The sequence below is a fragment of the Nicotiana sylvestris genome, chromosome 12 (genome assembly GCF_000393655.2).
Source record: "Nicotiana sylvestris chromosome 12, ASM39365v2, whole genome shotgun sequence".
Lineage (NCBI taxonomy): Eukaryota > Viridiplantae > Streptophyta > Magnoliopsida > Solanales > Solanaceae > Nicotiana > Nicotiana sylvestris.
In genome coordinates, this window is record NC_091068.1 from 16,887,790 (window position 1) to 16,948,737 (window position 60,948).

General features: G+C 36.8%; 2 protein-coding genes and 1 long non-coding RNA gene across 9 annotated transcripts; 2 read left to right on the forward strand and 1 right to left on the reverse strand.

Annotated features, from left to right (window-relative positions):
* Positions 1 to 32,446: 32,446 nt before the first annotated feature.
* Positions 32,447 to 38,621, forward strand: LOC104218684 (B3 domain-containing protein REM17-like). 7 transcript variants are annotated; one of them, XM_009769229.2, is made up of 10 exons: positions 32,447 to 32,533; positions 34,057 to 34,369; positions 34,940 to 35,175; positions 35,410 to 35,677; positions 35,763 to 35,959; positions 36,121 to 36,385; positions 36,686 to 36,831; positions 36,942 to 37,176; positions 37,328 to 37,439; positions 38,252 to 38,621. In XM_009769229.2, exons 1-9 carry the CDS (start codon positions 32,468 to 32,470, stop codon positions 37,399 to 37,401), a joined length of 1,800 nt encoding a protein of 599 aa, XP_009767531.1. In that variant the 5' UTR covers positions 32,447 to 32,467; the 3' UTR covers positions 37,402 to 37,439; positions 38,252 to 38,621. The 7 variants fall into 7 exon arrangements, with proteins under 7 accessions (XP_009767531.1, XP_009767530.1, XP_070021556.1 ...); XM_009769228.2 differs by having other exon boundaries at positions 38,257 to 38,621; XM_070165455.1 differs by having other exon boundaries at positions 36,698 to 36,831.
* A 226-nt stretch (positions 38,622 to 38,847) lies between these two features.
* Positions 38,848 to 46,399, reverse strand: LOC104218685 (B3 domain-containing protein REM10-like). The gene is made up of 7 exons (XM_009769234.2): positions 46,144 to 46,399; positions 44,203 to 44,485; positions 42,771 to 42,862; positions 42,237 to 42,468; positions 40,596 to 40,723; positions 40,253 to 40,484; positions 38,848 to 39,037 (listed from the first exon to the last, which is right to left on the reverse strand). Exons 1-7 carry the CDS (start codon positions 46,207 to 46,209, stop codon positions 38,997 to 38,999), a joined length of 1,074 nt encoding a protein of 357 aa, XP_009767536.1. The 5' UTR covers positions 46,210 to 46,399; the 3' UTR covers positions 38,848 to 38,996.
* A 3,865-nt stretch (positions 46,400 to 50,264) lies between these two features.
* LOC104218686 (uncharacterized) lies at positions 50,265 to 51,195 on the forward strand. Its single transcript, XR_709044.1, has 3 exons — positions 50,265 to 50,398; positions 50,500 to 50,631; positions 50,826 to 51,195. It is a non-coding gene; the product is annotated as an uncharacterized lncRNA (long non-coding RNA).
* Positions 51,196 to 60,948: the final 9,753 nt, after the last annotated feature.

Below are 60,948 nucleotides of genomic sequence, written 5' to 3' on the forward strand. Positions count from 1 at the left end.
ATTGAAAAAAACAAGAACCGCCAAACTGATCTACAAAGAGTAAAAAATGATCTTGAAAAGTTCCTAAAGTGGACCTGGTCCTCAGAAGCCAACACTGTCATGCTCACTAATAATGGTGGAAACATTCAGGGAATAGGGTTCCAAAGGGAGAAAACCCTTTAAAACCCTCACATCAAGTACATCGATGTCTCTGATAACAGGCCTTGTACCAGTGTGGGAACAATGGGCACTTCAAAAAAAATTGCCTGGCCAGGGATCAATTTGTTCAAAAAAATAATATGTTTGCTGAAAAGATGACTACAAAGGAGGGACTAGGTTCCACTCACAAAAAAACATTACCTGCATGGATTAAGAGATCTCTTATTCATCCTCTTACCTACTACAAGGGACTCAAACTTGTTTGGGTTCCTAAAACTATCTCTTAATCTCCTTGTGTAGGGAACAGTGGAAGGAAGCGGTCAACAATGGTTCATGGATAGTGGGTGTTCAAAGCACATGACTGGGAACACCATGAACTTTCTTTCACTAAAAGCCCTTCAAGGAGGGAGTGTATCCTTCGGCAATAGGAAAAAGGGGTACATTCTTGGAGTTGGAAAAGTAGGGAAATCATCACTCGCTCTATTAAAAATGTGTACTATGTCAATGGCCTTAAGTACAGTCTCTTGAGTGCCTCCTAAATCTGTGATAAAGGAAACAAGGTGGAATTCTTGTCCAAAATATGTTCAGTCACTAATCTGGTAATTGGTGAAATGGTACTTGTGGCCAAAAGATATAAGAATATCTATGTTGCTGATTTCGAGTCCTTACAAAGTGGTGATCTGAGTTGTCTGAAAGTTGTTGATGATGATGAACTATGGCATAGAAGACTAGGCCACGCAAGTTTTTCTCTTCTGAACAAACTAATTCAAAAGGACCAGGTCCATGGTCTTCCCATGTCAAAATTCAAGGTGCAAAAGGTCTGTGATGCCTGTGCTAGAGGAAAACATGTGAAGTCCTCCTTTAAGTCTATAAGGGTTGTGAGTACATCAAAGCCACTAGAGCTTCTGCATATGGATCTATGTGGTTCTATGAGAGTGCAAAGCAAAGGAGGAAAAAGATACATTTATATGATAGTGGATGACTACTCTAGATTCACATGGACTTTGTTTCTCAGAACTAAAGATGAAACTGTTGAAGTGTTTGTGGCTTTTGTGAAGAAAATTCAGGTGAAGATGGAGTCTAGAGTCGCATGCATTAGATCAGATCGTGGGACAGAATTTGACAATGTCAAATTTGATGAATTCTGCAATGAAAATGGCATCACTTACAACTTCTCAGCTCCCAGAACTCCCTAGTAAAATGGAGTAGTAGAAAGGAAGGACAAAAATCTGGAAGAGATGGCAAGAACAATGCTAATCGATAGTGGAATTGCAAAGAACTTCTGGGCTGAAGCTGTCAACAATGACTGCTACTTGGTGAACAGGTGCATGATCAGATCACTTCTGAACAAAACCCCTATGAATTGTTGAATGGGAGGAAGGCCAAGCTGACTCACCTAAGAACATTTGGGTGTAAATGCTATGTTCTCAACAATGGAAAGGATCAGCTTGGTAAATTCGATACCAAGAGTGATGAAGGAATATTTCTGGGCTACTCTTCTCAAAGCAAGGATTACAATATATATAATAAGTGAACTCAATGTGTTGAGGAAAGTATTCATGTTATTTTTGATGAGTCTTATCCGTCCTGTGAGAAGAGTGCTGAAGAAGATCAAGATGGAGAACCTTTATGTTACAACCCATATCCACACGCGTTAGTTCATGTCATATATTAGTTAACATAAATCCAAGAAGAAATTACCTTTGAGATGATAAGAAGTTAATCCTATTGGTCTTATGTGATACAATGGTGTATAAGGGTGATTAACAAGTATTAGAAGTTAAACGAATCAAGGATGTTGTAACTCGTATTTTTAGGTAAACCTAGAGGTTCTTAATACACTCAAAAGGTCATGTATTAAGGTATTTGAATCATATAATATCCGTATCATAAGCCTTGAAGTCAAACGAGTTATGAAACAAAAGTCGACAAACGTTGTCGCAACTTAGGTTCATAATTTTATTTAAACATTAGGTTAAATGTTTCTAAGCTTTTATCCTAATTTACAACGAATTACGGGGTTATATACCCACCAAATTAAAGATCTATGAGTCTAGTTTCCAACTCATTAAACTGTTTGTCAATACGATCTCGGAGTATAGAGATATTCATATTTTTGCAAGCCTGCGCAGATTGGTAGATGACAAGTAGGTGCATCACCTACTTGACAAAATGATAGGACAAAATTAAAAGACCTAAGTCGGCCAATAGAGGACTTTTAAGGGGTTATGAACTAAGTTATTTCATCCATATTTCAGACCCTCAAAACCAAAGTTAACCCCTGCAACTCCTCCCCAAAAATCCCACACAAACCCTAATCGATTTTCCCTCTCTTTCAAGTTCTATTTGAAGGTAAAACCTAGAGTTTGAAGAACCAAGGGAAGGGTTGAGTTATCCAACAAGTAAGGTAAGTTACTGCCATCTTTCATACATTTTTCTCTACTGTGAATTCATGGTAATTCATTCTATACATGTAAGAACTCACGGGACGGTGATCGGAAGCCGTGAGTTCGAGTTATTCACTTGTAGCGGACTGTTTAGTGGACTGTTTTGTGTTGCTATTGGGCTGCGTGTTTTACTACTATTTTGTGGAGTTTTGGAGGTGGAAGTGTGTGTAGGAACACCATATATACGTAGGGTTGTGGGCTGACAGTTATTCATAACCTTTTCGGGCCGTTTGACACGACTACGGTGGTCGTAGTATGTATGATGTAATTAGGTTTTGCGTGGACTATTTTGGGAGGCTCAATATGTTTATTATTGATGTTTTTTGGGTTGTTTGGTGATTGTTTTGAATGGTGTGAAGTCATATATATAGGGGAGGTGATGTCCGTTTCAACGTAAAATAGGTTGTGGTCGATACATAATAGTTATGACGCTTAAATGATAACGATAGTATCGTTTCTCTTATTGTAGACTAAGGAGTTGTGACAATTGCATAGCTTGTGATTGGGGCAGTATATACAAGGTATGTGAGTCTATCCCTTTTCTCCTTTTGCACGACTCCGATTGTACATAATGTAATGAACGAGCTTCCAAAGATACTCTACTCTTAGAAGCTAGCATACTTACATTGCTTTCCCTCTTATGGAATAATTGATGTTAATGTTGCTTCTCTTATTATTATGTTATCAATGTTGTTGGTACTTCCTGATTCTTATAAGGTTCGTAATGAAGAGTTGGTCCTAATAATGTGTACAGAGGATACCGACCTTACGTCACTCCGAAAGGTTTAGAATGTGATTCCATGAGTCGAGCATGCATTATATGTATCTATTTTGCTCTACCGAGCCACGCTATAGTTGGCCGGGTACGGCACCTATTGTGCAACCACTGATCAGTTGGGTTTTACCGAGCTCCACGTGGCCGGGTACGATTCTACCGAGCCTATTATGGCCGGGTACGATATGATGATGATGATGCCCACAGAGGCGAATGCTTTAAAGGTTTATGTATTTATACATATGTATCATGCATTTCATGTAAGTAGCCCTCAGAGGTACTAAGATGTTACAGGTTGTATATTCTCTATCCTTGCTTACATTACTGATCGTATTTATGGTTCCTTGCCTTACATACTCAGTACTTTATTCGTACTGACGTCCTTTTATTTGTGGACGCTGCATGTCGTGCTGCAGGTCCTGATAGACAGGCAGGTGCAGCTCCCCCACCACAGTAGACTGTCCAGTTCAGCGGTGATTGGCGAGATCCCTTCTCCGGACTTGCCTTGGTCTTGGTATGCAATTTTTGTTATAGACATTATGGGTATGTCGGGGCCCTGTTCCGGCTATGTTGCAACACTTATGTTCTTTTAGAGGCTCATAGACAGGTGTCGGCTCATGTATAGTTTGGTATGCCTTGTCGGCTAGTTTTTGTTGTATAGTCTTTCATAGTAGCGTGGTAGCTCATACCTTATACGTAGTTTCTTGATTGTCTGGTCATCCCCTGCTATGTATGTTCATGCCGTCATATTTTATTGCTGGTTGTCCATGATCTAGGTCTACCATTTATATTGATCTCGTCAGCCTTAAAAGATAATAATGAAGGTTAGATGAAATGTACGTTGGTGCTCGGCAAGTGTGGTCGGGTGCTAGTCATGGCCCTTCAGTTTGGGTCGTGACAAACTTGGTATCAGAGCAAGTCTGTCCTAGGGGTTGTCTATGAGCCGTGTCTAGTAGAGTCTTGATTATGGATGTGTAGCGCGCCACATTTATAATCAGGAGGCTACATGACATCTAGGGTTGTTACCTTCTTCCTGAATCTAGATCGTGCGTAGAGTTGAGTCGTAAGTGTTCGTCTCTAATATTCACCTTGTTTTCTTTCAGCGATGCCTTCGACTAGGAAGCAAACAATTAGTAGACGGCTTGATACAGCTGCGGGAGAGGGTACCAGTCAGGTGCCCCAAGCCAGAGCAGGCCAAAGTGAGGCTCAGAGTGAGATGTCGTCTCATACCTCATCTACCCCGTCTCCTACAGAGGATATTAGGAGGCACCCAGCACCTCCAGTTCCTCTGTCTAGCACTACAGACCAGGATATACGGAGTGCTTTGTAGTTATTGACTAGCTTGGTAGCTGCTCAGGCTCAGAGGCAGAATACAGGTGCTGCTGATAATATAGTTAGTACGAGAGTTCATGATTTTATTAATTTAGACCCTCCAGTATTTACCGGATCAGACCCCAAGGAGGACCCGTAGACTTTTATTGACCATGTTCATCGTAAACTGTGGGTTATGCATGTTAGTGATACAGATGCAGTAGAGTTGGCTTCTTATCGGCTACGGGATTTAGCGGTTCTCTGGTATGATAGTTGGGAGAGATCCAGGGGTTCGAACGCTCCTCCAGCTGTGTGGAAGGAATTTTCTGAGGCCTTTCTTCGTCACTACATGCCAGTTGAGATACGACGAGCTAGAGCTGATAAGTTCTTGAACCTTAGACAAGGTAATATGAGTGTGCGAGAGTACAGTATGCAGTTCGATTCTTTAGCAATGTATGCTCCCCATATGGTGGCCGAGATGAGTGATAGGGTGCATTTGTTCATGAACAGATTGGGACCACATCGGATAAATGAGTGCACGACAGCCTCCTTGGTGGAGGGCATGGATATTTCCCGTATTCAAGCTTATGCCCAGACCCTAGAGGATCGTAAGCGCCAGCAGAGGGCAGTTAGGGAGCAGGATAGGGGCCAGCATAAGAGGGCGAGATTTGCAGGGTATTCTGATGACTTCAGAGGCCGCATCAGGCCACAGTTTTCGAGGAGTTCGGCGCCACCTGTAGCTAGTGCTCCTCCACAGTTTCAGAGGCCTCGATATGATCGATCCTATTCTGGTCCAGGTCAGAGTTCGCGGGCATCTGGCTCGCAACATCACAGGGATACTAGTCAGATGAGACCCCCAACACCACATTGTGATCAGTGCGGCAAGGCCCACTTTGGACTGTGTCGTCGAGGTTCTGATGCATGCTATTCGTGCGGGCAGCCTGGCCATATGATGCGGGATTGTCCTAATAGAGGAGGTGATGGTATGGCTCAGCCGACTGGATCTGTGTCTGGTTCTTCCTCATCAGTTCGACCTCCAGCACGGGGTTTTCAGCAGTCGACAGGTCGTGGTAGGGGTAGAGGTGCAGTGCCGAGTTCGAGTGGTGCTCAAAATCGAACCTATGCTCTAGTAGGTCGACAGGATCTCGAGTCGTCTCCAGATGTTGTTACAGGTATTATATCTGTGTTTTCTTATGATGTATATGCGCTGATTGATCCGGGATCTACATTATCATATGTTACACCCTTTGTGGCTAATAAGTTTGGCATTGAACCTGAATTGATAAGTAAACCCCTTGCGGTATCTACTCCGATAGGAGATTCTGTGATTGCTAGAAGGGTATATAGAGGTTGCACTGTGATGATTTGTAGTCGTCAAACCTCGGCAAATTTATTTGAGTTAGAAATGGTTGATTTTGATGTGATAATGGGAATGGACTGGTTGGCCTCATGCTATGCAAATGTTGATTGTCATACGAAGATGGTTAGGTTTCAATTTCCTAGTGAACCCATCATTGAATGGAAATGGAATATTGCTACACCAAAAGGTAGGTTTATTTCCTATCTTAAGGCAAGGAAAATGATCTCAAAAGGTTACATTTATCATTTCGTTCGCATTAGGGATGCGGAGGCGAAACTTCCTACTTTACAATCAATCCCCGTGGTCAACGAATTCCCAGATGTTTTCCCAAATGAACTTCCAGGCCTTCCTCCTAAAAGGGAGATTGAGTTTAGCATTGATGTGTTGCCTGACACTCAACCGATCTCTATCCCTCCATACAGAATGGCCCCGATAGAGTTGCGAGAGTTGAAGGTGCAGTTGAAGGACTTGCTGGATAAGGACTTCATTAGACCTAGCACTTCACCTTGGAGTGCACCAGTCCTATTCGTGCGGAAGAAAGACGGGTCATTACGGATGTGTATCGACTATCGACAGTTGAATAAGTTTACTATAAAGAACAAGTATCCACTTCCAAGAATTGATGACTTGTTTGACCAACTCCAGGGTGTCAAGTATTTCTCCAAGATTGATTTACATTCAGGGTATCATCAGGTGAGGGTTAAGGAGAAGGATATTCCAAAGACGGCCTTCCGGACAAGATATGGGCACTTTGAGTTCTTGGTGATGTCGTTCGGGCTAACAAATGCCCCAGCAGCTTTTATGGATCTCATGAATACTATATTCAGGCCCTATCTTGATGTGTTCGTGATTGTATTCATTGATGACATTCTAGTGTATTCTCGTTCGGAGGCGGAACATGCGGGCCACTTGCGGATAGTATTACAGACGCTTCAGGATCGTAAGTTATATGCTAAGCTCTCCAAATGTGAATTCTGGCTGAACTCAGTAGCATTCCTTGGCCATGTGATATCTGATGAGGGTATTAGTGTCGACACTCAGAAGATCGATGCAGTAAAGAATTGGCCGAGACCTACAACACCATCAGAAGTCCGCAGCTTCCTAGGGCTAGCAGGATATTATAGGCGGTTTGTAGAAGGATTTTCCTCTATATCATCACCATTGACTAAGTTAACACAAAAAGCTACCAAATTCCAGTGGTCTGACACTTGTGAACGTAGTTTTCAGGAGTTGAAGAATCGATTGACATCTGCACCAGTGCTCACTCTTCCTGAAGGAACAGAAGGTTATGTGGTATATTGTGATGCCTCAGGTATAGGTTTGGGGTGCGTATTGATGCAGCGTGGGAATGTGATTGCTTATGCATCAAGACAATTGAAGAAGCATGAAAAGAATTATCCAACCCATGATTTGGAATTGGCTGCAGTAATATATGCTTTGAAGATATGGCGGCACTACTTATACGGCGTCCATGTTGACATCTACACAGATCACAAGAGTTTACAATACATCTTCAAGCAGAAAGAGTTGAATTTGAGGCAGCGTAGGTGGCTTGAATTATTGAAAGACTACGACGTCGAGATATTGTATCATCCCGGTAAAGCCAATGTTGTGGCAGACGCTCTCAGCCGTAAATCAATGGGAAGCTTAGTACATATTGAGGCAGGTAGATGGGGGTTGACTAAAGAGCTTCATCAGCTAGCCAATATGAGAATCAGATTGTTAGACTCTGATGACGGAGGTGTTACTGTACAGAATACATCAGAATCATCTTTGGTAGCCGAGGTAAAAGCACGACAATATGAAGATCCTATCTTAGTACGATTAAGAGAGAGCATTCAGCAGTGTAAAAGTATGGCTTTTGAGATCGGAAGAGATGGGGCACTGAGATACCAGGGCCGATTATGTGTGCCTAATGTGGCAGGGTTGCGAGAGAAGATTATGAATGAGATTCATCAATCCCGATATTCCATCCATCCCGGCTCGACAAAGATGTATCATGATGTCAAGGAGCAGTATTGGTGGGATAACATGAAGAAGTCTATTGCAGAATTTGTAGCCCAGTGTCCCAATTGTCAACAAGTAAAGATAGAACATCAGAAACCCGGTGGATTGCTTCAGAATATAGAGATTCCGACCTGGAAATGGGAGGTGATTAATATGGACTTCATTATTGGATTACCTCGCTCTTATCATAAGTTTGACTCCATCTGGGTGATAATTGATCGACTTACAAAATGTGCCCATTTTCTGCCAGTTAAGACAACTTACACGGCTGAAGATTATGCGAAGTTGTATATCAAGGAGATTGTTAGGCTTCATGGTGTGCCGGTATCTATTATATCAGACCGAGGAGCTCAATTTACAGCTAACTTTTGGAGGTCTTTTCAGAAGGGTTTAGGCACACAAGTGAATCTCAGTACTGCATTTCATCCGCAGACTGACGGACAGGCTGAACGTACCATTCAGACACTGGAAGATATGCTACGAGCATGCGTTCTAGATTTTAAGGGAAATTGGGATGACCATCTTCTACTCATAGAATTCGCCTACAATAATAGCTACCATTCCAGTATTAAAATGGCCCCATACGAGGCACTATACGGGAGAAGATGTAGATCACCAGTTGGATGGTTCGAAGTCGGTGAAACAGAATTATATGGGCCAGATTTGATTCACCAAGCTATTGAGAAGGTGAAAGTGATACAGGAGCGATTGAGGACGGCACAAAGCAGGCAAAAATCTTATTCTGATGTCCGACGTCGTGATCTAGAGTTTGAGGTTGGTGATTGGGTTTTCCTGAGGATCTCACCAATGAAGGGTATTATGCGTTTTGGGAAGAAAGGTAAGCTGAGTCCAAGGTATATCGGGCCGTATAAAATTCTTCGACGGATTGGACAGGTTGCTTATGAGTTAGAATTGCCATCCGAATTGGAATTTGTCCACCCGGTATTCCATGTATCTATGTTGAGAAAATGTATTGGAGACCCTTCTCGAGTCGTCCCTATCAAAGATGTACAAGTTACAGAGGACCTATCATATGAAGAAGTGCCAGTGGCGATATTAGATCGGCAAGTCCGCAAGCTGAGAACAAAAGATGTAGCTTCCGTCAAAGTATTGTGGAGGAACAAAAATATGGAAGAAATGACATGGGAAGCAGAAGAGGAGATGAAGTCTAAATACCCTTACTTATTCCAGAATGAAGATAACAAGGATGCTGGTGGAAGACAGGATACATTGGAAGGTGAAACGGCTCTATGAGGTAAGCAATAATTTGAGAATACTCCTCCTTAATACAAAATGGTGATATGTAGATAATGTAAATACGCATAATGCTTTGTGTAGCCTTGTGAAGCCATATGTTGGGCTTAATTACTTGCAAGTTTTGCTAGTGACCATTTTATAGGGGAAAATTGATCGGAAATTTCCATTGGAATCCACGATGATTTAAACTCCCCATAAACCCTTACATTCGAGGACGAATGTTCCTAAAGGGGAAGGGTGTTACAACCCATATCCACACGCGTTAGTTCATGCCATATATTAGTTAACATAAATCTAAGAAGGAATTACCTTTGAGATGATAAGAAGTTAATCCTATTGGTCTTAAGTGATACAAGGGTGTATAAGGGCGATTAACAAGTATTAGAAGTTAAACGAATCAAGGATGTTGTAACTCGTATTTTCAGGTAAACCTAGAGGCTCTTAATACACTCAAGAGGTCATGTATTAAGGTATTTGAATCATATAATATCCGTATCATAAGCCCTGAAGTCAAATGAGTTATGAAACAAAAGTCGACAAACGTTGTCGCAACTTAGGTTCATAATTTTACCTAAACATTAGGTTAAATATTTCTAAGCTTTTCTCCTAATTTACAAGGAATTACGAGGTTATCTACCCACAAAATTAAAAATCTATGAGTCTAGTTTCCAATGCATTAAACTGTTTGTCAATACAATCTCGGAGTATAGAGATATTCATAGTTTTGCAATCCTGCACAGATTGGTAGATGACAAGTAGGTATATCACCTACTTGCCAAAATCATAGGACAAAATTAAAAGACCTAAGTCAGACAAGAGAGGACTTTTAAGGGGTTATGAACTCAGTTATTTCATCCATATTTCAGACCCTCAAAACCAAAGTTAACCCCTGCAACTCCTCCCCAAAAATCCCACACAAACCCTAATCGATTTTCCCTCTCTTTCAAGTTCTATTTGAAGGTAAAACCTAGAGTTTGAAGAACCAAGGGAAGGGCTGAGTTATCCAACAAGTAAGGTAAGTTACTGCCATCTTTCATACATTTTTCTCTGCTGTGAATTCATGGTAATTCGTTCTATACATGTAAGAACTCACGGGACGGTGATCGGAAGCCGTGAGTTCGAGTTATTCACTTGTAGCGGACTGTTTTGTGGACTGTTTTGTGTTGCTATTGGGCTGCGTGTTTTACTACTATTTTGTGGAGTTTTGGAGGTGGAAGGGTGTGGAGGAACACCATATATACGTAGGGTTGTGGTCTGATAGTTATTCGTAACACTTTCGGGCCGTTTGACACGACTACGGTGGTCGTCGTATGTATAATGTAATTAGGTTGTGCGTGGACTATTTTGGGAGGCCCAATATGTTTATTATTGATGTTGTTTGGGTTGTTTGGTGACTGTTTTTAATGGTGTGAAGTCATATATATAGGGGAGGTGCTGTCCGTTTCAACGTAAAATAGGTTGTGGTCGATACATAATAGTTATGACGCTTAAATGATAACGATAGTATCGTTTCTCTTATTGTAGACTAAGGAGTTGTGACAATTGCATAGCTTGTGATTGGGGCAGTATATACAAGGTATGTGAGGCTATCCCTTTTCTTCTTTTGCACGACTCCGATTGTACATAATGTAATGAACGAGCTTCCAAAGATACTCTACTCTTAGAAGCTAGCAGTACTTACATTGTTTTCCCTCTTATGGAACGATTGATGTTAATGTTGCTTCTCTTATTCTTATGTTATCAATGTTGTTGGTACTTCCTGATTCTTATAAGGTTCATAGTGAAGAGTTAGTCCTAATAACGTGTATAGAGGATACCGACCTTACGTCACTCCGAAAGGTTTAGAATGTGATTCCATGAGTCGAGCATGCATTATATATATGTATCTATTTTACTCTACCGAGCCACGCTATAGTTGGCCGGGTACGACACCTATTGTGCAACCACTGATCAGTTGGGTTTTACCGAGCTCCACGTGGCCGGGTACGATTCTACCGAGCCTATTATGGCCGGGTACGATATGATGATGATGATGCCCACAGAGGCGAATGCTTTAAAGGTTTATGTATTTATACATATGTATCATGCATTTCATGTAAGTAGCCCTCAGAGGTACTAAGATGTTACAGGTTGTATATTCTCTATCCTTGCTTACATTACTGATCGTATTTATGGTTCCTTGCCTTACATACTCAGTACTTTATTCGTACTGACGTCCTTTTATTTGTGGACGCTGCATGTCGTGCTGCAGGTCCTGATAGACAGGCAGGTGCAGCTCCCCCACCACAGTAGACTGTCCAGTTCAGCGGTGATTGGCGAGATCCCTTCTCCGGACTTGCCTTGGTCTTGGTATGCAATTTTTGTTATAGACATTATGGGTATGTCGGGGCCCTGTTCCGGCTATGTTGCAGCACTTATGTTCATTTAGAGGCTCATAGACAAGTGTCGACTCATGTATTGTTTGGTATGCCTTATCGGCTGGCTTTTGTCGTATAGTCTTTCATGGTAGCATGGTAGCTTGTACCTTATATGTAGTTTCTTGATTGTCTGGTTATCCCCTGCTATGTATGTTCATGCTATCATATTTTATTACTGGTTGTCCATGATCCATGTCTACCATTTATATTGATCTCGTCAACCCTAAAAGATAAGTAAAAAAAGGTTAGATAAAATGTACGTTGGTGCTCGACAAGTATGGTCGGGTGCTAGTCATGGCCCTCCAGTTTGGGTCGTGACACCTTACTAGTTCTTGGTGAAGTCATTGACATGATAAACAGAAAGGCAGATATGATGAGTCAAGTAAAAGAGCTGAGTGAAGATAATACTCTCTCATCTCCAATGAAACCTAATACTTCAATTACAACCACTGAAGCTGAAGAAAGAGTGGTTGATGCAGTTCAGGGAACTCCATTAGCACCTGAGAGAAGAACGCAGGAAACCAGCCAAACGCACCCACATCCTCTCAAAATGGACCTCAGACTTCTAACTGCAGACACCAAAGCTCTCATCCGATGGACAACATTATTACTCCTTTAGATTCCAGAGTACAAACCAGGTCAAGAGCCAGAAATTTACTTGCCTTCTCAGCTTTTCTCTCCCAGATAGAACCCAAGAATATCAAGGAAGTATTGAAAGATGCAGATTGGATTACAGCCATGCAAGATGAGTTACATCAGTTTGAAAGGAATAATGTTTGGCACCTGGTACCCAGACCCTCAGACCGAACCATTATAGGTACCAGGTGGGTATTCAGAAACAAGCTCGATGAACATGGAATTACCACAAGGAACAAGGCCAAGCTAGTGGTTCAAGGCTACAATCAGGAGGAAGGGATTGACTAAGATGAAACATTTGCTCCGATCGCTCGCATGGAAGCTATTAGAATTTTAATCGCTTTTGCATCTTATATGGAATTCACCTTGTTCCAAATAGATGCTAAAAGTGCATTTTTGAATGGACTTCTTAAGAAAGAAGTTTATGTGAAGCAACCTCTAGGGTGTGAATGTCATAAACACCCTAAATAAGTGTTTCAACTGGACAAAGCATTGTACCGGGCTGAAGAAGGCTCCTCAGACTTGGTATGAAAGGCTGTCAAAGTTCCTCTTGGAAAATGGCTTTAAGAGAGGGAAAATTGACAACACTCTGTTCTTAAAGAAACGGGGAAAGAACCTGCTCATTGTTCGGGTCTATGTCGATGATATCATCTTTGGGGAAACAGCTAATTCTCTATGTGAAGAATTTGCAAAACTCATGGGAAGTGAATTTGAAATGAGCATGATGGGGGAACTGAACTTCTTCTTGGGTCATCAAGTAAAACATTCCCCAAAGGGTATATCCATCTGTCAGCAAAAATACATCAAGGAGCTCTTGAAGAGGTTTGACATGGAAGCATCAAAAGTGATAGACACTCCCATTGCTACGGCCACTCGACTGGACATGGATGAAACTGGATCTCTTATGAATCAAACCATGTATAGAGGCATCATTGGGCCGCTCTTCTATCTCACAGCCAATAGACCTGATATTGTTTTTAGTGTGGGGCTATGTGTAAGGTTTCAATCAAATCCCAAGAAATCGTATTTGAAGGCTACCAAAAGAATACTGAGATATCTCAAAGGAACACAGGACATGGTCTTGTATTATCCCTCATGTGACAGTTTTAATCTCATTGGTTATGCTGATGCAGACTATGCAGGTTATCTTGTTGATAGGAAAAGACCTCTGTAATGGCTCACTTCTTAGGTTCATGCCTTATCTCTTGGGGCTCAAGGAAACAAAATTCAGTGGCTCTTTCAACAGCTGAAGTAGAATATGTAGCTGCAGCATCCTACTATGCTCAACTTTTATGGATTAAGCAGCAACTAGAGGACTTTGGGGTACTCACTAAGAGTGTGCCCCTTCTATACGACAACACCAGTGCACTCAACATGGCCAAAAATCTAGTTCAACACAAAATGACAAAGCATTGATGTGAGGCATCACTTTCTAAGGGACAATGTGGAGAAAGGGTTGATATATATAAAGTTCCGCAGCACAAAAGACAAAATTACAGACATTTTCACCAAGGCATTAAGTAGGGAACAATTTGAAAGAAACAGAGTGAAGCTGGGGCTTTTAAAGACCAATTGAGAACCTGATTCCTCTTTATCTGGCTATGAAATCACCTTCAAGAAATAACTAGCTAAAAGTGTTTTCTGGCCACGTCTAACTCACTTTAATACCGTTGCAGGTAAACACGAATGATGAGTATAGAACCTGTAGATGCATTTGCATGAATGATAAAAGAGGATTGATTCCTTCAAATAAAAGGTCAAGAACCTGGTTCTTGTACCAAAGGTTAGTAGTTCTGTGCATCCTTTAATACACGTCTTAAAAAGGGTACAAAACACAACTGCCATGTCATTCAACTTTTCAGATCCTGCTGTCACGTCTCTTCTTTTCAAATCGTTCCATCTCCCTCTGAAACGTTGCACTTCTCCACGCCCAACCGCCATTTCAAAACCGGTGCATATTCCTCTCTATTCATAATTATCCTCTCCACATAAAACCCATTTTCTATTTTCCCTAACCATAAGTTCTCCATTAGAATTTCTCAAAAGTATCTTCACATTAGTGTTCCAATGGCTAAGATAAACTTCGACCCCCATGCCTCAGTCGTACCTACTACTACTAAACCTATGGAGACCTCTGTTCCTACTGAGCCTTCCTTACCCGCTCTTACCCTTCCTACTAAAATCACACCTCACCCAGATTCCCCGTCTCTCTCTATTTTAGAAACCCCTAAAATTATTGCTCTATCCTCTCCATCTTATGATATTCCCACTAGTCAAAGACCAAATGGATAATAAGGTCAAAACCCTGAGGTCACAGAGAGTTTCGCCATCATTGCTACTGATTCCATGGTGGCAGTTGTACCAATTGAGAAACAGAATAATGTAACTATTTTTGTGGTGTCTGATGATGGTGTACTGTATGAGATCATATCTCAGAAGAACAAAGTACAAGGTGTGGGGGACGAAGGGGCCATTGTAACTATTGAAGGGGATGCAGTAGCAGATACTACTGGGCCCTCACATAAGGAACCTGATCCCTCTGCAGAGGACCCAGGTTAGGGCTCTCATTCCCAGGACAGTTCTACTCCTGCATTCGATGATGTGCCTTTGGAAATACAAGTACCTGAAATGAGGTCCAGTGATAAGGAGGACCTAGATAACATGGCTCTTGATGCGTTCATAGTTAAGCGGAGGGTTGTGTCCACTCCTGAGTCTGAAACCAAACGACCTACTACCAGGCTTCAAGATAAGGTGGCCTACGATTCTGCCCTTCAAAAGAGCAAGAAAAGTAGTAAGAAGAAAAGGAGGAAGTTGGTAAAAGACAGTGTACTGGAAAGTGATGAGGTGATCCCTGTAGTAGAGGTGGAAGAAAAAACACTAGATGAACCTGGTTCTCTGGTCCGACGGTCTCAGAAAAAGAAAAAGCTTGCTTCAATAGAAAAGGGTCACATTCTAGCTCCAAATTGAAGGAGATTGTGAGTGAGTTCTCAATGTCTGATGAGGATGTGCTAGTCAAATCCAAGGGAAAAGAAAAATTAAGTGGTGAGAAGTCCGGAAAATGCAAGTATGAAATTGTTCAGGAACCTGGTTCTGTGAAGAGGTTAAGGAGTGAAGTCAGTCTTGGCTCAGAATTCCTAAGGCACCAAAAGGTCTGCTGGGTCGTACATTTGACCCCGCAATCTCTGAGATGGCTGGCATTCGATAGATTCTTGAAATGGTTGACTTTCGACGATGGGGGCATCTATTTCAAATAGATAGCCCTAAGGCTTATGAGGATGAGGTACAAAGCTTCTTTGCTAGCCTTTTTCCCGTTGACACCAACCACATCTGTGTTTTGGTGAATGGAGTGGATATAGTGTTTGATGTAAAGCTGCTTGGTGAAATTCTTAAAGTTCCTACAGCCGGTGTGTCCAGTGTAAAGGATGTTTGTCAGTTCAACTTCAGAAATGTCGTGGTAAAGGACAACACAAACCAGAAAGGGGACCAGATCCATAAGAAGGCGTTACTCCCTATCTATCAGCTACTTTTTGAGTTGGTCAACAAAGTTCTATTGCCTCGAGATGAGAGAAGGTCTGTGACCTCTAAGTCTGACATGTTCCTGATAGAGCAACTGGACAGCTTTAATCCTGTAAGCCTGCCTACTATTATGATTGAGCACATGAAAAAGGTAGCTACCTTCAAGGATGGCAATCATGGCCTTCCCTATGGGTTTTTGCTTACCAAAGTGTTTAATTTCTTTGCAGTGCCATTGGGTAAAGGCCAGGTGGGACCTAAGAAGCAGAATTTCTCACAGACTACACTGGAAGAATGCGAGTGCCTGAAAAAGAATGGGGGAGTAGGAAGTACATCAACCGTCTCACAACTAATTAATGCTCAGAATAGTGCAATTGAGGAAATTCGTCGGTTGAAGGCTAGGAATGCTATCTTGGAAGGTCAGTAAGCCCAAGGGGCTCCGGCATCAAATGATGAGGTAGCTCGTTTGGCGAAGGAGAATGTTGATCTCAGGGCGCAAGTAGAGAACCTGAAAGTAAAACTACTCAACGAGCAAAAGTCGGCCAATACCCGAATAGACCTTGTTCTCCAAACACTTGCTGCAGCCTCCAAGCCTTTTACTCCTAGTGCCCCCTAAGTATTTTCAGTGACCAGATTTGGAAATGTTCTTCAGTTTTTTTTGTTCTTTTCGTTGTGTTGGCAGATGTTTTGTTTTCTTTTTTTATGTGGTTGGGATGAAACACTACTGCTCTTGTTTGAACAGTCCAATATTGTATCTTGCTTCTTAAGCAAAGGCATATTAAAATTTTATCAATATCAATTATGTCCTCTTTTATTATATCAGTGCTTTACTTCTGTGTTTCTATTCTCTATCATGTTTGTGTGTACATATGTGGCATGTGTTAGCTTGGTTAGACTTCTTTGTGTTATTCTTCTGATTGTATCTTTTTAATGATGCCAAAAGGGGGGGAAATAATATGACCATAAAGTCAGGGGGAACATATGGGAAGATAACATGTGAAAAAGGGCATACAGCCAGGGAACTTGTGTTATCCTGTTACTTAATCTGGTTCTCTGAGTGAAGAATCCGTTATCAATATGTTAAGTTTGTCATCATCAAAAAGGGGGAAATTAATAGATTTTCAATATATTTGCCTTATGTTTTGATGATTTAACAAACTTAATGTCTAGGACCAGATAGGGAACCTGACTCACTTTGACTACACTGTATTTAATGGATTCTAGCTAAAGGTGAACTACTACAGCTTCGGGAGCTAGTAAACTAAACAAGGACCTGATACCCTTGTGGTTCCCTCATAGCAGTACAAAGTCAATTGGACACAGCTGGAAATAAAGTGATTGTCTGCACTATTTCTGCCGCACTGTAATGTTTCCAGCGCCTTCTCATTTCTTGACCAACTAAAGTGCTCGCATCATTTCAATTGATGTGATCAAGGTTTACCAACAATGAGTTTATATTAAAACATCACTTGAATGTTTTAGTTTCTCATTCAAGCATTTGGCAAAAACAGAGAAATCAATCCTCACGAGCTTGAAGAACAAAGTTAAACGCAACAACGGACCAGTTCCTAAAGTTAGCATGTTGGTGTCCTTAGTTGAGTTGTAACTTTGTGATTGTAATTATTGTATCTCCTAAATTTATTATCTAGAAGCGTTGATTAGGAATCTTCTTGTAAAATCTGTAAACTCCTTGAGTTTATGTTGTGACTAGGTTTAGTCATAAGCAAAAGCCTTTGTAACTGTAGAGTGACAAAGTGGCTTGTGGTGAGAGCATCACAAGTTAGTAAAATCCTTTGTAACTAGGGAGTCACAAAGTGGCTTGTGGTAAGAGTACCACAAGTTAGTTGAGCTAAATTCTTTGTAATGGAGTCATTACAAAGTGGCTTGTAATAGGTTTTACAAGTTAATGAAGTTGAAAGCCTACTGGTGTAGGTCGTGGTTTTTGGTCCCCTTGTGTGGGATTTTTCCACGTAAAAATCCATTGTTTCATTTACTTACAGTTTATTAGCATTCTCAGCAGAATCTCGTAGAGGACCAGGTACTTTACTGTTTGGTAGACTAATACAAACTAACATAACTAGTGTTTGCCCTCTTTCAAAATTTAGAAGAGAGCAATATATAGTAGTTTGAAAGCTAGGTAAATAAGGTAAGAATCAAATTGTTCAGTAATTATAGAACTCAGAGTAAAATCAGTTCGAGTCCTCCCTTGATTAAGGGAATTAGTTCAAACGGTAAAGAGAAGGTGACAAGTAAGGAAAGAAATCATACATAGCTGGAATATAACAAATAAGGAAATACTTCAAACATTGCAAGTATAGAACAAGTAATTAGGGCTAGGTTCAGAAAATTCTAATTAAGGAAATAATCAGTAAGAATCAAGTAACAATGCAGATAAGGTAAAGGAAAATTAATTAAGGTAAGCAAATCAATCAAATTGAGTAGAAGGGTAAGAATCGAAGGTTTAAGGGAAAGTGTTCAAATTAAACCAGAAAATAAGGGATTCAGAGTAATCAAGGGTTCAAAAATCATGAAAGAAGCAACATGCTTAGCATATAAAATGAGGTAAGGCATGAACAATCAGGATTTCACACAACCTCGACAAAACTCATGGTTAAACGACATTGATTCAAAGAGAAGCATACAAGTTTTGCATGAATGGCTAGTACAAATACAAGTTCATAATATCAGTGAAAGTTTGAACTAAGAAGATTCAATAGAAGCATACTAGGACAAGTAAATCATGAGAAGTCACAAGAAACTAAGGCAAGAACACAAACCCATATCAGAAACCAAACGAAAAACCTCAAAACATTAGGGTTTTCAGTACAAACGGGCTAAGGTTACAACAAGTTCATAAAATTAGCCAAAACGTGTGAGAATCAGAAGTTTAAACACAAAGAATCATCAAACAAAGTTTTAAAAGAAATTCTGAAAACCCTAATTTTAGAAAAGGTGAAGAAATCATATGATTCTTGTAAAGAATCTCAAGGATAATATAAAATACTCAAGAAACAAACTCAAATCGTCCTAGATCTAGGAGGTATAGAAAAGAAATTAGGGTTTCGAAAGAGACTCATACAAAGATGAAGAAACCTGTCTAGAAACCTAGAGATCGTAGAAAATATAGAACGATTTCACTTGAAATCACACTGGAATAGCCAGGAACAGGCAGGAGATGAACCCTAGATGCAAGTCAGCATGGCCCTGGTCCCTTGAGGGCCTTAGAGAAGGCAAGAATGACATTAGAGAAGCCATTGGACGCCTTTGAGACGATGAGAGGTCACCGGAGATGGCCAAAGATGGGGGTCGGCATTTGAAGATTAGGGTTTAGGTTGAGAATGTTTTGAGAGCAGAGAGGATTTTAGGGCAGTGGGGGAGGTAGTGAAAATGAATTAGGTTTGGGGGTTATAGTCTAGTTTATTTAGGAAAGGGTGAATCCGGGTCGTTGATCTCGGAGATCAACGACCAAGATTAAGGGGGCCTAGGTCGGGTAAATGTATTTGGGGCCTGGGCTGGGTAATTTAATTAGAAATTGGGCTGGGTGTTAGGATTGGATTGGGTTGAATTTAGCTGAAATTGAAATAAATTTGGCTAAGTTTTAAATAGCCACTTTCAGTACTATACAATTTTTATAAAAAATAATAAAATAATTTCTAAAAAATATTTCGTGTACTGAAAATGATTAAAAATAATTGTTTAATATTTTTTAAAAATATAAAATACCCTTTTATGCATTAATAACGTAATTGTACATTAATAGGGCAAATATTGCAATTATATGCAAATTGGCTTAGAAAAATATAAATGCAATTATAAAAATGCACAAAAATATTTAAGCAATATTTTGGCATAAATATAGAATTTATATGGCTAAATTACCACAACAATAATTTGAAGGATAATTTCTGGAAATTTTATAAGTAAAAGGAAAAGAAATAAATCAATTTAAAGCCTTTAAAAATTAAAGAAAAATTATAAAAGCTTGGGCATGCTTATATACGCATATATGCTATTTTGAAACATGTGTATTAAAATATATAGGAAAAATTGGATTTCAACAGGTCTTATACTGTATATTGTGATGCATCGCAGATTGGTCTCTGCGCGGTGTTGATGCAGGACGGTAGGGTGATTGCCTACGCGTCTAGACAGCTGAAGGTGCATGAAAAGAACTATCTTGTCCACGACCTTGAGTTAGCAGTTATTGTTCATGCCTTAAAGATTTGGCAGCACTATTTGTACGGTGTCCCTTGTGAGATCTATACTGACCACCAGAGTTTGCAGCATCTGTTCAAACAGAAGGATCTTAACTTGAGTCAGTGGAGGTGGTTAGAGCTGCTTAAAAATTATGATATCACTATTCTATAGCATCCCGGAAAGGACAATGTGGTGGTCGATGCCTTAAGTCGTAGGGCGGAGAGTTTAGGGAGCTTAGCATATCTACCAGCAGCAGAGAGACCATTGGCATTGGATGTTCAGGCCTTGGCCAACTAGTTTGTTAGATTGGATATTTCTGAGTCGGGTCGAGTTTTGGCTTGTGTGGTCTCCCAATATTCTCTTTATGATCGTATCAGGGAGCATTAGTATGATAAACCCCATCTGCTTGTCCTCAAGGACACAGTTCAACATGGTGATGCTAAGGAGGTCACTATTGGGGATGATGGTGTATTGAGGATGTAGGTCAGGCTGTGTGTGCCCAATGTAGATGGATTGCATGAGTTGATTCTCCAGGAGGCTCACAGTTCACGGTACTCCATTCATCCGGGTGTTGGGAAGATGTATCAAAACTTGAGGCAGCATTATTGGTGGAGGAGAATGAAGAATGACATAATGAAATATGTAGCTCGGTGTCTAAATTGCCAACAGGTGAAGTATGAACATTAGCGACCAGGTGGGTTACTTCAGAAGTTAGAGATTCTGAAGTGGAATGGGAGCAGATCACTATGGATTTCGTTGTTGGGCTTCCTCAGACTCAGAGTATGATGCAGTTTGGGTGATTATGGATAGGCTGATAAGTCAAATCATTTCATTCCTGTGATGACTACTTATTCTTTCGAGCAGCTGGCTCGAGTTTATATCCGTGAGATTGTCAAGTTTCATGGTGTGCTGGTATCTATCATCTCTGACCGGGGTATGCAGTTTACATCACGGTTCTGGAGGGCCATACTGCATGAGTTAGGTACTCGGGTTGAGTTGAGCACATCATTTTACCCTCAGACAGAAGGACAGCCCGAGCGCACTATTCAGATACTAGAGGAAATGCTCCGTGCATGTGTGATGGAGTTTGGAGGTTCTTGGGATCAGTTCTTGCCACTTGTGGAGTTTGCCTACAACAACAGTTATCATTCGAGCATTCAAATGGCACCGTATGAGGCTCTGTATGGTAGGCGGTGTCGGTCTCCAATGGGTTGATTTGAGCCAGGTGAGGCTAAGCTATTGGGTATACACTTGGTTCAGGACGCTTTGAAAAAGGTTAAGGTAATTCATGATCAACTTCGCATAGCCCAATCCAAACAGAAGAGTTATGCGGATTGAAAGGTTCATGATGCTCCATTCATGGTTGGAGAGCGGATCTTGCTCAAGGTTTCGCCCATGAAGGGTGTTATGACGTTTGAGAAGAAGGGAAAGTTGAGCCCAAGGTTTATTGGACCATTCGAGATGTTACGGCGAGTTGTAGAGGTTGCTTATGAGCTTGCCTTGCCTCCCAACCTAGCTGGAGTTTATCCGGTATTCCATATTTCTATGCTCCGGAAATATCACAGCGATCTGTCTCATGTGTTAGATTTCAGGTCAGTCCAGTTGGATAAGGATCTATTTTATGTTGAGGAGCCAGTGGCTATTATGGAAAGGCAGGTTCGAAAGGAACGATCAAGTAAATAATAATCTAATCTAAGCACAGATGTCATAATTAAAGAAGGCAATAAATTACAAGGAAACAAGTCCCACCCGCATGCTTTAACCCAACAACAACGCATAAGTACTCTTCACTTTACATATACATTGTACCCACACATTTAAACGCATAACAAATAGGAAAATAAGTCATAATCCCTCAAATCAAGGTTAATCACGACACTTACCTCACTCTACAATCAACACAAAGCTCTACCGGGGCCTTTCCTCTAGAATCCACCTCCAAACCAATCGTATCTAACCAAAATCGACTAGTTAACGTCAAATAATGCTAAAGGATTCAATTACAATACATAAAGTTAGAATTTTTACACATTTGCCAAAAAGTCAAAAAAAGTTAACCATGGGCCCGCTTGGTCAAAACTCAAGATGCGGACCAAAACGCATTTATCCATTCACCCCCGAGCCCGATTATGTAATTAATTTTGAAATCCGACCCCAAATTGAGGTCTAAATCCCGAATTTGTAAAAAATCCCCAATTCTTTCCAAATCCAAAATTTTCTACCATGAAAGGACAAAAATTAAGGCTAAAATTAATGGGGGTGATCGAAATGGAAGAAAATAAGTTAAACTACACTAACCTATGAAAGGGTGGTGAAATTTCTCATCAAAATCACCTCTAGGTCAAGCTCTAATGAAGATATGGTGAAAATGGATGAAATCCCCTTTTTTTGAAATTTAAATGATTGGGAGTTAGGTGTTCATCACGATCGCGAAAAACTTGATGCGTTCGCGAAGAGCACTGCCTACTTGGCTTACGCGATTTCGAGATACTCTATACGATCGCGAGGTACTCTACGCGTTCGCATATGCTTAGTCCACCACACCTCCACGTTCGTGAGCTTGGGATCACGTTTGCGTAGAGTAACACATCGGTCCCCTTCCCAGGTCCAAAGCCCTACGCGTTCATAAAAAGCTGGTCGCGTTCGCGAAGGGTAAGTCCCTCATTGCTCGGTATTCGCGACCCATCTATCCTGTTCTCGATTAAGGAAATCCACTCCCAGCACAGTTTACTTTTTGCGATCGCGAGAGTACCTTCGCGATCGCGGAGAAGAAAGTACCAGATCACAACAGAAGTTCAAAAAACAGAAATTTTTAAGTTCGAAACACCTGTAGCCTATCCAAAACTCACTCGAGCTCTCGGGGCTCCAAACCAAACCAAAATATGCACACAAGCCCAAAAATATTATACAAACTCGCACGAGTGATCACAACACCAAAATAACGCCTAGAACTACGAATCGAACACCAAAACAGATGAAATTTTCAATGAAACTTAAGAACTTTCATTTTAACAACCGGATGTCTGAATCATGCCAAATCAACTCCATTTTGCACCAAATTTTGCAGACAAGTCATAAATACAGTAATGAACTTATACCAAATTTCGGAACCATAATCCGGACCCGGTAGTAACAAAGTCAAACTTCGGTCAAACTTTAAAATTTCGTTAAATCTTTAAACTTATAATTTTTCTTAATAAATTACGATAAATCACGCTACGGACCTCCGAATTCGATTATGGGCATACGCCCAGGTCCCAAATCACGATACGGATCCACCAGAATCATCAAAATACGGATCCTAGTTCGTTTTCTCAAAATATTGACACAAGTCAACTCAAAGGATTTTTAAAGCACGATTTCACATAAAACCTTCCGAAGAAGATACGGACTGCGCACACAAATCGAGAGAGGCTAAAAGAAGCTATTTGAGGTTTCAAAACACAGAATTAAGGGTTAAAACTCTAGATGACTTATCGGGTCATCACAGATATCCTCGATGAAGAAAGGATTGGAAAGACAGTTGCAAAATGTTGGATGATTTACTTGAGATTTGTCTTCTCCGGTAAATCACATCTATTTATTTAATATCGGATAGGCTCCATATTCCACTAGCAACTTTTGTGGTTACAAGATTCTGAGCAGAATATAGCCTTCAATAGAGCAGACTATAATGAAGTAGTTCTTATCCAATTTAACCCCTCATATTTGAGGTATTTAAAAATTCTATTGATGGTAATTCAAGTAAGTTGGTCGAATTATTTGCTCAACTAATGTAGAAGCATACTTTAAGTCCTTATAGATTAGTTAGAGTATTTATTTATTCTCTCTTTATTTTTATTTTTGTCGTCAGGTAGCATATTAAAAGGAAGTGGCAAACCGCTGGATATATTAGCAAAGTTAAATGAGTTAGCTAATTTTTCATCTTACGAAGAAATTAAACTTTTTAAAGTTAATTTTGTTTTTAACTAATAATGAGGAACAAATGTTTTACCGATAAAAAATAAGACCAAAAATGTCATGCTCAGGCCCTTTTTTAACAAGTCACTTGGGATTGGTAGTCCATGACAACAATAATATAGAGACAACCTGATGAAATTAATCTATTTGTTTTTGGTTTTAATTGCTTTAATTGCGACCACTAAATTTAAGAGGGGTTGCTCTGATGGTAAGGAACCTCCATTTCCAACCAAGAGGTTGTGAGTTCGAGTCTCCCCAAGAGCAAGGTGGGAAGTTCTTGGAGGGAAGGATGTCAGGGGTCTATTTTGGAAACAGCCACTCTACCCCAGGGTAGGGGTAAGGTCTGCGTACACACTACCCTCCCCAGACCCCACTAAGTGGGATTATACTGGATTGTTGTTGTTGTTGTTGTTGTTGTTGTGTAAATTTAATCTGCAATATACATATGTTTTTAGTATCTCTCTCCACTCTTTTTTTCTTTGAATCGATATGTACTAAGTACAGTAGTTATTAATGACAAACCCGGCATGTCATAGTTCCCCCTCTTGGAAATAAAATAGTTATGCTAATGTTGTTAGAATACACTATAAGCCATGCGTATTGTTATAGTATTTTTTATGAACAATTATTTATTTACTTGTTTAAATTCAATAAAGTTTCATTTTAAATAGATCATGTGTTGGTTTGTGCGTCCATTGCTTACATAGTAGATGATTTAGTGTATAGAGTTTAGCTTATACACGGAAGATTAAATCATCGGTTCTTGTAAGACATAAAAGTTAATGTTCACAATCTAATGATGGAATTGGACAAATCATCGGAATGATTGTAGCACAAGATTAAATATAATTTATCTTGATTATGGGAATGGTTTAATTCCAACTTCTTGTGCTAGTACATTTTGTATGTATTGAACGGATCAAGTAGAGATGAGTATTTTATACTGACTTTATAAAATAATTTCTCTAGTCCATTTAATGTACTTATACTCTTAATCCTGATATAATTATTATTAGCTGTGTATGTCACTTGTTGTTTTGATTTATTAAAAGGCGAGATTCTTTCGCGAGTCAATAAGCCTGGTAAATTGGATAACAATGATATACATTGGCGAAGTAATAATTAGTTGATGGAATCCATGTCTCGATTTTGAGATTGATGATACTCCTTTATGAAAGCTTATAAGTTTTCATGTGTAAACCCGGCCGGTGGATTTTGTATCCGACACATGAAATAAGTTAAGTGTAAGTCTAAAGGAAGTAATCAATAAATTAAATAGTCAGTAATTTAATTTGATTGATTAGTATCTGAATCTTAACATGGGGAGTTAAATAAGGTTTTATGGAAGAATTTCGAAATTGAACTAAGGAGTGCAATTACGAATTTTTAGTGGAATAATTCGTAATTTATTATGATGGAAATTAGTTTCAGAATTTCGAAATTAATATCATAATAGGAAGCCTTGTTAATTAAATTCTGTGGTCCCTACTGTGCCTAAATAATAGAAAATAGTGGAAACTGTTACTTAGTGGGAAAGAAAATATGGAAATTGTCCCTTAGTGGGAGAAGGAAACCTAACAGGTTTTGAAAACGGTTTTGACCCAAAAATGCAGCTATATATATGGATATAAGGGCTGGACGTTTGAGTTATGATTCTGACTGCGGTTTCTACTAGAATTTTGCCCACCCAAAATTCTCTATTTTCGGTTATTGTTTGAGTAACACAGTAGAAGACTGTGGAAATCTGCAGGTGTGTGGTATCAACTGAGGAACTGGAGAACGACATAGATTTGTTGTGTTTACGCTTCAAGAGGTAATCCTAAAATCTCCATACGTGCTAGTTGTTTAGATTACACGTGAATAAGATTCTGTTATTGCTTCCGTTGTGGTATATACTCCAACACTTGGTATCAAAGCTTACTCACGTCTAATTAAATAATTAGGATAAACCATAAGGATTAATATCATGTTCTATATGCAAGTTTTGAATTACATGCAAAGTTTGTTTTTTCTGAAAACGTGCACTGTTTTTTGGTGTGATTATCTGTTATGGGTTGTGTTGATTATTCTGAAAACTTGATGTATCCTTTTAATATTGGTGGTGTTGAGTGAGAATAATCTGAAAGTTGAATTTTGTCATGTAAAACGGCAAAACAAGTTTTGCCAAATTAGGGCAGGAAATCGGAGGTCAAAAAGTTGACGGACTCCGATTGACCTGAAACTTGGCAGGTCCATGCGAAACGGCCCAGTGAGCAATACTCATGGATTGACTAAAGTCGTTTTTTGGTCTTTCGGGGTCATTTAGATGGTGTTTTTGCTATTTTTCTAAAATTCTGAAAAAAAATTTTAGTTATTTTTAATTCCAGTAATTGTGGGGATCAATTCCCTTGGTCCCCGGGCTTAACAAATCAGTGATATAATGTTTTTTACACTTTGACGTAGGTCTTCTTCCATATCGGATAAAAAATATTATGAATAATCACCATATTATACTAGTCATTGATTATTTGTATTTACTCTCCATCTGAGTATGCATGTTGGTTCAATGGGACTAATATATGTTGAATGTTGATATTCACTTGGATTAAATTAATAGTTCACTCTCCATCTGAGTATGACCTGTTTAAGTTTATGGAGTAAAAATCTGTTATTATATATGTATATTGCAAGAATAGCTTCTTTCCCATCGAAATTTGTTGTTCAAGGTGCATAGATTGTATATATATAATGTGTTTTGAATTTTAATGTTCATAATACAAACTGATTTGATCTATTTAAATATTTAATGTCTCCCAGATTAACAATGACTGCTTTTAATCCCCTTACTGCCATTCTTACCCAAAACAAACTTGAGGGTCCAAATTATGTTGATTGGAAACGAAATTTGGATATTGTTCTAATTGCTGAAGAGTACAAATTTGTGCTCGATGAGGTGTGTCCAGAAAAACCTGGAGATGATGCCACAGATGATGAACAGAAGGCTTACCAGAAATGGATTAAGGCTGATGAGATGGCGCGGTGTTACATTTTGGCATCCATGTCGAATGTTCTGCAACATCAGCTTCAGTCGATGGAGTCTGCTTATGACATTCTGGAGAATCTCAAAGAAATGTTCGGAGATCAGAATCGTGCGGCTAAGCAGACTGCCATGAAAGCCCTTCTAAATACCAAAATGGTTGAAGGTTCATCGATCAGGGACCATGTTCTGAAGATGATGAGTCTTCTGAATGAACTGGAGGTCCTTGGAGCTAACATTGATAAGGACACGCAGGTTGAAATGATACTGCAAACTTTGCCTGATAGTTTTCAGCAGTTTCGCCTGAATTATAACATGAACAAAATGGATTTGTCCCTTGCGAAATTGTTGAATGACCTGCAATCGGCAGAGACTATTATCAAGTCCCAAGCTCCTCCCGTGGCATTGAATTTTGAGGCAGGTTCTTCTTCTAAGCCGAGAGGCGGGCAGAAAAAGAAAAAGGCTCAAAAACCCTCTGTTGGTGGCGCGACTGCTGGTGTGAAAAAGGCTAAGGGCAAGTGTTATCACTGCAAGCAGCCCGGGCATCATAAGAAGCAGTGTCCAACTTATCTGGCCAAGCTGAAAAATAAACCAGGTGATTTACATCTACTTGTCGTTGAAACATTTTTAGCGGCTGTTTCTACCATGTCATGGTGTGTAGATTCGGGAGCCACTAATCATATCTGCACTTATTTGCAGGGGTTTCAGATAACGCGGCGGCTAAGTAGAGTAGAAATCAATGTTTATCAAGCAGACGGTTCAGCAGCCCCAGCTTTAGCATTAGGAAATATTAGTATTTCATTTGGTAGTGGTAGAGTTTTAGCTTTAAAAGACACATTATATGTACCTTCCGTTAGAAGGAATTTAATTTCGGTTTCTAGCGCAATGAGAGATGGTTATGATTTTAATTGTCATGACGTTGATAAATGTGTTATTACTCATAATAAGCGTTATCTCTCTTTGGCTACATTGATTAATGGTCTTTTTGTTGTTGAATCTATTCCTAAACCGTTACCACCTAAAGAACTGAATAATGTTGATTTACCAAGTAAGAGAAAACGTTCTTCTAAATTGAGTGAAACATATTTATGGCACTTGTGTTTGGGTCATATAAATCTAAACAGAATTTCCAGGTTGGTCAAGGATGGACCTTTAAGTTCATTGAAAGTGGAGGCACTACCAACTTGTGAATCTTGTTTAGAAGGAAAAATGACAAAACGAAATTTCCCCTCAAAAGGAAATTGGGCAAGTGATAAATTAGAGTTAATTCATTCTGATTTGTGTGGTCCAATGAATGTCCAAGCAAGAGGTGGTTTTGAATATTTTGTGACTTTCACAGATGATTACTCAAAATATGGATATATTTATTTGTTGCATCGAAAGTCTGAATGTTTTGAAAAGTTCAAAGAATTCAAGACTGAGACTAAAAAGCGACATAATAAACATATCAAGACACTACGATCTGATCGTGGTGGGGAGTACCTCTCTACGGACTTCATTGGTTATTTATCAGAATGTGGAATTACATCTCAATTATCTGCACCTGGAACTCCACAACAAAATGGTGTAGCTGAAAGAAGAAATAGGACTCTTATGGAAATGGTTAGATCAATGATGAGTTATTCCGATTTGCCTTCGTCTTTTTGGGGACATGCCTTAGAAACGGCGAATTATGTTCTGAACTTAGTTCCTTCAAAGTCAGTACCCTTGACCCCTACAGAATTGTGGACTGGGCGCAAGCCTAGTCTGCGGCATATTCGAGTTTGGGGTTGTCCGGCACATGTGCTAAAGGGGAAAACGGATAAATTGGAGGCAAGAACGGATGTATGCGTGTTTATAGGTTATCCAAAAGGGACGAAAGGTGGTTTATTCTATTGTCCTAAAGAGAAAAAGGTAATTGTTAGCACAAATGCCAAGTTTCTAGAAGAGGACTATTTGATGAACCATGTTCCTAGAAGTAAACTCGTTTTACAGGAACTTAGCAAAGGAATGGAAACTCAGTCATCTGAAAATCAAAACGACCGTATCCAAACCCCGAAAGTCGATTATGATATACCATTGCACTTTAGTATTGGGAGAAATGTCAATAGACTTAATGTCCCACAAGAACAAGTGCCCATAGTTATACTACAACAAAGTAATGGGAGTCATGTTGAGCAGACTGCACAACAGGAAGAAGTCATTGATATCCCTGAGGATAGCATGGAGACTCAGGTTCCTGATGATGTTGTGGTTCAACCACAAAATCAAAGTGATGTAGTTGCAACTGATGTAGTGCGTAGTCGTAGTGGGAGAGAAATAAGACAGCCAGTTCGTTATACGCTCTTGGGAGAATCATATGATAGGATCCCTGAGGAGCCTACCTCCGAACCTGTCAATTACGACCAAGCACTACATGATAAGGATGCCGATAAGTGGGTTGTTGCTATGAAATCAGAGATGGAGTCTATGTACTCTAATCAGGTCTGGGATCTTGTAGAACCAACTGATGGGGTTAAACCCATTGGATGCAAGTGGATCTATAAGAAAAAGAGAGGTGTAGACGGAAAAGTACAAACTTTTAAAGCAAGGCTTGTAGCGAAAGGGTTTACTCAGAAAGAAGGGATCGACTATGAGGAAACCTTCTCGCCGGTAGCCATGCTTAAGTCTATAAGGATTCTCTTATCCATTGATACTCATTATGATTATGAGATTTGGCAAATGGATGTCAAGACAGCTTTCCTTAATGGAAGTCTTGATGAGTGCATCTATATAATGCAACCAGACGATTTTATGGAAAGTGGCAAAGAGCACATGTTGTGTAAGCTTAAAAGGTCCATTTATGGACTAAAACAGGCATCTAGGGCATGGAATACTTGTTTTGATAAGGCGATTAAAACTTCTGGTTTTGATTAGTGTCTTAACGAATCTTGTGTTACAAAAGGTGGGATGGGGACAAAGTGGCGTTTTTGATCTTATATGTAGATGACATATTGCTCATAGGAAATAATGTGGGCATGTTGAATTCAGTTAAGCAGTGGCTGTCCACACATTTTGATATGAAAGATTTGGGAGAAGCGGCTCATATCCTTGGGATCAAACTCTTGCGAGATCGCAAGAAAAGGATATTAGGCTTGTCCCAAGGTCTTTATATTGATACAATACTCTCCAGGTTTAGCATGCATGATTCCAAGAAAGGATTCCTTCCTTTCAGACATGGAATTTCTCTATCTAAAGATCAGTCTCCTAAGACTGATGAAGAGATAGAAAAGATGAAGGCGGTCCCTTATGCATCAGCTGTGGGGAGCCTCATGTATGCTATGTTATGCACTAGGCCTGATATCTGCTTTGCCGTTGGCGTTGTTAGCAGATTTCAGTCTAATCCTGGGAAAGAGCATTGGACGGCGGTTAAACATATAATCAAGTACCTGAAAAGGACTAGGGATTACATGTTGATCTACCAATCGGATGACCTGGTACCTATTGGGTATACTGATTCGGATTTCCAATCAGACAGAGATTCTAGAAAGTCTACCTCAGGTAATGTGTTTACTCTTGGAGGTGGAGCCATAAGTTGGAGGAGTATCAAGCAAACTTGTGTTGCTGATTCCACCATGGAAGCCGAATATGTGGCAGCCTCTGAGGCAGCCAAAGAGGCAGTTTGGCTCGGTAACTTCCTGAGAGAGTTGGGTGTGGTTCCTTCAAATTCAAAGGAGCCACGAAGCCATAAGAGGGCAAAGCACATTGAGCGTAAATATCATTTAATTCGTGATATAGTGCAGAGAGGGGATGTAGTGGTCACCAAGATTGCGTCAGAGAACAACTTGGCAGATCCGTTTACTAAGAGCTTACCACAGAAGACTTTTGATAAGCATGTAGAAGGAATGGGTGTCAAAATTGTAGACGCATGGTTATTAGTCTAAGTGGGAGATTGTTAGAATATACTATAAGCCATGCGTATTGTTATAGTATTCTTTATGAACAATTATTTATTTACTTGTTTAAATTCAATAAAGTTTCATTTTAAATAGATCATGTGTTGGTTTGTGCGTCCATTGCTTACATAGTAGATGATTTAGTGTATAGAGTTTAGCTTATACACGGAAGATTAAATCATCGGTTCTTGTAAGACATAAAAGTTAATGTTCACAATCTAATGATGGAATTGGACAAATCATCGGAATGATTGTAGCACAAGATTAAATATAATTTATCTTGATTATGGGAATGGTTTAATTCCAACTTCTTGTGCTAGTACATTTTGTATGTATTGAACGGATCAAGTAGAGATGAGTATTTTATACTGACTTTATAAAATAATTTCTCTAGTCCATTTAATGTACTTATACTCTTAATCCTGATATAATTATTATTAGCTGTGTATGTCACTTGTTGTTTTGATTTATTAAAAGGCGAGATTCTTTCGCGAGTCAATAAGCCTGGTAAATTGGATAACAATGATATACATTGGCGAAGTAATAATTAGTTGATGGAATCCATGTCTCGATTTTGAGATTGATGATACTCCTTTATGAAAGCTTATAAGTTTTCATGTGTAAACCCGGCCGGTGGATTTTGTATCCGACACATGAAATAAGTTAAGTGTAAGTCTAAAGGAAGTAATCAATAAATTAAATAGTCAGTAATTTAATTTGATTGATTAGTATCTGAATCTTAACATGAGGAGTTAAATAAGGTTTTATGGAAGAATTTCGAAATTGAACTAAGGAGTGCAATTACGAATTTTTAGTGGAATAATTCGTAATTTATTATGATGGAAATTAATTTCAGAATTTCAAAATTAATATCATAATAGGAAGCCTTGTTAATTAAATTCTGTGGTCCCTACTGTGCCTAAATAATAGAAAATAGTGAAAATTGTTACTTGGTGGGGGAAAAAACATGGAAACCGTCCCTTAGTGGGAGAAGGAAACCTAACAGGTTTTGAAAACGATATAAGGGCTGGACGTTTGAGATATGATTCTTACTGCGGTTTCTACTAGAATTTTGCTCACCCAAAATTCTCTATTTTCGGTTATTGTTTGGGTAACACAGTAGAAGAATGTGAAAATCTGCTGGTGTGTGGTATCAACTGAGGAACTGGAGAACGATATAGATTTGTTTTGTTTACGCTTCAAGAGGTAATGTTAAAATCTCCATACGTGCTAGTTGTTTAGATTACACGTGAATAAGATTCTGTTATTGCTTCTGCTGTGGTATATACTCCAACAAATGTTGCATCTCTTTTCATAATTGTTTTTCTTTATCCCAATTTTGCTTCGGATGCTGTGAAAATTCGTCAATTTACAGTCCCACAGTAAAAGCTGTCATTCCTTTCAAGTTTCACTAACCAAATAAAGGCATCCCCTGAACTGAATTGAAGTTTCAATCTTTCAATTACAAAGTAGAAAAAGATACTTTGTCTATAGTAATTGCATTTTTTGACTGCTGGCTATGAAAGTCCGTCCAGTGAAGCCTCACTTTTTCAAACCTATTCTGCCAGGTTTCAAGCACGCTTTGGTAAGTCAAAACTAACCGTGTTTTAGTAAATATTTCATCTTTCTTATATATTTATGTATGATATGAATTTATCCCAGAAAACAAAAACACTAAAATTCAAAAACCATAGTCCATACAAACAACAACAACTGTACTGTGTATCCTGCGAGAGGTTGTTTCCAATATACCATCGGCATACTTTCCTCCAAGAACTTTCCACCTTGCTCTTGGGGCGACTCGAACTCACAACCTCTTGCTTGGAAGTGGAGTATGCTTACCATTAGACCAACCCACCTTGTCAAAAACCATAGTCCATATGAACATGAAAATGGTCAAATTTGCCCATCAACTATGCAAAAATGTCTAAATATGGCCTCCATTAAAGTTGGGGACAATCATGCTTTAGCTCACTGATTAGCAGGGCTTGGTGTCAGGTGTCCAAATTTTAATTTTAGGTTAAAGGTCAAATTTGCCTCTGAATTATTCAAAGAGGACTAGATATGGCATTCGGGCAACCGTAGAAGTTACTGGTAGCAGTGTTGTCAAAGGCGTGCTTAAGCCTTGAAGCGAGGCGTAAAACATGTTAAGCGTTTCGCCTCGCTTAGCGGGCACTTCAGTGTCATCATGTAAGAAGAGCTTAATCCTGAGGAAGCAACACTAAGGAATTGATATTTTACTTTTATTGTAAATATTATTTAATTTTTTTGTCCCTATATTTGTTATTCATGCTTATAATTATTTGTTTTGGGCTACGCATACATATTTGTAATTTTTCTCCATTTATGCCTTTCTTAATTGAAAGCCACGTTTTATTTGCGCCTAAAGCCCCAGCGTACCTTAGAGCTTGTTTGCACTTTTCGTCTTTGATAACAATGATTGATAGTGGTGGTTCTCGGCTAAAATGTATCTGAAAATTCACTGGGTTGGGTCTGAATATTTTGTATCGAAAAGGTACTTGACAGAAGAGCTCTGACGAGCAGCACATCCCAAGGTCCACCACTAGGGTGGTGTACGATATTTTTAGCACATTAACCATATCTTGCAATCAATATATTACCCTCACATTATCTTGTTCGTCAATTTCGTACGAAGGGTATGATGGAGAAGCCCTTATACCGTCTTCCTCAATTCCATCAAATAGAGCAGCTTTCTTGCCACGTTCCCTTCGAGAATTCGCATCTATCAAAAAAGCATGATTGGCTGAAACTATTAACAGAGGGCATATATCTAGACTATTTCGCATAGTTCAGGGCGCAAGCTTGAATCTTTTCTCATTATTACATTTTGGAGACATGGCACCAAACCGTGCTAATCAGTTCAATTAGTCAGTAAGGACAAATATAACCCATTTTTGTAATGGCAAGGGCATATGATTCCCTCCAACTATTAATTGAGGGCAGACATAGACCATTTCACATAATTTAGGGGAAAATTTGACCCTTTGCCCTTTCTTAATTGTTGTTTATCTGGGTATAAAAATAGTTTTTTTTTCACGTACTAAATAAAACAACTTGAATCAACTCTAAATTTGTGTTGTACTGCAGAAAATTCCTAAAGGTTTTCTGAAGTATCTAAAGGGACATGAGCATGAACATGCAGTACTGAGAAGGGCGGATAAATACTGGCTGGTGAAGGTGAACGCCTATCGATTCAAAGCGGGTTGGGCAGAATTTGCGAAAGAGAATGATTTGCAGTTGGGAGATATATTGGTGTTCAGATATGAAGGAAACATGGAGTTTGAGGTAATGATCTTTGATTCAAGTCACTGTAACAGAGAATATGCGGAGTATTTGCAAGAAGAAGAAGCAGCAGCAACACATACTTTTGGAGAGGCTTCCAAGAATTTTGAATTTGAAGGTGAAGTTATTTAGGTTCTCAACTTTCTTTTTTCAGATTTTACGTTTCTGTTATTTATGGAAGTTATATTCCTGATTATTTATTTATTGTGTACTGATGCATAAACAGTATAATGCTTGATGCTCATTTAATACTCCCTGTCTCATTTTAATTGTGAGGTTACTAAAAATGTTTGACCGATAATACTTATCAATTTATAAAATCAAGATAGAATTGATCAATTTTCTCCATTTTGCCCATAATATTAATTGTCTTGAAAGTAAGCAATACTAATAGAGTGCACATTTATTGCATAGTGATAAGGATAAATTAGTCACAAAAATACTTCTTATTTATGATTCCTTAAGGGGCATGCAAAATGGAAATATGACAACCGATTAATATGGGACAGAGGGAGTAGTAAGAAAAAGTAGAATAGAAAGAGAAACTAAAGCGTCCTTTAATCTTAATACAAGAAAATACGGATGCGATGTAATTTATTTTGTTTAAGAAATTAGCCGAAATGTGTGGTAGATAGTTAAATGTTGTTCCCTTTTCTAAATGGAATTTGTCATATTTAATTTCTTGAAGATACAAACAACTATGCCTCAATCCCAAGTGGGGATCAACTATATGAATCCTCTCCATCCATGTCGTGCTATTTAATCCATTCAAGAAATACCGACGATGTAATAGAAATACCAAGCCCCGGCATCAAGTTGTCAGACGAGGATTCTTCACATGCGGAAGCTGCTAGTGACAAGCATGTTGGTCATTCTCATTTTGTATGCACTATTAAACCATATTGCCTAACATATGGCTACTTGGTAAGTCTTAGAACTCATTAATTTCACATAAACTCTTCAAGAATCTTAAGGCTAAAGGAAGCATGTGTACTGTTTTGCTTATTTTTATCCTTGTTTAAGTGAAAATCTGAAGAATATGAAATGTTTTAATGATGTGTTCAAATGGTAGTTGCTTATTTTTATCCTTGTTTAAGTGAAAATCTGAAGAATAGAAATGTTTTAATGATTTGTTCAAATGGTAATACACTTTGTCAGTACCTTCCTCAACAATTTGCAAATGGTCTCTCCAACAAGAAGGGCAATTTGATTATAAGAGATGAAAGACAAAGGTTATGGAATTTAAAGCTAAGTTCCGATTACAAAAAACGAGTCCGTATTGGAGATGGCTGGCGTAAATTCATTGCTGATAATCGGTTAAAGGAGGGAGATCGTATTGTGTTTGAAGTTGTAACTGATGAAGAGACATCTATATGGAAATTTCATGTTGTTACTAATGCAAAAACTCCAATGAGGAAGTTTCAGGGTAAGTTTTCTCATATCTATGTTATACTATTGATGAAGACGAGCCTCGGCTTAACTGGTACATAAAGTTGCTACCATGTGACCAGGAGGTCACGGGCTCGAGCCGTGGAAACAACCACTTGCAGAAATACCAAGCCCCGACAATGTAGTAGAAATACCAAGCCCCGGTATCAAGTCGTCAGACGAGGATTCCTCACATGCGGAAACTGCTACTGACAAGCATGTTGGTCATTCTCATTTTGTATGCACTATTAAACCATATTGCCTAACATATGGTTACTTGGTAAGTTTTAGAACTCACTAATTTCACCTAAACTCTTCAAGTATCTTCAGGCTAAAGGAAGTATGTGCACTATTTTGCTTATTTTTATCCTTGTTTAAGTGAAAATCCTAAGAATATGAAATGTTTTAATGATGTGTTCAAATGGTAATACACTATGTCAGTACCTTCCTCAACCATTTGCAAATGGTCTCTCCAACAAGGAGTGCGATTTGATTATAAGAGATGAAAGACAAAGGTTATGGAATTTAAAGCTAAGTTCTGATTGCAAAAATCGAGTCCGTATTGGAGATGGCTGGCGTAAATTCATTGTTGATAATCGATTAAAGAAGGGAGATCGTATTATGTTTGAAGTTGTTACTGATGAAGAGTCTATATGGAAATTTCATGCTGTTACTAATGCAGAAACTCCAATGAGGAAGTTTCAGGGTAAGTTTTCTCATATCATGTTATACTATTGATGAAGAGGAGCCTTGACGTAACTGGTACGTAAAGTTGCTGCCATGTGATCAGGAGGTCATGGGTTCGAGCCGTGGAAACAGCCACTTGCAGAAATGCAGTTTCTGCAGGGGTAAGGCTGCGTACAACAGACTCTTGTGGTCTGACCCTTTCTCGGACCCCGCACATAGCGGGAGCTTAGTACACCAAGGTTCCTTTATGTTATACTGTTGATATGTTCTTTTGTTCATACTTTTGCCAAATATTTGATATGACTTTTTATGCAATTAGCAAATGCTACAGAAAAACCAGAACCCAACATCATGTCATCATACAAGGCTTTCCCCGATGTAGAAGCGGCCAAGGACATGCCTCTGTCTCACCCTGATCATTTCATTTCTACTGTCAAACCCCATCACATTTCAAAATGTAGGATGGTAAGCTTAAAACTAAATTCTATTTTCATTGTTACACTTAAGAAAATAAAAGGAAAATAAGATGACCTCTTAAATATGAACAATTTACGTGGTTATAAACTGTGTTTCAGCATGTTCCAAAACTATTTGCGAGAGAAAATGGCCTCAGCAACAGGCAATGTACGATAGTGATAAGAGATTATGAGCAAAGGTCATGGGAATTTAGGCTGTATTCCTCCTGTGCTGGCAGCACTTTCATTGGAGGGGAATGGCGTAAATTTTGCGCTGCTAATTTCTTAAAGGAAGGAGATTGCATAATGTTTGAGATATTTGCCAAGGGAGAGAAACCTATATTGAAATTTTATGGCAAGTTTCACATCTTAAAACCTTATGTTATACTTATTTCATCACTTTTACATCATTTATCTGCTTCTTTTACTTCAACTTAATGTTCTGTTTTTGGATTTATATTCATCTTCAGTTTCAGTTTTGACTTGTTTCAATTTTTAAAAACTAGATTTGAGAGCAAATGCATCACTTCAGCCCGAAGAATGGAAGCCTAATTTGGATGCTAAAAGAGTTTCCACTTAATGAATCTTGTTTAATACAGGACAACCTTAACAGAAGAGGTATGCCAATTGTTAACAGATGTTTTATGTGTCGGCAACATTCAGAGTTCAACCGACACCTTTTGCTACATTGCTCAAATGCCTCAGACATATGGTGCATGTATCTTTCTATCTTTGGTCTCAGTTGGGTAAAGCCACAAAGCATTAGAGAGGTCTATGAATGCTGGTCTGGTTGGAAAGTTGATAAAGTCATTAGGAAAGTCTGGCTGATGATCCCTGCTTGTATCTTTTGGTGTGTCTGGACACAAAGGAAACGCAGATGTTTTGATGGGATATCAACTCCAACACACACAATTAAAGCTAGATGTCTCCTTTGGTTATTTAGTTGGCAGTGTTTTAGCCCCTGTAGATTGCCATATTAACTTTTTGGATTTTGTCAGCTCTTTTGCTTTAGCCTAGTATTTCTTTTCTTTTTTGTATCAAAGCTGACTCCTCTACATAGAAGATGCCTTTTTCTATAAAACTCATTACTTCACCAAAAAAAAAATATTAACCTTGATCTTACTAAAAGAAATTGGACTTTCAGTGTCGACCTTTATGACTTTTGTAATTTTTGTGGTGACTTTAGTCGCAACAAAAAGTCTTACTTCTCTTAGCATATGTATCCAATATCTTTGTCTTTTCTTTTCATTTCTCTGACTCTAATAGCTTCTCTATCTTCATAAGGTAGTGGTAAAGGTCTGCGTACATTTTAGCCTTCCCAGACCCCACATGTGGGACTTCACTAGGTTTGTTGTTGTTCTTATTGTTGTTGTTCTTTGACTCTAATAATTCTTCTTTCTTTTCTTTTTCATGTATATTTTTGAATGAAGAATAGGCCTCGGGATTGGGTGAAATGATGGTGAAGCTTAATATACAATTGCAGACATGTCGCCACAGTTGATAGTTTCAGGGTCCTTTTGCTTGAATTGTACGTAGATCGTTAAGAATTGTTCTAACTCCTACTGCTTCACAAGCTACTTCTGTTGTCGAGCTATATTCTGCTTCTGCTGAAGATAATGCCGTTGTCTTTTGAAGACACTTTTGCACTTTCATCACTGCTAAAATTATTTTTCAATATTTGGCTTTCAGAGATTTCAACTCTAGAGATAATTTAGTTTACCTATTCTGATCGTTGATATAGGCTAATGGCGGATTCATGTAAATTATTGTATTTCTTCTACAGAGTTCTCTTTTTCATAATTATTACTGTTCCCTTCGTCCCAATTTATATGGTGGTGTTCAAATTCGAGAGTCAAATAAACTTTTCTTTAACCTTCATATTTTGAGACTTTATTTTTTAGTATGTTTCAGAAAAATGGATCTTCCTATTATTTTTAGTAAATTTATAATTTCACCTTTCATATGTTATCCTTAATGCCACATGACTCTCTTATAGGGATGATATGACACGTTTAATACCACAAAATTCAAAAGATATTTTTGGTATTTACTCGCACTAGTTTAAAACCACAAGAATTTAAAGTCTTTTTTACATTCTTAAGCTTTGGGTCAAACTGAGACAAATAAAACAAAACGAAGTAACATTAAAAACCAGGGACCAAAAGTCCAGTTGCTTCAATGGACCTCTCTTTCTGCATCCTCTCCAGAATATTTGCCTGCAAAATATATTTTATCATGAAAGTTGTCACAAAAAATCTGATAAGAAGCCAATGATGTAACATTTTGTATGACATCTTTAGTAATGTCATATAATTTTCAAACTATAATAAAACATGTAAATACCTTTTAAACAAACTATTTATAATAGTAATTGTACAAATATGAGAAATGATACATAAAAACCATAAAACTGTGAAGAATCCGAGACCAGTAGGGAAAAAAGAATCCAGTTTTGCAGAAATTTCATTACCAAATTTTAACTTATTCTTGCCACTATATAAAAGGACAAATTCAAAAATAGCCAGATTTACAAGTGGTCATTCAAAAATAGCAACAGTTTCAAAAGTAATCAAAATTTAGCCACTTTTCATGAAAAGATAAATCTGAACGAAAACACTGTTCAAAATCCGGAAAATACTCCAGAATAATATGTTGGAATTCCAGTATAATATACTGGAGTTCCAGCATAGGTATATTGTCCATCATAATATACTGGAGTTCCAATATAATATACCGGTCCAGCATAATACGTTGGAAGTTCATACACAGGTGCTCCAATCTCCAGTATATTATGCTGGAACTTTCCGTGTTGCAGCAAAATAGTGGTTATTTTTCAATGACTTTGCAACCGCTAGCTATTTTTGAATGACCAGTCCGAAAACTGGCTAGCCGTGCTATTTTTACCTATATAAACTCAATTTGATTGTGCAAAACCACCATACAATCATGCAAATCTATGGTCCGCTTTTTATAATCGGAAATCGGGAACTTTCAAAATTAATCTCCAATATAATGTTGTGTCAATAATATATGTCAAAATTTTAACTTGAGTATACATTATTCATAACTTTATCGACCGTTAAAACCATTATGTAAAATTTCAACCGTGTCTTCCTTAAACAGCCTAAGCTAGAAAGAAGATAATACTTGATAAAAGGATTTAACTAATTATATCTACTAATAGTGTAATAAAAATTTTACAATTCCAATGAAATTTAACCTACTATAGAAGGTTACCACAACAACAAACCCAGTAGTTTCCCACGAGTGGGGCTACTATAGAAGGTTACATATCTTATTTTTCATGATACTATTTTCCTTATTTTTCATGTTACATGTAATTACTTTTTAAACATTACATAATAGTATAAAAAACTTTTGCATGGTCAGTGAAAAGAAATAGTATACATTAAAACTAAAAGAACACTTACGGCGGAAGTACGCAATTGGTAATTTCGCGTTTGTGATGAGTTCAAACTTGTAAACATCTCCTACTTGGAGACCATTTGCTGCTCTGAATTTTGTCCATCCACTTATAATTCCAAAATGATGTGCATCTCTCCCTAGCCATACTGACCAAGATCTATTTGCTTCATCTTTCAGAATCATCTCACACTTCCTATTTATCAACCCGTTCGAAATTGCAAAATCCACTGGAAGATACTACGGTAACATTTATTCCATTACGAGGAACAAGTTTCAGTTGTCACTCAAAAAAAAAGGGGAAAAGAGGCAAAGAAAAGAATATAACTATTATCAGTTTAAATCACTTACCAAAACTGACTTCTTGATGGAATAAGGTTTAATGGTTGAAATAAAATAAGGAAGATCGTCATCACCAGAAGCTGGAGTAGATACTTGTGCATTGAGAGGAATCATGTCTGAGGGCTTTGTCCTAATGTCTGTTGTTCATTATAAAGAACAAGACAGCAAAAGAAAGAGAAAGGAACAAGGAAGTGTTACAATTAGGATAAAAAGAAAGATCATATTACATAAGGCTTCCAAATAATAAGGAAACGGCTAAAAAAGCAAGCATGATGTAATGGAATAAGTAATGATTTTATATTTTAATTCAACTAGAGGAGCGGTGAAAAGATGACAGATGACACTCCAAAGCAGTAGGAGGTTCAGGCACAAGGCAATATGAATGCTACTTTGAATGTCGCAAATCTCATTTATGCTATTACCCCTATTCCTCCAATTCTTGTGTGCAATTTGGATGTGGATTCTAATGAAGCTTTGGGGGTTTAGTGGCTGTAAGGCTCTAATGGGAAAAGATATTAGCAGTCCTGACGTAAATATAACTCCCAAATTAACCCGCAATGCTACAACTGAGGAAGACAATGTAGCAGTCGAAGGTATTTCTAGTCCAATGCCTGATATAGAACGAAATAGTCAGGATAAGTCTTAGCAACATAAATCAACATTATTATGGTCCATCGCATAACACCAACACTTCTTATAAGGCAGATTGGGAATGTGAATATCATATTGATAACAATAAGGATGAAATAGGAGGCGAGGATACTAAACAAGTGCAACTATGGTTCCATTTCCACCTTTGGATAATAACTTTCCACCATTAGCTTCTGGAATTTCCTTAGCTCTGCCAAGCCTATGTTGCACAATGCATTCATGAAAACCTCTCGACTAACATTAAATGCATCAGTTCCTTCTTTTATTCCTGGTATCAGCAAGACATATCCAAACAATGACGTAGAAAATATTCCGTAAATGATGAAGATGCTTCTGATAAGATGATTATGGCTATTTAGAAAGAAGATTAGAGGACAACGAAAAGAAAAAAGATGTGCAAGGATTTGAATTTGGATTCATTCATGGACAAGCAAAAGGGATCATTCGAATTTGGATCTCGAAGAAAAATGAAGACAATGAACGCTCTTCTTTTCTGGATCTTCAAACATATATTAAAGGCAAAGAATGGTTTATTTCATCCAACATGTAGTTAATCTAGAATATCCAACTAGTGTCTCGTTGTTACATTTTCAGGTAAGGACTTAGACATTTGATGTGAAGAGAATCAAGGGCATGCCTCTTTCTCCAAAGTCTGATCTATAGGGTACTGGCCTAGTCTCCTACTATGATTTTGCATTTTTCTTGTTTTGAGTTTAATGGTAGTGAATGTTGGGCCGCTAAAGTCCAAGATATCCAGAAGATGAGTGTTGCAGGGATGAGAATGCTAAGATGGATGTGCGCTCATACAAGATCATATAGGATTAAAAGTGACCATATTCGTCAGAAGGTGCAAGTAGTAAGCATTGAGGATAAAATACGAGAAGAGGTTGTCGACAAATATAAGTAATTTTATCAAAGATGTAATATAGTGTCATGGTGTATTTGACAAAGTAAAAACATTGCCAAAAACCAAGAGGTTGCTTGAATGAGAGAACTTACCATGAAATTTCCAGATTGGTTTTTCTCCATTAGTAACAATCTCAAACATTATATGATCTCCCACCTTTAAGTCATTTGCAACACGAAAGTCACCCCAGCTACCTCCAATATAGACTCGAGAACAGGAAGTATATAGCCTTAAATTCCATGACCTTTGTCTTTCATCTCTAATAATCAAACCACAATTCTTGTTGGTGAGACCGTTTTCCGCTGCAAATCGAGTAGGAATGCACTGAAATTGTTTGTAAGGATTTGCACACTTATCAAACATTTCATATGTATCATATTTCATTATAACTACCTCCAATTTCAAAGGAGAAAAAAAAAAGGACTCTTGAAGGGTTAGGGGAAATGAGTTTGGAGACTTACAAAGTAATCATTTAACAGGCCATAAGGTTTATAACAGATTTGCACATACCATCAAACTTATCATATGCTTCATATTTTTGCGGTAATTGATTCTAGTTAACAGAGAGGGGAAAAAATGGTACATTTATCTTGAAGAGTTAGGGGGAACTGAATTTTGAGACTTACCAAGTAACCTTTAAGGCAATAGGCTCTAACAATGCATGAAAAATGAGATTGATCACAAGCGTTGTGAGTAGCAGCTTCTGCATTTGGTTTGTCTGTTACATTGTAAATTGTAAGAAAATCCATATTAAAAATTAAATATGCCAAAAAGATTAAAGTATAAGTAATGTCTAATCATCCACCCCATCTTTTGGCTAAAGTTTTATCTAAACAATTTGAAATTTATGTCAAGATTAAAGGAATTAACTTGCATAATAAGAGTATGCTAATGAAATGGCATTGGAGGTATAATTTGTAGGACCCTAGTTTGAGGAAATCAGTGATTAATGCAAAACATGGTGTGAGGAACAACTGGTGCACAAGACATAGCAGATCACCTCATGGTACAGGCCTATGGAAATGCATATCCAGTTTATGGGATGAGTTCCAACTTAACTCAAAACTCAAGTTAGGGAGTGGAACACTCATCAAGTTTTGGAAAGACAAGTGGCTGGAATCAATGGCACTAAAAGATGAATTTCCAAATTTGTACCTACTAGCAGTAGATGAAGAATCCACTGTAGAACAATGTTGGCAGAACAGCTCTTGGGACCCTCAATTCAGGAGACATTTTCAAAATTGGGAGATAAATGACCTAATGGAATTGCTGGCCAAACTTGCACAGATTGCTGTCAAACCCCAGCTGAAGGACAAACTGGAATGGGGGACGGGAAATTTACAGTGAAGAAAGCATATGCACACCTATGCTCCAACAATGATCTGATAAACAATTGGCCATGAAAACTAATTTGGAGAACAAAACTGCCTCCTAAAGTGATTTGTTTCAGTTGGGTTGCCTTAAATGAAGCACGCCTCACTCAAGACAACCTCAGTAGAAGGAGTATACCAACGGTGAATAGGTGCTACATGTGCAATTTGGATTCTGAAAGTGTTAGACATCTCTTTTTGCATTGTCCTTTAGCATGTGATATTTGGAACATGTTCCTCTCTATTTTTGGACTAGCCTGGGTCAAGCCTAACAGCATCAAGGAAGCATATGAATGTTGGCGTTCATGGAGAGTTGGTAAATCCATCAAAAAAAAATTGGGTAATGGTACTTGCTGTTATCTTTTGGTGCATCTGGAATGAAAGGAACTGTAGATATTTTGATGGGATCTCAACTCCGATCCATATAGTCAAAGCAAAATGCTTATTGAATTTGTTTAGTTGGCTAAATCAGGCACCTGTAACTAGTTCTGTTCAATTTTTTTATTGTGTGTGCTCCTTAGTGGTAGAATAGTTTTTTTGTGTATATGAGCAGACACCATCTTTCTTAATTGTAATCTTTCGCCTGCATCCGCTGGATGCTTTTAATGAATTCTCCTTACTTCATCAAAAAAAAAATATTAACTTGCAAATTCATCAAGTATATAAAAATGGACTCTAAACATCTTACCTTTGAATTCAACATTATTGGCTTCTTCTTCGTCCAGATACTCTGCATATTCTCTGTCACAGTGACTCGAATCAAAGATGGTAACCTCAAACTCCATGTTCCCTTCATGTCTGAACACCAACATATTTCCCAATTCCAGACCCTGCTCCTCTACAAATTTCCCCCAACCCTCTTGCAGTCGACGGCCCTTCACCTTCACCAGCCACTTCTTACCATCCTTTCTTAGTATTGCGTATTCATTCTTATATCCCTTCAGATACTTCAAGAAACCTACGGGAATTTTCTGCAGTGCAACATAAACTTGTCCCAAATCATTATGCTGTTTCATTTAGGCCCTAAAACTCTACCATATTTTCTATCTTTTTATTTTATCAGGCAAAAGTTGAATTTTCATTAATCGGGATACAATTGCAGTAAAAAAAAACAAGGGGCTTCTATACTTTCCTTTCACTCCTTATACAATTCAATGAGCTTACAAAATCTAAAAAGCGTAACTGCATTATTTACATTACAATAGTTACACCAAGCAAAAATGTTCAATAAACATCTAGTCTTCAACGCATGAATTGGAGTTGAGACTCCATCAAAACACCTCTGATTCCCTCCTTCCAAATGCTCTACATAACACAAATCGGACCATTTTCCAAGAATTTATGATGGATTTCTCAACTTTCCACATTTCACAGCTAACAAATGCTTCTTCAGAGTTCAAACAGTCGGGAAATACCCATTTTACCACAAAAAAAGCACAAAAACATGTACCAAGCGTTTATCTTTATAGGACCAGGGGCAGATGTACAACATAGCTACGGATTCAGCCGAATCCAATAGCTTTTGCTCAGACCCTTTATATGTATCAAAGAATCTATTAAATATGTACAAATATTAAATTTTGAACCCAATTACTCAAATGGTCAGTGGATTTAGTGGCACCTCGAATCCATAAAGTTAAAATCTTAGATCCCTTCAATTTAGGACCAGGGGCGGATGTAAAACATAGTTACAGATTCAATTGAACACAATAACTTTGGCTCAAACTTTGTATATGTGTTAAGGAATCTATTAAATATGTACAAATATTAAATTTTGAACCCAATAACTCAAACGGTCAGTGGGTTTAGTGGCACCTCGAACCCATGAAGTTTAAATCTTGGATCCCCTCTATACAGGACAATGCAAAAAAAAAGGTCTATATTCTCATTCTCTGTCAAATATAAATAACACCTGTTGCAGAATGCCTGCTATACCGTTGTTTCTTAAATTTTCGTAAGCTAAACATGCCCCCAACACTGTCAACAATACAAAACATGCCACTTTTGTGGGAAATTTTGTCTTCTAAAATAATTTTAAAGGCTAATCATCAATGTTGTGGCTGCTCTAACTAATTAACCATAACATTCCTTCAATGTAAAACTTTCTTTCTCTTTGTCTCCCCAATGTAGGTAGTCCCTTAATCATGGTATCCGAACCAACTTACGCACATCAATATTAATTCTACGGGATAGTGCAAGCATACAGGGTAACTCTATCCACAAAGGCTTGGAAATAAGCTAGTATTTTTGCCTCCATTGGGAATTGAACCTAAGTGTACTCAACCGATTTCATTGACCGCTGCATCATACCCTTGTGTGCTAGTACCACTTAATTCATTAGAGGTCGTTTGGTATATGGGATAAGGATAATAATCCCGGGATAAAGTTTGGTATTAACTTTATTCTATGTTTGGTTTGGGGTATTAGCTAATCCGGGATAACTTTTACGCTAAAATGGCGGAATTAGTTATGTCATATAAAAGGTGGGATAACTAATCTCAGAGTGGGATATTCCACCATTGTACCAAACGACCCCTTGGATATCCCACCACTCAACCTTCCATATCATACATAATACGTAAAGTAGAGGAAAGGAAAGATGAAATAATTACTAAAGGGGTTAACTCACCAGACCCTGCTTGAAACCTGGTTGAATTGGCTTGAAAAAGTGAGGCTTCACTGGAGTGACTTTCATTGCGAGCAGTCAAAAAATGCAGCAACTATAGTAGACAAAGTATCTTTTTTCTACTTTGTGATTGATATAATTGAAAGATTGAAACTTCAATTCAGTTGAGGGATGTAATTATTTTTTGGTAACTGAAACTTGAAAAGGAATGGCAGCTTTTCAGTGGACTGTAACAGAAATTACACAGCTATGTCCTAATGTTCATTTGGAAAAGTGGCAAGGTTTTCATAAATTCACATTTGAGGGTTAACCAGAAGAGAGAGAGAGAGAGAGAGTAAAAAGCGAGGAGGAGTTTATTTTTTATTTTATTTTTTGGGTGGAAGGAGGGGGCAGTGGGGGAAGGGGACAGTAATTGAAATTGATGATGCACTTAGCTTCTTTTGTCCATTTTTTTATTTTTTTTCTTTTCTATCTTAAATTAGTGTTATGTATCCATGGCCATGTTCTTGTTTTTTCTTTTTCTTTTTTTTAAATTCAACAACGTACTAAGAAAGGGCAAAATGGTTAAATAGTAGTTTTTATAGTAATGATAAATTTAAAAGAGCACGTAAATGAATATTAAAATATATCTGATAAACAAATTCGGAAGAAGTTCAATAATTGTATTTAAAAAACACATGCGTACAATCTTTAATTTGCAGATATCTCGCCAGTGGATGAACCCAATAATATAAAAAAAATTTGACTTTAATCATGAACAGACGTGTACTTAGAAAATGAAAGCATGTCTTTTCATAAAGTGAAGAAATAGTGAAAGAAGTTAAAACGTGACTTGTGATAATACAGAATTTGAATATACTACGGATGTGGAGCATAAGAGACATCTATATCAGCCACATGAAATGGTGGCAAGTACTCTTCAGATATTATCTAGGTAAATAAAAGAAGGATATTTTAATAACTTAATTTTTTAATTATGAGCTCAAACCTGATTGTTACTTTCTTCGTGGATAATGGCTTGGAGAATTTGTTACTGTTAAAATCATATAACTTCTCTCGTACATATTTTTTCTTGATTAATTCATAGCTTAGAATGTCCATGACATTTTCATTGTCAAAATTATTATTTGGGTAAAACGTTGAGATTTATATGGCGACTTTCAGGAACAACGCCTACACTCACTTTTATTCATGCACTTTATATTGATAGCCCAAGAGATAGAAGAATTCAAATGATTATATAGCACCACAAAATATTACAATAATAAAAGTTAAAGAAAAAAAGATAAGAATAGAAACCCAGTAGCATTTCAATTATATATATGGGAGACATTAAGTTGTAACTAAAGATACATTGTTGTGCACTACAATACTATGCATCTATAACTACAAAATCTTAGCTATGAATTTAAAAATTATAGCTAATACCTAATAATAACCACAAAATTAAAATTCTATGGCTATTTGCAAAATTATAAAATTTCTTTGCCACGAAATTAAGTTGGTAAAGCTAATTCCTCGTATTAGCTATAATTTCTAACAATCATGGCAATAACTACTTATATAGCTACAAATTTAGTGCTACAAATAAAATTTGATAGCTAACCATAAGTTTTTGCCACGCTTCAATAGTACTGTAGCAGTAGTTACCTTTTAGTCACAATAAAATATTTGAAACAAAACATTGTAGCTAAATGAATATTTTTGCTTTAAGTTCTAAAAAGTTGTGGCAATAGTTAAATGATATAGCCACGGATTTATTGCTATAATTGAATTATGTAGCTAATCATTAGTTTTTTGCCACAAGTTGAAACTTACTATAGCTATAGTAACTTTTTAGCAACAATGAAATATTTGAAAGAAAATATTATAGCTAAATGAATATTTTTGCTTCAAGTTATAAAAAGTTGTGGCAGTATAGATAAAGTTAGCCACATATTTCTTGCTTTAATAGAATTTCGTTGTTAATCATTAATTTTTGCCACTAGTTGAAACTTAATATAAATAATAACCTTTTAGTCACAATAAACTATTTAAATAAAAATGTTACTAAATAAATAATTTTTCTTCAAGTTCTAAAAAGTTATGGCAATAGTTATCACGATAAAATGATATAGCTACGAATTCATTGCTACGATAAATTTTGTAACTAATCAGTAATTTTTACCACAAGGTAAATCTTCCGTAACAATAGCAATCTTCTAGCCACATTAAAAATTTGAAACAAAATTTTGTAATCAAACAATTATTTATCTTCTTATTTTAAGAAAATAAAGATAGTTAGATAATAGTTACAACTATTTGTCATGACAAAATTAATAGACACAAATTTAAAGTGACGATAAATTTACGAGTTAACTATACCTTTAGTCGTACACTTATGATTGTCATTTTAATAATAATATTTTAACCACAATATGTACAAAATTTCATAAGTGAATAACTTTATTTCAATGACAAAAATAATAGTTCACTACGAAAAAATTGGAATTAGCTACGAACGTCGTCGCTAATATGTCGCTAAAACACTCGTACCTAGAAGAATTTCATGATAATCTGTTGCTAAATGAGATTAGTGACGGATTTTTCTATTTAGCAATGTTGTTCAAACAATATCAAGTTATGAAATTTTAATTTTAACTATAAAAGTTGTATTTTTTCAAAATAACATAAAATATAGTAATATATATATATATTTAAGTATTAATGAACTTTAAACGTGCAAAAGTTAATTTTAATAGACCATTTGTATGCCTACTTGTAGCCTTTATTTATCAAACTCATATTTTATTTTATTGCACCTTGTTATTTTTGGATGTTATATATATATATATATATATATACAAGTATTTGTTTTAAATTGGCCCTCATATATTGAAGCCTTTAAGAGTTTTTAACAAGTCCTTAGAATAATTTCATATATCTAATGATTCATTTTTAAGTAAGTGCTCATATATTGAAGAACTTTGTGATGGTTTTGGTGTATTTAGTTTTGATAAATGACCAAAGCTCCAAATAATATGAATATATTTAGCACTACAAAAATTTTTACGACATTATAATTCATATTAGTATTTATATAATTCTTTTATAACTATTTCAAAGAATTACAAAATTAATTGATACTTAAGTCCACAGGAAAACTAAATATATTATAATTATTATTCAATATAATAGAATTATAGCTAATTAATGTGTGGATGACTAATTTTATAGAATTTAAAAAATTATATTATATATATATATATATATATATATATATATATATATATATATATATATATATATATATATATATATATGTGTGTGTGTGTGTGTGTGTGTGTGTGTGTATGTGTTATTTACTATCCTAATAAGTTTCTAATTGTCATAAATTAAATTATACATTAAATATAATAATTCAGAATTAAATATGATAAAGATACATGAAGAAGATCATGTTTCTCATGTGACTATTATTTGATACTTTATAATGTTTACATAATTCGATATTATTAAGTTTCACTTCAAAATAATTTAAAAAATTAATATTTTAATATGTTGATATAGGAGTGTATAACAAAACTAATTAGTGGAGTATATTATAATTCATATTAAATAAATTATACTTGTAATTTTCTATACAATTTTAATAAACATGTAATTAATTTTCATTAGATTTGAATAAGCAATATCAAATTTAGACAATATATTTGTATTTATGTACATTGATCTAATTACACTAAAGTTAGATAAATAGAAAAGTTGTATATTTAATGATCTAATACTATTTTAATAATTTAATAACTATCATACTCTAATTAAACACTAAAATAAAGAAGTTAATATAATTGAAACAAGAGTAAATAACAAAACTAACAATATCGTATAGGATGAAAAAAATTGTAAAGAATATAGTATATTATAGAATATCTTTATTTCATGTATTTTACTTAGTGTAAATTATGTATTTAATCCTTTGCATTTTTACTAGATAATTTTCTTACTTACTTATATTTGTTAGTACTTACATTTCTCTCATTTATGATATTTATATTAAATAAGAAATAAAAGGGAGTAAATAATATATTAACAAAAAGAAAAGAAACATAAAGGCCAATTGGCCCAAACCAAAATCCCCAACCTAATAATTCCCATTTCATCCCCTTCCCAGCCGCCTCCCCATTTCTTTCATTTTCCCATTGTCTTCTTCAACAACAATTTCTCTCAAACCAACGAAATCATTGGCTAGATAGTCCGGCGCCTTCTCTCTTTCCAGGTATGTTTATGCATTTACATTTTAGAATTTTTCAATCCCATACACCTACTTGATTTGAAATTTTAGATTTATATTATAATAATTTGATAGATATGGTGCAGTATTGTGATAGGTATTGAGTGGAACCTTCAAGATTATAATTTAATGTTGGGAGGAGCCACAGTTCGTCGAAAAGACATTACAAATATAAATTAGATGAAAATCCTTTCAAAAGTTTATAGAAAAGTATTCAGGTTTGTTTTTTTATCTTGTTGCTTTGAATTTTTTCCTCTTGTTATATGCTAAAAATTCTTGTAATAGAAGTATCTAGACATAATTTTTCTCTCTTTGAACTTTCATTTTGTATTTTTACAAATCAAACTTGCATATTTGTATTAATGGTTCCCTCATTCTTTAGTGCTAATTTTTGTTTCTTTTGAATTTGCAGGGTGCATTTTAATCTGTTAAATGCAAGCAGATCAAAGATCAGTCTCGATGCAAAGAGTGAAATTACTTTATCGTTGATAATCCAGTGGCAACATCTTTAGCTACGACGTAGAATACCTCGATCCATCCGATTTTGAATAAAGATATTTGGCACTTCACCGCTACATAAATTGAGTGCATTCAAATTCAGAAATGAAAGCACATAAAAATGGGAGGAAACTTGTTCATGGCACACCCATATTTATCTTGTTAAAATTCACGGGAATGTATAGGAAAATTGTGTCTTTAGTTTAAAAGTTGGTGGTTAACAATGAAGGGTCACAACTTTTTAGAAAAGGCACAATATTAATTAATATTTCTGTAGATATTTATTTAATTATTGTTAAAAGGGTATATTGGTAATTTAACTTTTTAGTTTGGGGCTTTCCACTTTTAATATATATATATATATATATATTAGTAGTTTCTAGGCATGTGCATTGCACGTGTACACCTAATCATGTATCACACGGTTACATAAATTATAAAGAGTTAATTGTTCAATTTACCATGTCGTGACGTCAATTTTTTTACAATCGAATACTCCATGCAACCAGCACCTTATGTATATGCCCTTATTATTTCTTCTCTATTCTAAGTAATATAATTTCTAGTACTAAGAACAGTTTGTCTATCGAACTCCCAGAACCGGAGGGAATTGGGAAGAAATAATTTTTTAAAAAACAATAATGCACTCATGTTAAAATATATATTTTTTCAATAATGCACTAATGTTCGACAAATTTTGTAAGTACAGAGGCCAAAAAGGAATTCCAAGGGATTCTCCAAATTAAAAATGTGAACCAACTCTATTTCAACCAACAATTCCTTGACATCAAATACAATTGCATCTCTCAACTGTTGGGCTATTAACATCAGACAATCAATTATGTTGTTACCCAATATAAGAAACAATGCTGATATTTTGTTAGGAAAAATTCTCTCCGTCTTAAAAGTATACTTCTTGGGGTGAGCATAGAAGTACATAAAAGTTTCACTATATATTAATCTTTTAACATGAGCCACGCTAAAACGTAACCTTGACACATCTAGTCCTCGTTGGTTCATATTAATGTTTCATCTCTACAAAAAATATGATAGCTTAGAATGGTGGAGCACGGATGTGACTTCCTCATTACCATGGTGAATTAAAAAGTTTCACCAAGCGAGTATTCACCTGTTAAAATAAGCATCTAGAGTACTGCAGCAATAGTAAAAGCACTACCAAATTATAGATATATCTACTAAATTGGATCATCACAATATTTTTATATTATGAACCTAACAAAGTACAATAGCATATAATACTTTAAACATATGAAAAAAGAAGTAAAAACAACACTTGATGAGATATGCTTTGACATATTATTGAATCAATCAGCAATGTATTGAAAAATGAATTTCACAATAAGAAAATTAGAAGATGGAAAAAAATTAAGGATTAAGTTAGTTATTAAAACAAAATAAGTACCACTGTTTACATGGCAATGCATCATTCATTTGGAAGAAGCTTGTATGTATTTACAAAAGTGAGTAAACTACCATTCATGTAATGTATTTAGGAAATTAAATATAGCATTTACATCATATTTTATTTTCTTAGTACACCAAAATATAGCAAAAGTAAACTTCTAGACTTAACTAAGGTGATTAAATTTTCTCTTTACTTAATATTTATGAGAAATGGAGGGATCAAAATATATGATTAAAACACAAAATTAAATTTGGGGTTACCTGAGCTATGATTAAATACTTTCTAGTTAGTTCCTTTCTCCTAGAAAGTGCATACCTGCCCTCAATTTTATGTACCATGTGACCCAATAGTTAAGTTGAAAACATGTAAATTCATACTAATAGTATCGCTCATATATTTATTCCTCCCAACAGATTCCTTGATAGATGCTTGGCCGGTAAACAGAAGCTCCTTTAAGGATTAAGTTTGCTTGCTCCAATATTTTTCCTTAGAATCTAATATTTATATAGGTAGACATAATAAAATCTAGCAAAAGACGTCTAATTAAATATATGATTAAAACACAAAATTGAATTTGTGGTTACCTGAGCTATAATTACACAATAATTTCTCCGGCAAACGACATATTTTCAGGATGTGAAACCTCATCTGCTTCTTCCCTGTATTTAGTTTTTGTAATTTTTTTTTATTTTTATTTTTTGCTTTCACTTCGCTTGTGTTGGAAACCAACAAATTAGAATAAAATCTCACGTCAAGATTCAAGAACAAAGAGAAAAAAATATTAAATTTGAAAAAAGAAGCCCTGATTAAAAAAAAAAACATTTGGAAAAAACAAACCCACAAAAAGAGAATCGAAGCGACCCAAAGTTTGGCATCTCTTTGGAAACACTCTTTTTTTTCCCCTCTTTGTAAGCGTCGTTTCATTTATGTGCGGTAGTTTTCTTGTAGTTTTTAAAAAAATCTATCTATAATTAAAAAGAGAGGAACAAGCATCCTCATTAAGCCAAATGACATCGTCATAATAAGCCACTTGGCACTTTATAACAAATTAGTTATTTTAGGTAAAATTAGTTTCTCTTTTTAAATTTAATAACAATTAAGTAGGTATTCTATATTATTTTTAAAAAAAAGTAGTTTCTATCTTAAAAAAAATTAGTATCTACATTTTTTTAAAGAAAAGAATAATTAATTAGGTATTCTATATATATAAAAAAGAGTAGTTTCTACCTTTTTCTAAAAAAAATCGCCTCTACATTTTGAAACCTTAAAGAACGGCAATTGAGAACTCTATTTTCGCCTATTTGCCGTAAAAATTTCATCCTTCAAATTCGGCACTTCAATGCCACGATGTCTCACCATGAGTTTAACTCCTTACCCATGAACTCTTCTGCCTTGGATTCCAGTAACATGATTTTAATTTTTTGTCAAATCTTCTATCTATAATTAAAAAGAAACAAAGAAGCATTCTCATTAATCCAAATGGCATCATCATAATAAGCCACTTGGCACTTTAGGACAAATTATTTATTTTAGGTAAAATTAGTTTCTCTTTTTAAATTTTGAATTTGAAAACAATTAAGTAGGTATTCTATATTTTTTTTTAAAGTAGTTTCTATATTTTTTAAAAAGAAAACATCATTCCTATGTTACGTATTCTATACTTAAAAAAATTAGTATCTACATTTTTTTTAAAGAAACGAACAATTAATTAGGTATTCTATATAAAAAAAAAAGAGAGTAGTTTCTACCTTTTCTAAAAGAAATCGCCTCTACATTTTGAAACCTTAAAGAACGGCAATTAGGAACGCTATTTTCGCATATTTGCCCTAAAAAATTCATCCTTCAAATTCGTCACTTCAATACCACGATGTCTCACCACGATTTTAACTCCTTACCCACGAACTCTTCTGCCTGGATTTCAGTAACATGATTTCAAATTTTTGTCAAATCAATTCTAAAATCAGTTACTTTTACAGTACTGATATCTCTTCTTCAAATGGTTGTACAACTTCTCACACCAAATTCAATTTATAGACAATTTGACACGGAAAAACAGAAGAAACTCACAGGAAAAAATTGAATATGCATACGGAAGCAGAAAGGGGCTGAATATTCCTCGCGTAAGAATGATATAATTAAAAAGAGAGGAAGAAGCATCCTCATTAAGCCAAATGACATCATCATAATAAGCCACTTGGCACTTTAGGACAAATTAGTTATTTTAGATAAAATTAGTTTCTCTTTTTAAATTTGAAATTTGAAAACAATTAAGTAGGTATTCTATATTTTGTTTTTAAAAAGTAGTTTCTATATTTTTTAAAAAGAAAACGTCATTCCTATGTTACGTATTATATACTTAAAAAAATTAGTATATGCATTTTTCTTATAGAAAAGGACAATTAATTAGGTATTCTATATAAAAAAAGAGTAGTTTCTACCTTTTCTAAAAGAAATCGCCCCTACATTTTGAAACCTTAAAGAACGGCAATTGGGAACGCTATTTTCGCCTATTTGCCCTAAAAATTTCATCCTTCAAATTCGGCACTTCAATGCCACGACGTCTCACCATGATTTTAACTCCTTACCCACGAACTCTTCTGTCTTGGATTCCAGTAACATGATTTCAAATTTTTGTCAAATCTTCTATTTATAATTAAAAAGAGAGGAAGAAGCATCCTCATTAATCCAAATGACATCATAATAATAAGTCACTTGAGACTTTAGGACAAATTAATTATTTTAGGTAAAATTAGTTTCTCTTTTTAAATTTTGAATTTGAAAACAACTAAGTAAGTATTCTATATTTAAAAAAAATAGTTTTTATATTTTTTAAAAAGAAAACGTTATTCCTATGTTACGTATTCTATACTTAAAAACAAATTAGTATATACATTTTTTTTAAAGAAACTAACAATTAATTAGGTATTCTATATTAAAAAAAAAAGTAGTTTCTACCTTTTCTAAAAAAAATCGCCTCTACATTTTGAAACCTTAAAGAACGGCAATTGGGAACGCTATTTTCGCCTATTTGCCCTAAATATTTCATCTTTCAAATTCGGCACTTCAACGCGACGATATCTCACCACGATTTTAACTCCTTACCTACGAACTCTTCTGCCCTGGATTCCAGTAACATGATTTCAAATTTTTGTCAAATCAATTCTAAAATCAGTTACTTTTACAGTACTGATATCTTTTCTTAAAAGGCTCTACAACTTCTCACACCAAAATCAGTTTCTAGGCAATTTGACACGGAAAAACAGAAGAAACTCACATGAAAAAATTGAATGTACATACGGAAGCAGAAAGGGGCTAAATATTCCTTGCGTAAGAATGGTATAAACTTTTATCACTATATACAGATTTGCACTATAAAATCATATACTATTGTCCTTAAAATTACAAACAATTAAAACTGATCATGACTTTTGAAAACAGATAAATTTGATTGTTATGCAGTCTTTTTAATCCATTGCAATTGTCCTCTGTCTTTCTTCTTTGGCGTAAATTAAATATACCCTTTTAACCTGATTTGGCTTTGTAACTGCCTGTTTATTATGCCCAAAAGTTCAGATTATGTTTCTAAGTCTACTTAACATACATATGTTAAATGTGCTTGAGATTATTAGTGAAGTTACTTTGTATGTCTGCAACTTAAGCTTTGATTTGTGATGCAAAATTTTATTTTTAAATTTTATTAAAGTTGGTTGCAGAAGTGATATATGTTGTGGTATTTAAATTTTTTAACTAAACTAGCAAATTCACAGAATGTGATGTCTTGAAGTTGTGGTCATTGCTTAACTTTATTAATTAAAGATTTATATATAATTGAGTTCAAAAAAGCAAAATTTTATTAAAGTTGGTTGCAGGAGTGATATATGTTGTGGTATTTGATTTTTTTTAACTAAACTAGCATTTTCACAGGATGTGATGTCTTGAAGTTGTCGTCATTACTTAACTTTATTAATTAGAACTTTTTATACAATAATTAGAGAGTAATAGTGTTCTTATTTTTGGCATTGAGTTTACATTTTGTTTCTTCTTTGATCATATTCTAGGAAGTAATTGCTATTAGCCATCGGTTGTTACAACAATCTACCAAATGCATAGATAACTGTTTTCACGCTTCGGATATTCTTTTCTGTAAATGTCTTCTATCAAAAGAGTTGTGGCACATTTTATCATCTCAGTCGGAGCCACAATGTTCAATTTCACAACAAGAACAAAATTTGCAATATGGTTTGTCGGCTTCACATATGCATACAGATCATCATCTACTGGATTTGAATGAGCTACCATTATTACAAGGTTATTATTTCAGTTAACTTTATTTATGTCACAACCCCGATTCGCCCTCCGTAAACCCTCATGATGGCACCTAGTCCTCTACGACTAGGTAAGCCTAAATTGCGGAAGATAACCAAAGTGCGGAATAAAAACAAATTAAAACAGAATGAAGAGTGATAAACCAATGTTTAAAAGTGCTGCTCGGCATACACAATATTAACTCTTGAAACCAATACATTTTCCAAAAACCCGAAAACCCATGAATCACAAGCTAAGAGATACATAAGAAGCTCCAACTCCAGAAATGTCTAACAAGAACAGAATACTGAAAGGCTATACTATTACAGAAAGATAGAAAGGGACTCCTCGGTCTGCAGACGCGGCAGATATACCTCAAAGTCTCTACAGAAGCACCTCACCTCAAGGATGAGTGAAAGTACCTGGATCTGCACATGAAAAACATACGTAGAAGGGGCATGAGTACACCACAACGGTACTCAGTAAGTGCCAATCCTAACCTCGGTCGGGTAGTGACAAGGAAGGTCAGGGCCCTACTGAGGTTAAATAAAATATAAGGTATAACAGTGTAGAATAAGGCAGAATAATTAAGTGCAACAGTAAGAAATAACATAGAATAGAAAGAGCAACACAACTAGAAAAGAGGCAAAATAATCACGGAAAGGAAATACAACTCAACACAAAGATAACAATCGGGGTACCTTCTAGGATACCGTCATGTAGTCCCAATTACATCTATCCAGTAGATCTCCCGGGATACCGTCCCATAGTCCATATATATATATTCGAAGGATCTCCCGGGATCCCGTCTCATAGTCCAAGTATCAGTGCACGGGGATCTACCGAAATCCTTATCTGTAGTCCCAAATATAAATACTCAGTACTGGGGGAATCTGTCGGGTGCAGTCCCGTAGTTTCATATAACTGTGCAGGGGGATCTACCGGAATTTCACATCCGTAGTCCCAAAATAAACAGACAAGGGGAGCTACCGGAATCCTACATCCTTAGTCCCAAAATAAACAGACAAGGGGGAGCTACCAGAATCCCACATCTGTAGTCCCAAAATAAACACACAGCAGCAACAGGAAAATATACAGAAATGACAAAATTTCATATTAAGGCAACAAGTGATTCTAGCCTAGCATGCTGCATAGAATTCAGGTACTGCAGGTTGAGCAGATAAAGCAATTAAGTCACTTATACATGCTTTCCTAAGCTAATAACAGGCTTAATAGTGCAAGTAATAAAAATAGGAAAGGAAACATACTATTGATTACTTAACGAAAATCGGATTTCCAACAATTAGCACAAGTACGCACTCATCACCTCACGCACAAGACATTTCAATTATCAAATATATCAATCCTAAGGGGAAGGTCCCCCCCCACACACACAAGGTTAGACAAGCCACTTACCTCGAACCGGCTCAAAATCAACCCAAAATCATGCTCTTGCCACGAGTACCCGACTCCAAATGACCCAAATCTATTTAATTCAATTGCATAATATAAATAACACTTCAAGTAACTGATTATACAAAGAAATTCTAAGCTAATACGCGAAATTAGGTAAAATGACCAAAATGCCCCTCGGGCCCACATCTCGAAATCGGGTAAAATTTACATTTTCAGAAACCTCGTACCCTCACGAGTCAATACATAATAATAATACTGAAATCGGAGTTCAATTGGCCCCTCAAATACCCATGTTAAGTTCTCTTAATCTCAAGTCCTAATTACTCATTTTCCCCAAATTTCTCACCACCAATTAGGTTCTTAATCACATATAAACGAGTTATGAAGTCAAAAATATTACCTCCAAGTGATTACCCTTGAATCCCTCTTCAATCCTCTTCAAAAAGCTCCAAAATCGCTCAAAAATGGTGGAAGATAACCCCAAAATCGCGGACCAAATGACTATTTAAACATTCAGCCCAGACATCAAATCCTTCTTCGTGAACGCGATCAACGCCTCGCGTTCGCGAAGCACAAATTTACTTTGACTAAAATTCCTTCATCGCGATCGCGACAGACAGCTTATGAACGCGAAAGCTTAGCTCTCATACTCAAAGCGAACGCGACGTCCCCTCCGCGAACGCGAAGGACAAATCAACCTCAACCCAGCCACCCAACTTTCCTCTATGCGAACGCGATGCAAAAGACCCCAGCCCCTTCGCGAACGCGAAGGCTAAATCCTCAGCCTCACCTGCTAACCTTCGCGAACGCGAGGGCCTACTCGCGAACGCGGAGGTCATTTTTCTGCAACACCCAACAATAGTTTTCTGCAGTTTTTTCACAATTTGAAATGGTCCGATTGACCATCCGAAACACACCCGAAGCCCTCGAGACCTCAACCAAACCTTTAAACCAATCCTAAAACATCATTCAAACTTGTTCCAACATTTAGAACGCTAAAAATAACATCATAACACCTATTTTTCATTGGATTCAAGCCAAAGAATTCCAAAATCTCTAAAAATACGCTTTCGATCAAAAAGTTTATCAAACCTCGTCCGAATGACCTGAAATTTTGCACACACGTCGCATTAAACACTACGGAGCTACTCCAACTTCAGGAATTCCATTTTGACCCTCGAATCAAAATCTCACTATCGAACCGGAAACTTCAAAATTTCAACTTTCGGCATTTCAAGACTAAATTAGCTACAAACCTCTAAAACACAATCTGAACACGCTCCTAAGCCCAAAATCACCCAACGGAGCTAACAGAACCATCGTATTTCCATTCCGAGGCTGTATTCACACTATTCCAACTACGGTCAACTTTTCAACACTTAAGCTCTCATTTAGGGACTAGGTGTCCCAAAACTCTCCGAAACTCAAAACCGAGCGTCCCGGCAAATCAAAATAGGAGAAATAAACTCGGGGAAAGAAATTAATAGGGGATCGGGGCGTTAATTCTTAAGACGACCGATCGGGTCGTCACATCCTCATATGCATAAGCATTCGTTCGTCCTCGAACGAGCATAAAGACATACCTGAAGTAGTGAAAAGATGAGGGTAACGACTGCGAATATTCTGCTCGGTCTCCCAGGTCGCCTCCTCGACCGGCTGGCCCCGCTAATGAACCTTTTCCGAAGCAATGTTCTTTGACCTCAACTTTCTAACCTGCCTGTCTAATATTGCCACTGGCTCCTTAACATAAGATAGATCATTGTCCAACAGGACTGACCTGAAATTCAACACGTGCGACGGATCACCGTGATACCTCCGGAGCATCGAAACATGAAATACCGGATGAACTCCTGCCAAGCTGGGAGGTAAGGCAAGCTCATAAGTAACCTCCCCAACATGCTTCAATATCTCAAAAGGGCCAATAAACCTCGGACCCAACTTCCCTTTCTTTTCAAATCTCATAACGCCCTTCATAGGCGAAACCCGAAGCAGAACCTTATCTCCAACCATATAGGAAACATCACAAACCTTCCGATCCACGTAACTCTTCTATCTGGACTGGGCTGTGCGGAGTCTATCCTGAATCACCTTAACCTTCTCCAAGGCATCCTAAACTAAGTCTGTGCCTAATAATCTTGCCTCATCCGGCTCAAACCAACCCACCGGGGATCTACACCGTCTACCAGATAAAGCCTCATACGGTGCCATCTGAATGCTGGACTGATAGCTGTTGTTGTAAGCAAACTTCGCCAATGGTAAGAACTGATCCCAAGACCCTCTAAACTCAATCATACACGTACGGAGCATATCTTCAAGAATCTGAATAGTGCGCTCGGACTGTCTGCCCGTCTGAGGGTGAAATGATGTACTCAACTCCACCCCAATACCCAACTCATACTGAACGACCCTCCAGATCTGTAATGTAAATTGAGTACCTCTATCTGAAATGATGGACACTGGAATACCAAGCAGACGAACAGTCTCCCGGATATAAATCTCCACCAACCGCTCCAAAGAATAAGTAGTACACACAAGAATGAAATGAGCGGACTTGGTCAGCCGATCCACAATCACCCTATAAGCACGTGATTTTTGCCCAATATGAGAATTACTCTCAAAAAATCAAAAAAATAAAATGATTTTTCTTTGGTGTGCAATTTTGTGATATTTTGAATAATTATTTGTATTTGTCTGTGCATGTTTATTTGTTAAATTAATAAAAATATAAAAATATGTCGCATTTTGCATGTAGGATTTAATTCTACAATTGTTAGTAATTAAATTTGTTTTACAAAAAAATAAAAATTACAAAAATAGGCATCGTTTGCATTTTTAGCATTTAATGTCCAAATATACAATTTTATGCTTAATTATTACTTAATTGTGCGTT

Coding starts and splice junctions, on each gene's coding strand:
- LOC104218684 (XM_009769229.2), top strand. CDS start 32,468: ATGAAAGTCCGTCCAGTGAAGCCTCACTTTTTCAAACCTATTCTGCCA. Junction 35,678..35,762: donor TCCAATGAGGAAGTTTCAGG/GTAAGTTTTCTC, acceptor CCATGTGACCAG/GAGGTCACGGGCTCGAGCCG. Junction 36,832..36,941: donor ACATTTCAAAATGTAGGATG/GTAAGCTTAAAA, acceptor ACTGTGTTTCAG/CATGTTCCAAAACTATTTGC.
- LOC104218685 (XM_009769234.2), bottom strand. CDS start 46,209: ATGAAAGTCACTCCAGTGAAGCCTCACTTTTTCAAGCCAATTCAACCA. Junction 42,469..42,770: donor ATTGCCTTAAAGGTTACTTG/GTAAGTCTCAAA, acceptor AAACAATTTCAG/TGCATTCCTACTCGATTTGC. Junction 39,038..40,252: donor ACCAATTGCGTACTTCCGCC/GTAAGTGTTCTT, acceptor TATATTTTGCAG/GCAAATATTCTGGAGAGGAT.